General features: G+C 31.7%; 4 protein-coding genes and 2 long non-coding RNA genes across 28 annotated transcripts; 5 read left to right on the top strand and 1 right to left on the bottom strand.

Moving 5' to 3' along the window:
* Window positions 1–1,882: 1,882 nt before the first annotated feature.
* On the bottom strand, window positions 1,883–17,720 carry Adar (Adenosine deaminase acting on RNA). 7 transcript variants are annotated; one of them, XM_089265150.1, is made up of 12 exons: window positions 17,386–17,720; window positions 16,067–16,226; window positions 12,349–12,442; window positions 12,089–12,237; window positions 10,926–11,223; window positions 10,067–10,249; window positions 9,713–9,993; window positions 9,507–9,657; window positions 8,505–8,670; window positions 7,027–7,126; window positions 6,488–6,967; window positions 1,883–6,427 (listed from the first exon to the last, which is right to left on the bottom strand). In XM_089265150.1, the coding sequence occupies exons 2-12, from the start codon at window positions 16,100–16,102 to the stop codon at window positions 6,329–6,331; spliced, it is 2,037 nt and encodes a 678-aa protein (XP_089121276.1). In that variant the 5' UTR covers window positions 16,103–16,226; window positions 17,386–17,720; the 3' UTR covers window positions 1,883–6,328. The 7 variants fall into 7 exon arrangements, with proteins under 7 accessions (XP_089121276.1, XP_089121282.1, XP_089121277.1 ...); XM_089265156.1 differs by having other exon boundaries at window positions 11,055–11,223; XM_089265151.1 differs by having other exon boundaries at window positions 17,391–17,720.
* Window positions 17,721–29,870: 12,150 nt separating this feature from the next.
* On the top strand, window positions 29,871–50,697 carry LOC149090487 (uncharacterized). 15 transcript variants are annotated; one of them, XR_016197270.1, is made up of 13 exons: window positions 29,871–30,007; window positions 30,070–30,159; window positions 30,226–30,827; window positions 30,892–30,991; window positions 31,056–31,517; window positions 31,667–31,801; window positions 36,518–36,668; window positions 36,731–37,023; window positions 37,094–37,217; window positions 37,273–37,417; window positions 37,499–38,113; window positions 38,172–38,339; window positions 38,422–38,742. XR_016197270.1 is itself a non-coding variant. In XM_089263114.1 (5 exons), the coding sequence occupies exons 3-5, from the start codon at window positions 35,415–35,417 to the stop codon at window positions 35,951–35,953; spliced, it is 411 nt and encodes a 136-aa protein (XP_089119240.1). In that variant the 5' UTR covers window positions 34,689–34,776; window positions 34,860–34,928; window positions 34,995–35,414; the 3' UTR covers window positions 35,954–36,313. The 15 variants fall into 15 exon arrangements, 2 of the variants coding, with proteins under 2 accessions (XP_089119240.1, XP_089119239.1); XR_016197268.1 differs by lacking the exons at window positions 29,871–30,007; window positions 30,070–30,159; window positions 30,226–30,827; ... (1 more) ...; window positions 31,056–31,517; window positions 31,667–31,801 and adding exons at window positions 34,691–34,776; window positions 34,860–34,928; window positions 34,995–35,601; window positions 35,666–36,127; window positions 36,277–36,411 and having other exon boundaries at window positions 37,499–37,795; window positions 37,887–38,108; XR_016197266.1 differs by lacking the exons at window positions 29,871–30,007; window positions 30,070–30,159; window positions 30,226–30,827; ... (1 more) ...; window positions 31,056–31,517; window positions 31,667–31,801 and adding exons at window positions 34,692–34,776; window positions 34,860–34,928; window positions 34,995–35,601; window positions 35,666–36,127; window positions 36,277–36,411 and having other exon boundaries at window positions 37,499–37,769; window positions 37,887–38,113.
* Window positions 32,000–34,167, top strand: LOC149090491 (uncharacterized). 2 transcript variants are annotated; one of them, XM_089263112.1, is made up of 5 exons: window positions 32,000–32,414; window positions 32,489–32,608; window positions 32,664–32,809; window positions 32,891–33,161; window positions 33,247–34,167. In XM_089263112.1, the coding sequence occupies exons 1-5, from the start codon at window positions 32,385–32,387 to the stop codon at window positions 33,250–33,252; spliced, it is 573 nt and encodes a 190-aa protein (XP_089119238.1). In that variant the 5' UTR covers window positions 32,000–32,384; the 3' UTR covers window positions 33,253–34,167. The 2 variants fall into 2 exon arrangements, with proteins under 2 accessions (XP_089119238.1, XP_089119237.1); XM_089263111.1 differs by having other exon boundaries at window positions 32,891–33,187.
* On the top strand, window positions 40,901–42,429 carry LOC149090490 (uncharacterized). Of its 2 annotated transcripts, XR_016197275.1 has the most exons (5): window positions 40,901–41,204; window positions 41,267–41,356; window positions 41,423–42,025; window positions 42,090–42,189; window positions 42,254–42,429. It is a non-coding gene; the product is annotated as an uncharacterized LOC149090490 (long non-coding RNA). The 2 variants fall into 2 exon arrangements; XR_016197274.1 differs by having other exon boundaries at window positions 42,090–42,429.
* On the top strand, window positions 45,694–47,069 carry LOC149090489 (uncharacterized). Its single transcript, XR_016197273.1, has 4 exons — window positions 45,694–45,740; window positions 45,807–46,421; window positions 46,486–46,585; window positions 46,650–47,069. It is a non-coding gene; the product is annotated as an uncharacterized LOC149090489 (long non-coding RNA).
* Window positions 47,835–49,520, top strand: LOC149090488 (uncharacterized). The gene is made up of 5 exons (XM_089263116.1): window positions 47,835–48,262; window positions 48,346–48,414; window positions 48,481–48,925; window positions 48,990–49,089; window positions 49,154–49,520. The coding sequence occupies exons 3-5, from the start codon at window positions 48,903–48,905 to the stop codon at window positions 49,439–49,441; spliced, it is 411 nt and encodes a 136-aa protein (XP_089119242.1). The 5' UTR covers window positions 47,835–48,262; window positions 48,346–48,414; window positions 48,481–48,902; the 3' UTR covers window positions 49,442–49,520.
* Window positions 50,698–50,841: the final 144 nt, after the last annotated feature.

The raw sequence follows: 50,841 nt of genomic DNA, 5'->3' as shown, positions 1-50,841 counted from the left end.
TTTGAATATTGTTTCCTAACTGTAGCAAATAAAAATAATTATTCCATAACATTGTATTATGATCTAAATATATATATATATATATATATATATATATATATATATATATATATACGTGTGAGTTTGAGAACACAATATATATTTATATTTAAATTTTTTTTTTTAATGATATATAATTAATTTGTTTATTTTTTTTATAAATTATATTCGTCGATTCGTGTTTCGCGTTCCACAAGCTCCGGCCATTCGTATTTTAAGTATTATGATCCTTTCTCGGAATTCATTAAACAATAAAGAAATAAATCTGTTGACCTTTCACAATATTGGTTGCTTTTACTATAAACTAGAAAGGTTTCCTTCGACTCTACAGCAAATTACATTGCAAGAAAAGACTTTATCTTTCATAAGATACATTTTCTATTATGGCATATATTTATTTTTCCTTTAAAAGAGCTACCGGCTAAAATATGTTGTAAGAAGGCTTCGCTAGACAAATTCTTTTTTTTTTTAAGTTAAGGTTTAATTTTCTTATTGACAAATGACAATTGGGAATACTATAAGTCTATTCACAAAACAAGCAAAGGAAAGAGATATAGAGAAGAAAATCAAGTATTTAATATAATATGGAACTCTAAAAAAGTTTTCATTATTTTTTTATTTTCTTTTTTTTTATCCCTTATATTGGATAAATTGGTATTAGATGAAACTCTAAGAATTGCCCATTTTCGTATATTATCGGTTACATTATTCATAAATAAGCACCTATATAATAGGTATACAATGCATTTTAGTAATACATATGTAAATTGGCATGTGCCAAACCTTCGTAACAATGTGCAACAATTTATATATATATATATATATATATATATATATATATATATATATATATATATATATATATATAAATATATATATATATATATATATATATATATATATATATTTATTTATTTATTAGTTTTTCAAATTAAAAAGCGAGTCAAACTTTGAAATTTGCAATTAATTGAAATAGAACTTTAGAGCTATTAAGTGTAAACTGCCTTTTTATGCGTTTTTTATTCGCGTTTTATTTAATATATTTTTAATATATTGCTCCTCTCTTTAGATAAAGGGTTTGAATACATATATTTATGTGGGATATATCTTAGGTTCTGCTTACTATATGTTAGCTGAACGAGAAATCTTCTTATGTGCGAAATCTGACAAGTAGATAGACCTATTCAAACGTTTTTTAGGAAATCAATAGCAATTATCTCTTTAAAAACATACAAAAATCCACTCTTGCTCTAATGCATACATATGTTCCTTTGGGAAGTCTGCCAAAAATGTCAAGCCATACTTTTAAAAGCTCTTTTCAAACAAATATACTTTCTACTTTCAATGATACAGCAGGAACAAAAATAAATACAGACTGACATACACCAACGGAGGGTATTAATACTTACTTCGTCATGGATATTTTTTATTTTTTGTCTTACCAATTTAACAATCACTTCTTTGCACGTATTGGGTAAGTGAGGGCTTTAACAAGTGGGTTATGACACTCATAAAAATCTAGAATTGGAAATTAATTTCCTATCTTAGGTGAGTCCCTACCTTATTGGTTTCGTTTCTAGTTTACTCTAGTACAAAGAATATTTTTGCAATGCAAGTATAAAAAAATGGTTAACGGAAATCGTTTGATTTCTAAAGTCTATAGATATACCTGGAATACTATTAGTGCATAATCCTATATATATGATTAATAATATATATCTATATATAATATATGAATATGCACTAATAATATAAGTAACCCAAAAAACTAAAATTTAGCAAACAATCTGTAAACTTAAATTGTACACTAAGTTTAGCATTATTTAATAATAGAATACATACATTTGCCTTGACAAGAAAATATTATATTTGTAATTATAAAGATGAAGATGCAAGGGCTTGCTTGCACGCACATTTGATACCTTAAGACTATACTTCATTCCTGAACTTAAAAAATATGGTGTGAAAGTGTAAGACAAATCCAACAAATAGTTGCTATTTTAGGGGTATTTTGGACATTTATATAATATACATACATATTTTTGATTTTGTTTTTCTCTGAACATCTGTCTCACTAATTTGAAAATGATTCCATAAAACCCCAGTCGGTCGTTTCTAATTGTTCAAATAGATTGGTGTGCAAAATCTTAACTTAAAAGCTAATTTAACCAAGTTATTGTAAATTTTGTATAATTGGGTTTATTATTGGGTGTTCTAAAAAATTTTTAGTTGCTCCACATTTTATAACTTTTAACTTAGAATATTTTAGAATGGATAAAATGCAGCTATGCTGGAAGTACTAGTAAAATTTAGTATCACAGTATTTTATATAAGGTCAAATTTTGCATTATATGTATGTTTATTATTCTGCAACATTAATTGTCCCTATTCATAATTTAGTAGCATTGTTTTATTGTTGGATATGGATCTACATGAGAATCTAACGTCAACTTATATATGAAACAGCTGGGAAGAACTAAAGAAGCTTCTTTATTTGTACATTCCAAGACAGTGCACAATAAATCAAAGATAGTAATAAACAAAAATTGTGTTATGTGACAAGGGTCCCATCTTATGTGTTGATTAGAACTACGTTAGCGCCATTCTCTGTTACCAAATAAATCCAGTTAAATGAACTCATAGTTATGAGATCTTCAGAATAAAATGATTCTGAGAGCTTTTTTAAATCAAGCAAACAAACTAAATTTCTACTAGAGTTTACTGTAAATAATTTATAATTTCAAAAACGTCAAGAGTCTATTTATTACTTTTACGTTAAAATGTCATAGTAAATATTGGAAGCTGAGTCAATCCTCTTGGGTGGTGTTACAGCAGTAAAGCGTACAGTTTAGTACAATCAGCAAATTATGTCAACTTAAGATAATAAAGCAAAATAACTCAACTTAAAATTTTTATTAACAAACATTGAGCTATTTTATGGTATTGCATGCTATGTTATTGGTATTGCCGTTATTGTATGGCAAGCATAGATAGGGGGTCCACTTTTGCCCAGAATACAAAATATTAATTTTCAAATAATGTCGGGAAGAGGCGACACAACCCTACGTGCCATGTTCACATATCGGAGTCCGTACTTATTATTTGGTCAGAGTATTGATATGTATATATAAAAGAAGTTAAAATGCTGCTAAGGGCATGTTCTACTTCGACACTCTGAATTATTGTTGAATTATAGATTATTGTATCGCTTGCCCATTGAAAACTAGTCGTATATACCACACTAGATGTACGCTAAGGAAGCACTGACCTAAATATAATTGAAAGTCCATGATTTTTTATTCTCCTACTTTCCTTTAAATTAGAATATGCCTGTGCGAGTATAAAAATTAGTGCCAGGTAAATTAAGTTTTGCTGTGAAATTTTAAGGTATACTCAAAAGTAATTTAGAAAAAAATAATTATTATGTGTATCTAAGTATTTAGGTGTGCGGCAAATGCTCAGCATAGCCGGATATCAATTTAAGTATTCACTTGTAAAGCCCATCAATTGCCTGTGCTAATATTTAACTTGCGAATAAGTTTGAATTCGAGTGTCCTAATGGGTTTAAGATTGCATGATATATAAAATTACGTATATTCATTTAAATTTGTAAATTAATATATTTATTTGTATATTTTGAGGCACAATTCTACGCAAACAACGGCATTCTTTAATTGTGGAAGTAGTATCTTGGTATTCGAAGCTGTAGATTTGATTTAACTGCTTATTTATATTTATTATTCAAATTACTATATTTTGTTATTAAAACCCTTTTAAATGGAAGCGGAAAAGTTGTAATACAGACCGAATGTTGTTTTATACAAATCTAAATTTGACTTTTAGCCACATACCTTCAAAATAACCTTAGCATAATATGTAAAATTTTGTAATTATGTTTCTTAATTCATCTTAAGTCTTTAGGGTTTCAATTGACTAAGGCCTTTGTTTCATATGCGGCTAAAAGTTACTCTTGACTTTAATTATAAATTTAAAATGTGTGATGGTTCCTCGAAAATCAATTCAAACTTTTCTAAAAACTAAATGTTCTACATTTGCTCAAACGTATTTTTCTAACAAAAAATAGTTGTATTATTTCGGTTAGTAAAAGTACATTAGCTTCAATAACATTAATCGAGATTACATAAAACTAGCCTATCTGTGAAATTGTTATAACAGAATGGCACTAATTCGGAAGATTTTTTAATATATAAGTACGAACAGGGTCACATTACGGCAGTTTTTGCTTATTTAGACTAATAAGTGATGTTATTATATACAGCTGCATTCATAAAAACAGTACTGCGACTGAGCACTAAGTATTGCACAAAACTGATAAAATCAGTATTATGAAAAAAAAAAAAAGAAGAAAATGGAAATGAATATTAAATTTAACATATTAAGTTATTAATCACGATATTTTTGTTACAAACTTAGAATATGTGCACTTCAGATCTTGAGAATGAGAAATTCTCAAAATAGTTGATCATAAAAATAGTAGTGGTTCTAAGTATTTTAACTTAATCGCCCCATACGTTCTCAATAGGATAAAAATTCATAACGGAGCTGGCTATGAAATAGCCTCAATCTTCCATATTATTTTTTCATTTTCATTTCGCGGGAATGCGAAAATATGGAAAACAGTCATATCACATTGTTCAAACCGACGTGTTTACCTATTCTTCTAGTATACTGTATAGAATGTTCCTTGGCCGGAAGATTTCAAATAACACTACTTGACTCACATCTTTTAATACTAGTATTTAGTTTTGAAAGTACTGTTAGGCTATAGTGTATGGGCGATAAATATTGTAGGATTAATAGCATTATAAGCTTTCTCTGATTTTTAGCAATTTCAATCAACTTCATCACTAAAATATAGAAGAATTATTTAAAATTTCCTGTGGACAAGTTTTTAAATTTTCCTTTTTTTTTAACTTACATCCACCACTATTTCCATGAACAGCCGTTTTTCAATGCACTTCGTTAAAATTTTCAAAAGATAATTAACTCTGACCAAAAGTAACGTGATTTACATAATACTCTTCTTTTCATTCTATTGTAAAAAAACATGAACAGATGTACCGTACGTACTGTACGTATGGTACAACATGTTGTTAGTGTTCTATACAATGCAGAGCTATTATTTTTATGAGCGCAACTGTATGTGTGTTAATTTTCAGTAAAATGTGGTTTATAAACATTTGCTGTCGAAGACATTTCAAAGTATGGATAATCATTGTATATTTCGATGTTATATAGTAACAATGACCCCAGTACATGTTATATAGTTGTTAATTTATATTTTTACAACTTGTTATAAAAAAAAATATGATAAATAAATAATATATATATACTTAATTGTCTTCTCATGTATTCATCAGTAATTTACACCTATACTTAGCCTGTAGCTCGAAAGCAAATGTCCAATTTGTGTCCACGTTAAGTTCGAGCTATAGATGAACTATAGGCGCAAATTACGGATGCATATATCACACGACAATTAAGTAATAAGCTATATTTTTATATATTTTATATGACTTATAGAGGGGACACCAGGAATAAACCATATACTACCATACCAATACATGGTTACCTGAATACCAGCACTAGCTGGTTTGATAAAACATAATTGAAGTTGTATGCGAATTATTTGTATGTAGTTGACATTTTCCATAAGTTGTTACATTTTAACATTGGCCTAATGCTGTAATGGTATTTGCATTGTCATAAAAGCCTCATTACACCATACATATTATAATAATTTATTTTTGAGGCCTGAATAAGAATGATGTTAATTCGCTTGCGCAAAAAAAGTGTGTGTAAAACCAAATATTGGGACCTAAGAAAAGTAAGACGGATGAAAAGAAATTCGTTTTATAATTTCGAAAACTTGTCATGGTAGCTTACATATGGTACCTCCAATAGCTACAATTATTAATCAATATATGTAAAATCAATTGTTTTAAGTAAAACGCCATAATACTTCTTTACTTAGTTCCAGCATAAAAACTACATTCTATTCTAGAAATATTCTACTGAAAACTCTCATTGTTCCAATATTTGAAACTAGTTGTCTGTCGTTGTTAATCCGATGCTTCACCGGCAGGTTATCAATCAAATTTAATGGGGATTCATTTGATTGAACAAAACTAAAATTGCAGTCTGCCGCGCAAGTTTTTTTATAAACTATATTATCTAAATCTATTAATTGCTTGCCGTTGTTGCTGTCTTTTATTAAAAAATGTACTGTCATACGTATGTATCCAGATAATGGTAAAGCTGAGTGCAGTCATTCCACAAGTCCGAACTGGTCTTGTTCAATTGGTTTCTTCAGCCAACTGCCAAGATCTTCTCGTTTGAATGCAGAAAACAGCTCTTGCTTAGCCGTCTGCAATGCAAAATTACGTTGGTGTGGCTACTTATCGGAGCATGAACTCAACTTACTAACCTGGTAGTCCTTGACATCTGCCTTAGTCTCTCCGTAATCCTTAGTGACCTTGCGATTTGGCATACCCGGTAAGTTTTTCATCAAAAATCCATATTTATCAAAGAAGGCTTGTTTTGTAATCCTAGATACTTGGCCGCCAATAGTTCGCCCGGTTAACGAATTGACAACCTCAAGTTCAGTGTCACCAATGGTCCAATTAATGCCAAAGTTCGGCGCTTTAGCTTGATTTCGTGGCTCTGCAGAGGTAACTAAAGCAAGACGTGGCTTATTTAAATGATACGGGGGTGGTAGACCCTGTATAGACTTTTCAATTCGTCCGCACACGGCGCGGTACATGTGTTCCGGATGCAACAAACTTCCTAATACAATGGAATGCAGATAAACTGGCTCGATAATAGCAGACAATAGCGAGCCCTGAATACCCACAATGTTCCAGCGAGCAATTTTATCCGAACATGACATTGTTAATAGACGCTGACCCTGCAAATACAAAATGTTATTGTGGCAATTTTGTGAAGCCCTTATAGATAAGCACTTGCCTGTAGTACGCCATCCCACGTTTGAATGCCATCGCTGCTTTTTACTGGTATTGTTCCTTCTCCTGATTCGATCTTCGTACGCAACTGTCCACGTGCTTTTCTATACGTTAGTAGTAATTAATGTTATATTGCCAAAGTTTGGGTAATACCACGATAGCCAAGAAATGCAGAAGAGCAACATGTACGATTAGAATCCCAAAGCAGTTGCATGTTATTATTGGCAAGTCAAGAAATGATAAAAGGGTAGTAAAAATAGTAATTATAAAATCGTCCTACATTTTTGCAAATTACATACAATCTGATATGCTTCTCTCTTCAGACAAGACAACACGATCAGATTTACAACCTTTTTTCAATTTTTCATTTATATACCTAGTGCTTAGCGACATGCAGTCAGTCGTTAAAACACATATAAGTTTGTGTAGGTACACGAAAGCGTTAACCTGTCAACACCTATAAGCAAAAGGCATTAACCCTACAGTAGTACGATTTGATGAAGTCGGAGCATTTGACAATGAAGACAGTAAACATACCTATCCTAGACAATACTTATATTATACCACGTATATTAGGTTTTCCCGATGTGTATTTTGTATTTATCGCATAATAGCTTGTATCGGACTATTAGTATTAAACATGTCTACAGTTTGCTTAAGACATTTCGCAAAACTAATTAATCTTCACTACTTCTTTATCCGCTCAATGTATGTAATGTTTAAGACACATATATTTTGATTGGATTGTATTGGTTAACAAGTGTGTGTGCCTGGCAAAGAAATTTAAGCATACATGAACGCTGTGTGACACATGCTCGAAATATATATTATTATTACAATATACAATAAATTCGATACACAATATCTGTTTAGAGGATCTACAGTAGTAAATGTAGTAGTTACTGACGCGAAAATATATATTATCGTGTGAATGCGCTTTTAAGACCATTCACCACACCGAAACGAAACTATGTATACTTTTGTCACGCCTTGTTCAAAACTTAATTTGCTTGTTAAATATATGGTTTTGCACCGTGTGCATATCATAATGCCCATGGTGCCAATGGCTTTTACAGAGACTGGACGGGACACGAAAGTGAGCAGCACAGCAATAGTCGCGAAACGGTTAGGCAGTACCCCACATCTAATTGCAAGAGAATGAACAGAAACAGAATTAAACTTTTCCGAATTCCTAATTCTACTATATAGGTTTTGGTATGCTTCTAAGCGAAGGGCCTCACGAATCTTTTCTTCCATTTTATATGTCCTAACAATTTTGAATTCATGCAGACACTCTGATACGATGAAACAAGTTCAAGCGTATACACAATAGTCGATATGTAATAAGGATACAAGAAAGCGCCTAACACGTATGATGCACTATACTATGTTTAGCTTACTCCATATTTTAAGTCGCAATTAAGATCTTTGTAAAATGCTTTGTTATATATGTAGTAGTATTTAAAAATGTGCTGTACCAACCTATTTGGATGCTTATCAACACCAGTGTCGTTTTCGTGAGGACTAAATATCCGTGCATCCCCACATGGTGCTGTATTTATATACAAATGGAAATGTACCCCGGATTTTAGTTTATAAGGGTATTGCCCGTCTGTATTCCTCACGAAAATCGACTGATATGCTGTTGCTATATATTAGAAAAAAAAATGAAATTAGAATAATCAAATGTATATAAATCAAAGTTAGGCGTTGTGATTGTGTATGCTTACTTAGAATACACAAATATGTTATACAAAATAAATACATGTTGCATGTATACATATATATAAATATATATATATATATATATATATATATATATATATATATATATATATATATATATATATATATATATATATATATATATATATATATATATATATATAAGCAAAGTTGTTTTGCTGCCTAAACTGATATGTATTTATATGATAATGTAATACAAAATACATTTCTGTCAATAGGCTTCCACGTTTAACATATTTACACATATAAAAATAGTATTACTAACCGATATTTGAAGTAATTAATAATATATGTAACTAAGTCTATCATGAGAAATTGCTCTATATTTTTGTATAAAACATAAATTTAATTTGGTATATATGAGCCTGAATTCTGAATGCTCTTTATTTATTGATTTTAGTAATTCTTATTTATTGGCCGATATATATTTAAATGTGGTAAATGAACAAAACAAAATGAATACGGAAAAATACCTACTCCTTAAAATTTACTTTTTAATTCAAATGTATATATATGTAGCTTGAACACCGTGAATGTAAATCCATTTTCGTATGTATGTATGTAACCAATATTCAAAACTTTTTTTGTTCTATAAACGTTGTCGAAATACCAGATAATCTACTTATTTAAAACAAGTAAAACACATTTATTTAATTGCATGCGTCGTTATGTAAATATATTTAGTATGCTTTAGAATAACTTAGAACAAGAAAAACTTTAAAACAAGTTTAAACATACCCTGATTACACTGAAGATCAAGTTGAGCATACAAGTATTTTAGAAGACAACGCCTGGACACTATCTCAGCATGCGAGTCGTTAAGCACCGCCCCATTTACGCTCATGTGTTCGCCGCTAACACATTTTGTTCCAGTTGAAACTGAGATTACCTATTAATACACTCATTTAATCATAAATAATAATATAGTTATATTGTACTCGTACTTTAGCTTCGCAGAAATTCATATTTTCTGTCATGACTATGCCTGCCAGAACTTTTCGCCGAGAGTACGCCTCCTGGCCCTTAATTACTTCCATGAATTTTTCCAATACCAACCGTCCGATGGTATCCGCATGTATTTGTGGTAATTCCATCGACGATGACTTCTCGTCAATGGGTAATGGTGCATTTTTCTGTGGTGCCATCATCGGACTGTAAGATATATTGCACAGGGAGGCGAGTGCGGCCTTCGCGGCAGCATTCTTTGCCAATTTCTTGGAGGGCCCTACATAGAGTTAGTTTATATAATAATATATAATATAATAATAATAGCAAATAAAGCACTATACAATACTTACCTGTGCCATCGAACTTTTTATCATTTATAGTGACCGTCATTTTAAAACGACAGTTGTTTTGAGCGCCATCAATGTTCATGCATTCAAAATTAACATCGTTAAATAATTCGTACAACAACATAACGGGGCCTTTATCTGGTACTTTTTTCTGGCCATCTACGGCAATCGTACTCTTTGTGGCATCTAAAGATTGAAATAAAAGATCTCTTTGTATTATTGGAAGTAGTCATGGATCAGAAGACCTAAGTTATTAAATACCTAAACTTAAAATAACAGAGAAGGTAACTAATGGGGATTGGTATTTGCTTTTAATAAAATGTAATCAAATTATCGCGATTAGGTCCTAAAATTTGTCGGTATGATTAATATAGGTTTGGAGAAGTTTTTTTTATTATTATTATTTTTTTTTTATTTTTTTTTTTTTGATATTTTATAACATAAAGATAGTTGTAAGCCTTAAGAATGTACTTTAATCCTCACATTAATAATGCATAGTTTTCAATTTTAAATAAAATGGAATATGAACAGTAATCAAATTTCGCTTTTTAAATACTATACTGCGCTAACCTTTCGTAAAATATCATGCGTAAGGTCACAAAAAAATAAGCATAAATAGTATAGTTCCAAATTGAAATCTTTCTTAAAAGTTAACAAATCAAGATCTTCAATATAACTCTTCCAATATTAAAAATAACGAAAACACATACATATAAACGTGTAGTAAAGCCACTGAGCATAAAATCGCAAATGGAAATCGAGGACTACAAAATATGTTTAAATTACAAAATAAATATAAATAAACGTACGCAAAAAAAATTAGAAAAAAATAAAATAAAACAAATAAAATACTAGTACTTGCTGTGGCTCATGCAAAATATTTGTGGACGCAACGTGGATTGTTCAAGCGAGGTAAGGTTGGATTTCTTTTCAGGCAACATCAACGTGTAAATCAGTTCGACTAATTCTGCTTTGGACACGTTTTCAATACCATTTTCTAGATGTTCGTCACTTGTAAAATCCAAGTTGCCTGCTGGCTTCAAGGGAGACAAGACTGCGCCATCTTTAAACTGTATAAAACTGCGCAACGCTGTGGCTGCAGCCTCGATACGCGCTACCTTTTTACTACGCCCTTGTCCCATATACTTCTGTCCATCAACCTGAAATGAATCAAGGGATTAAACCAAGTTATAGCATTAAAATATGTTTCAAAGTTAAATATAACAAGTAAGAGTGGTGTAATCAGCATTGATCAACTAAGAAATGCCCCGAATCCATCAATCTTCCGATAATCATTTAATTTTAATTTAAATATTAATGACTAATTTACTAAAGTAAAAGCTTCGTCGGCTAAAAAATTGGTAAACTATTTTTAGCATGATTTTTACCATACATAAATATGCACATGCATGTCCATGTACATGTATTACTGCCTTCATGTCTTATATAGTTTATTATTGTATTCTTTGTCTATGGTCTTTCAAAACAATCACATAATGCATAGTGGCTTTGAGTTTCACAAATTTTTGAATATCATTATTTTCTATCTAGATTAATATTTTTCTATCACGGTATTTCGTTATTATTTGCTGTTTTCCTCTATTAATATAAAAGTAAACTTCCCTGCGTAAGCACTTGCTTACGTGCTTTTCTGTTTGTCTTTTTTAAGTTTGATGGTAGACAATTGGTAACATCGCCATTACATATGCAATATTCAGAAACCCTTTTGAATCAAATTTGTGGCAAGGAAGAACAAAATAATAGTTTTATTGAAATAGGTTTACACAAGTCTCTGTATTTACTAAATGATTAAGCATTTGGCATAATTAGTCCTGGATACAAAAGCTTAAATTTAATTAACTCAAAGAATTCAATGTGTTGGATGAAAGAATATTCCTCTTTGCATACATAACCTAGTCTTTTGTATGAATTGTTATCTCTCTGAAGTGACCTAATCTTTGCGATTACTTTGAACAAATATACAATTGTATATGAGCAACTTAACTGTTGACATTGTGCACTAACCTCAACGGAGATCGTAAATAGCGGCGCATGCACCGGACCAGTCTGTGACTCTAATTTGTATATCAGTCCATGCCGCAATTCGTTAAGCATCGCTACTGTATTTTTCGGTTGTGGTACACGTTCCTTGCCTGACTTCTTTTTTGGTGGCACTAGAAACAGATACACATATATTAAATTATGCTTTCATTCACTTACTCGAAAAATGTTGGCTATTTTTATAAATTCTTTATATAATTTGTTTTTTATATTTTGGAACTTACCCGCATATTTTGGCATATCATAACGCCGTTTTTGAGGAGACTTTCGATTATAGCCGTTCATGTTTCCCTCTGTTGATGTAGATATCACCTGTGCCTTTTTAGATGTAGGGTTGAAAAGGAACATATTTTAAGACTCTCATTTCGACAAATGCTAGTTTGCAATACTATGTATCATTATAAAAAACATCAAGCATTACAATACAACATTGACAATTACACAATCAAACTTGTATCCTTTCAGTTAATTTTCTACATACAGACAGACAACCATTACATAAGTGCTATTGTCGGGAATACTCGGCAGATATCGTGTAACCGTCGACGTTGAATACATAAACAGCATCTGCCAGAGTGGACTGGACAACTTGAAACTCCTTTTATATTCAATATATACATATTATATGTACATTTCTTCAGAAAAGACCAGGAGGTTCCTTGGTCTTTTGTAATTATCTGGAAAACGCATCAGTTATATAGATATTCCAAAGCTATAAGATTCAATATTTGTTAAGCGCTATAATTGATATGTTCTCAAGATAATTACAAAGGAAATGAAATACATACAAATATTTTTGTATATTTTGTTTTTTTTTTTCTCTTTTTTAAATTATATACTTATTTTGTATATTCATTAGCTCACTTTGCAATGGGAGAGTGGGGGCAGAACAAAAGTTCCCTTTAAGAAGAAACGCTGTTTTTTCGACAAGTGCCATGAGTCTGCATACAGCTGCTGCCGTTGATAGCAAATAGCAGATCGCTCGACATGCATTGCACGGTAATGCGATTTATAACACATTCGCCTAGGATTATAGCATACAGGATACATTGTCTTTCAGCAATGTAAAAAGCAAAAACAAGAATAAGAGGCAGGACAACGAAGCGAGGTAAAGAAACGCGTGCTATGCGGTTGAGCAAAAGAATTCAACTGGCTACAATTAAATTAAATTGCAGCAAAGAACCCACTGAAAGACAAGCCAATTTTTTGAGAAGTATTTATACATTTACTCATTTAAAGCGAACTATTCTCAACTGCACTTGCACTTTAGGTAAGCCCTATGGTAATTCTGCTGATTCTTTGTGGTTGATAAAACATTAAAAGTGCCAACAAAAATATATATTCATTAATTTCTAGTGTGCAGAAAGCCCCGTGTATAGCAAACCACCATTTGGAGGGATGGCCTACAAAAGTTTCTTCTTGAGTTTTCACCGAAACATTTTGTTCCTTTCATTTTGGATTCCATTTATAATTTCCCTCTGCACATCCATATTTATAATTATATATTTCAAAACATTATTTTATGCTCAAATGTATTAGTCTATATTACGAAGTAGCCTATATTTCATTACAAACTCTATTTATGGGAATCGAGATCTCGAGAAATATATATGTATGTATATGAAGAGATATACAACGTTACATGTACGTAGACAATCGAGCAGAGGAACAGCTGAATAGAGGCCCCAAACAGTAAAGGGCTAGCACGTAATGAAGGCAACGGACAGAAAATTCGCATTAAATTTTACGTTATGCTGCGATGCTTTTCAAATGCACATCGGTGCACCTGTACACCGAGTGTCAGCTGCCAGACAAGCGACAGCCGCCTGTCCTTCTAAATGTTTTAACAATAAGTTTTTACTAAATTAGACAACAAATGCACGGTAGCACCTGCCTTTTGCATCTTTTGCAAATGGATTTCACATATTGTCAAGAGAGCATGCGCCATACCAGTGGGCTGTGTTGAACATATTGACAAGCTTGAGGGCGCTGCACGCAAATCGAACGCAGGGTCGGTAAGTTATGTAAGAGCACAATGTAAAACCGTGTTTTAAAAACAGAAATAAAATTTAAAAATAATTGGCTCTCGAGCTGAAAGTGATTACCACATAGATAGAGCTCCTTAATAACACATATACTAAGCGAAAAATGATCCTTAAGATTGCAAACCATATATAAAAATATAAGCGATTCGAGATCGTAGAAATTACTATATATATGTCTAAATAGATACCAAATGAGAGTATATCATTCAATTATCAATAGTCAGACAAATATTTCTATACACTTTTCAGTCTGGTACTTTGCATAATTCTAATATCCAACACTTGATTAATTATAACTGATTAAAATAAACACAGTGTAGTTGTATCTAACGCATGTTGGATCATAACAGATTTTTTCTCCACTTTTTTTTAAATTAAAAAAAAAAAAAAAAAAAAAAAACAAGTAAGAAGGCTCTAATCGAGACTGCTCGACTAGGAGATACCCTGAACCCTCCAAGCTGATATTCTTATCATTCTGTACATCTTTTATGCACGCACACGTATATACATATGCATCTACCCTTACGCGCCCACGCTCTGCTAACTGGGCAATAGTATGAGAATTTATTTGTTTAATAATTTAATTTCTAGACGTACAATCTTAACGAAACTTTCAGAACGTAATCATAATGTTCAAATGTATGTACCAAAGCACAAGTCTCTAGTACTTGAAATTCGTTTTTTGAAAATAGGGGGCGAAGGGGGCGTGGTATCCAAAATCTGTTGATTACAAAATGTTTGTATTCATCATATGTATATACACAATAAATCTGAAGTCTCCACGTCAAATAATATTCTAATGAGGCTCAAAAAACTAAATACATTTTTCGATTACTCTCGATGAAAAAGTTATCGGATGAGTTATCAAAAAAATAAAGCAAACTCATACTGCGTATGGTATACACGAGTTTGCACACAAAATTTCAGCTCCCTTGCTCTTATATCTTCTGAGATCTCGGCGTTCATACGGACAGACGGACAGGGCTATATCGACTCAGTTCGTCGTGCTGATCAAGAATATATATACTTTATGGAGTCTGCGATGATTCCTTCTGCCTGTTACATACTTTCTCACAAAAAAAATATACCCTGATTTCCCATTTTCAATGGGTTCAGGATATAAATATAAACTTTATCATAATGAATGAATCGATTAATCCTTGTATTGTTATGTAATCTCAAATATCAATTCAATTATTTACCTGTCTACAAAAAAAAAATGTTTGCTTTGTTTTATTGGGGATACTGAGTGCTATTGGTTAGCTACGCGCCTTAACCTATAGACAACCATTTACAATTTGGCACGATGCCCCAATCAATAACGCGTTTCTAATGTTTCCCAACAAGTTAGACCCCAAAGTGACCGACCGCCCGTTAGATGTGAGTGAACCTTCTATGGTTTCCTTTTTAAGTGCTGCAATTCACCTTGTTGGACTTTATGAACATTAAATTGATATATGTATACAAGAGAAGACGGAGATATCATGAATATCTAATGTGTTTTTTAATATATGTGCAGGCTATTCAAACTATTTATACTAATTATATTTGCTTGATTCGAAAAAGGTCACAAAATCAAGAAATTAAAATCAAATATAAATCATTTCGTATGGTGGTACTCTCTTTCAAATTGCCCTGAGGTCAGCAAAAGAAAACGATGCAAACGATCTACAAGCAACATTCCATTCCAAGAATATTAAAATACATAGCCCAAACAGTTTTCTTCTTCCTTCTTTTTGAATTAAATCATATACAGTCGACTTGCATCAATGCTAAAATGTTGTAAAACAGGCAACAATAAAATTAAAAAAAAAAAAACAACAACAACAAGAACAATAATATAGCAAAAGCGTAGTAAAAAAGTATGAAATAAATAAGACGTATTGTGTCTACTTACATGCTGCACAAAATTGTTATTGGCGCTGTTTAGCATAATTATTTCCAATTCAAATATCTCGTACTTTTCTTTTATAACTTTATATGTGCTTTGTTTGTTATACCTTCAGTATTCGATGTGGGTTGTAAAGCTGATATTTTATAGGGGCAAACAGTCCACTCTGGAGTTGTGGATTAATATATGTATTTATATATAGGATGTGAATATATTCTGTCTTAAGATATGCACATGTGTACTTAGGGTACACACATCATGTCTAAGTTATGCGAAATACTACTCATGTAAATTTATGAAACAGGTGACACTAAAATGAAGCTACTAAGTATTAAGAAGTTGGAAAATAAATATATCTATGTGTGAACTTTTTTTTTTTTTTTAGTGGTGCATGACATTTTTGTGTATCATAGTTATGTGATTGGAATAATATATGTATATGTTTATGACCGTATGCAGACTACTTTAAATACACATAAATCTGTATATGTATTTGTACTTGTATGCCATTTGAAACCTATCACTAAGTAAAAGGGCTTTCGATTTGCGTATTTGGGTGCACCACATACATACATACCCGCATGTAAGTATGTAGTTACATATATGCATTCATACATAACTTCAATGCGTAAAGAGCACAGCGAAAATTTGAAGGGTAGCGCACGAAAAAGAGAACGGCAACATTGCCTCTCACAAGCTCACGTGGAGAGAGACACACTGGCACAGCTCCATTATGCGGAAGTCTTCACTATTAGAAGAGTACGTAGCCGCAAGCAGGTCGATAGACATATCCACTTATGTATACACTTACATACATTTGTATATATGTTTTGGTCCTATTTTTCTTCGGGAAATAGTCGACAGTCTCATAACAACTAACTACTTTTGATAACCTGTTTAATTTATCACCATATCCCGATAATAATTCATATTTTTCAATAAGCTAGCGATGATTTATAAATATACATATGCAAACATACTTTATTCAGAACGGCATCAACTTGCATTGATATATAATTACAACCATTTTAAATTAATACAGTATTGAAAAAACGAAGCTATATATATTTACATATATGTATATATTATTTCAAGCAATAAATGCATATGTGTACATATATACGAGATATAAGCCGTTACCTTATACGCGCATGTAAATGCTTTTGTTGATGCTTTTCCTCACGAGTGCAAATGTTCATACATACATACATAGGCACATGTTCGTGTATGTATGAAATGTACATGTTCATGCATGTATATGTATATTTATATTGATATATGGTTGTATGTGAAGAAGTTACATTTTTTCTGTTGCTATTGCCTACCTTACTTGGTATTTTGTCGAAGCTCTAATTATTGATTTTTACGTCACTTTTGCTCTTTATTTTTCCCATTTTAATAGAAATTGCACTCCACAAAAAGATGACAAAAAATTGCACACACCTTAACCACTATCTGCGTAACTCGTTTGTATTTGTCGCAGAGTGCACCGCACTATACTTATGGGAGTCTTTAATTATTTACTTTGTAAGGTAACCGCTTGCTAGCTTTCAAAGAACAAGACCGACTTCAATTCAATTAAGACATTTTGTTTTAGTTTTTATGATGATATAAAACGCACGCAGGGATGTCTAAGACATATCATGCTATCGATTTAATTTTGTATACGATGATTTGCTGGTTGTACTGTGCGATGTTTCCATTGCTGTTATCGATAGCTAAGTATCGAGCAGATGTCGTGAGCGTACATATGGTAACAGCAGAAGCGATAATTTTGGTTGGGATTAACATGTATCACTACTAAATTGTGAACAAAATTAGCTAAATGCGCAAGCTAATGAATAAAAAATATGTTTATATAATAGGCTTCGATGCCAGTGGCTGTTACCAGTTACCAGTACTTATTTGCTAAGGAAATGAGTTGACCACATTAAGAGGCAGACAGTGACTGAGAGGCGATTACAAATACATACATATGTACATATGTATGACCTGTATTTCGATACAATTCATATTAGCTTGAATCCATTTAATTTTGCGATTCCTCTCAGATAATGAAACATAAAATCAAGCAAATGGGTTACTAATGAATGTATTATTAAACAGAAATTGAAAAATAAAATAAAATTTACCCAAAACAAAAGTCAGAATTGTTTTAGGTCGAGCAAGTCGTTTCATATCATTGTAGGCCTGCTAATTTGAATATACATATACATAAGTATAGAGACTTGATTTTTGCAAAATATATCAAAATATATGTATGTATGTATTTTGTTATAATACAGTGGAATTTCTAAACTTATTTGAATTTGAATTCACCACGTTATAATTTATCACAGGTACGAGAGCTACGGATTAGTTCACAATTTTCACTCTCTTTGTAATGTGACGTCACAAATTAATTTTTTATGGATGTTTCTAGTATACTGATTTAGATTTCAATGTTTGTTATTATATTGTTGTTCAATAAATTGCAAGTGTCTGATAGCAGATGGAAAACACCACTAGCCAATAAATAGCACTAACCAGAGAACACATAGACTAGACATGGAGAACAAACTTTTTTAGAGCTGGAAACTGTTAAGTTGGTGGACCACTATAGGGGCCCATCATTTTGCGAACATTTTCGCCGAACACAGTTTGCCACCAGTGCTGCCAGGTTTTGAGACATCAAAATAGCAAAATCGCCTCTAAGAATAGCTAAAAATTTTTAAAAATATCTTATAAACTAGCTGAACTCTCTTTATGCATTTAAATATCATGTAATTAGGAAAAAACACTGCATTTGCCGTATATGTAATATGGCCGCGTGTTGTCCAACTCGTCATTTCTTATCCAATTTTTAAAGCCAGTGATTTTTGTCCGCGAATCATGAAATTTTTGCTTATAGTTTTTTCTCCATTTCGTAATACACTCTTTCACACAATTAATGCAGAGAAATGCGCGATTGGTGATGGTGTAAATGAACCACTTGTGATGATTTATGTAAGTATAAGTATACGATAAGTAGTGGTGGTGGTATCGCACATTAAGTACAGTTTGGGACTTGGTTGAAAAGTTTTTTCTTTAAATATTAAAATGAAATTAAACATATTCTTTAGTTAAATAGCTAGATTTATAGCTAAGAGTATTTTCAAAATTTATATAGCATTTAGTATTTTAAAATAGCTAGAAATACTATTTAATACCTAATCTGGCAACACTGTTGCCCACCAATTGGGCAAACATTGTTCGTCGAACATCATTTTATAATATTTTTCGAGAGAAAAACATGTCTGACGAGCAAAATAAAATCGTTGCTCTAATGGAACATGTTTGCATGCGGATGCACGAACATTTTGTTCGCCGACCGTGCTCGCGAAGAATAGAAATGTTTCTATTTTACACGTGTTCGTGCGAACATGTTCGACAATGGATTGGCATGTTCACACGAACATCATTTGAAAAAAAATTCTATAAATTCCTCTACAAATTCTTTGTTCATTTTGCACGTGTTAATATCACGATAATTTTTTTCAAATGATGTTCGTGCGAACATCCCAATCCATGGTCGAACATGTTCGTATGAACACCACCATCCACATGCAAACATTCGACGAACACAAAATGTTCGGCGAACATGTTCGCAAGTGAATGGGCTCCTTACAAATTGTAAGTTACAATACGTATGTGCTCGGCTTGGTCGCTGGAGGTTCGAGCAGTGAAAATACTGCACAACAAGAACTGTGCGTTGTGAGCAGTGCTGTCATAATTTTTCGAGCAAATAGAGCCAGATTTGCAAAAAAAAAAAAAGTTAAAAGAAGCTAAATTTAAGAAAAATTAAGCCAAAATGACAGCTAGGCTTAAAAACATAATTTTCTTAGTTAAATTCATTTGTTTTAAATTGATTTTCAATGACTTGACAATGATAATTCAAGACTCTTTTGAACATAATAGTATAATTAAAACATATTTTATATTCACGTTAATGTTAGATTAATAAATAAGTTAATAAAAGAAAAAAAAGAATATATATATAAAATAATAATAAAATAAATAGACCGACTGCAAAAAAAAGAAATAAATAAAAGAAAAAAAATAATAATGCAAAAAAAAAAAGAAAAACTTAATAAAAATAAACAAAAATTATAAATAAATAAATGAAAATAAACTAAATAAATAAAGAAAGAAAGGAAAAATTAATAAATAAGTAAATAAAAGAAAAAAAAGAATATATATATAAAATAATAATAAAATAAATAGACCGACTGCAAAAAAAAGAAATAAATAAAAGAAAAAAAATAATAATGCAAAAAAAAAAAGAAAAACTTAATAAAAATAAACAAAAATTATAAATAAATAAATGAAAATAAACTAAATAAATAAAGAAAGAAAGGAAAAATTAATAAATAAGTAAATAAAAGAAAAAAAAGAATATATATATAAAATAATAATAAAATAAATAGACCGACTGCAAAAAAAAGAAATAAATAAAAGAAAAAAAATAATAATGCAAAAAAAAAAGAAAAACTTAATAAAAATAAACAAAAATTATAAATAAATAAATGAAAATAAACTAAATAAATAAAGAAAGAAAGGAAAAATTAATAAATAAGTAAATAAAAGAAAAAAAAGAATATATATATAAAATAATAATAAAATAAATAGACCGACTGCAAAAAAAAGAAATAAATAAAAGAAAAAAAATAATAATGCAAAAAAAAAAGAAAAACTTAATAAAAATAAACAAAAATTATAAATAAATAAATGAAAATAAACTAAATAAATAAAGAAAGAAAGGAAAAATTAATAAATAAGTAAATAAAAGAAAAAAAAGAATATATATATAAAATAATAATAAAATAAATAGACCGACTGCAAAAAAAAGAAATAAATAAAAGAAAAAAAATAATAATGCAAAAAAAAAAGAAAAACTTAATAAAAATAAACAAAAATTATAAATAAATAAATGAAAATAAACTAAATAAATAAAGAAAGAAAGGAAAAATTAATAAATAAGTAAATAAAAGAAAAAAAAGAATATATATATAAAATAATAATAAAATAAATAGACCGACTGCAAAAAAAAGAAATAAATAAAAGAAAAAAAATAATAATGCAAAAAAAAAAGAAAAACTTAATAAAAATAAACAAAAATTATAAATAAATAAATGAAAATAAACTAAATAAATAAAGAAAGAAAGGAAAAATTAATAAATAAGTAAATAAAAGAAAAAAAAGAATATATATATAAAATAATAATAAAATAAATAGACCGACTGCAAAAAAAAGAAATAAATAAAAGAAAAAAAATAATAATGCAAAAAAAAAAAGAAAAACTTAATAAAAATAAACAAAAATTATAAATAAATAAATGAAAATAAACTAAATAAATAAAGAAAGAAAGGAAAAATTAATAAATAAGTAAATAAAAGAAAAAAAAGAATATATATATAAAATAATAATAAAATAAATAGACCGACTGCAAAAAAAAGAAATAAATAAAAGAAAAAAAATAATAATGCAAAAAAAAAAAGAAAAACTTAATAAAAATAAACAAAAATTATAAATAAATAAATGAAAATAAACTAAATAAATAAAGAAAGAAAGGAAAAATTAATAAATAAGTAAATAAAAGAAAAAAAAAGAATATATATATAAAATAATAATAAAATAAATAGACCGACTGCAAAAAAAAGAAATAAATAAAAGAAAAAAAATAATAATGCAAAAAAAAAAGAAAAACTTAATAAAAATAAACAAAAATTATAAATAAATAAATGAAAATAAACTAAATAAATAAAGAAAGAAAGGAAAAATTAATAAATAAGTAAATAAAAGAAAAAAAAGAATATATATATAAAATAATAATAAAATAAATAGACCGACTGCAAAAAAAAGAAATAAATAAAAGAAAAAAAATAATAATGCAAAAAAAAAAGAAAAACTTAATAAAAATAAACAAAAATTATAAATAAATAAATGAAAATAAACTAAATAAATAAAGAAAGAAAGGAAAAATTAATAAATAAGTAAATAAAAGAAAAAAAAGAATATATATATAAAATAATAATAAAATAAATAGACCGACTGCAAAAAAAAGAAATAAATAAAAGAAAAAAAATAATAATGCAAAAAAAAAAGAAAAACTTAATAAAAATAAACAAAAATTATAAATAAATAAATGAAAATAAACTAAATAAATAAAGAAAGAAAGGAAAAATTAATAAATAAGTAAATAAAAGAAAAAAAAGAATATATATATAAAATAATAATAAAATAAATAGACCGACTGCAAAAAAAAGAAATAAATAAAAGAAAAAAATAATAATGCAAAAAAAAAAGAAAAACTTAATAAAAATAAACAAAAATTATAAATAAATAAATGAAAATAAACTAAATAAATAAAGAAAGAAAGGAAAAATTAATAAATAAGTAAATAAAAGAAAAAAAAGAATATATATATAAAATAATAATAAAATAAATAGACCGACTGCAAAAAAAAGAAATAAATAAAAGAAAAAAAATAATAATGCAAAAAAAAAAGAAAAACTTAATAAAAATAAACAAAAATTATAAATAAATAAATGAAAATAAACTAAATAAATAAAGAAAGAAAGGAAAAATTAATAAATAAGTAAATAAAAGAAAAAAAAGAATATATATATAAAATAATAATAAAATAAATAGACCGACTGCAAAAAAAAGAAATAAATAAAAGAAAAAAAATAATAATGCAAAAAAAAAAGAAAAACTTAATAAAAATAAACAAAAATTATAAATAAATAAATGAAAATAAACTAAATAAATAAAGAAAGAAAGGAAAAATTAATAAATAAGTAAATAAAAGAAAAAAAAGAATATATATATAAAATAATAATAAAATAAATAGACCGACTGCAAAAAAAAGAAATAAATAAAAGAAAAAAAATAATAATGCAAAAAAAAAAGAAAAACTTAATAAAAATAAACAAAAATTATAAATAAATAAATGAAAATAAACTAAATAAATAAAGAAAGAAAGGAAAAATTAATAAATAAGTAAATAAAAGAAAAAAAAGAATATATATATAAAATAATAATAAAATAAATAGACCGACTGCAAAAAAAAGAAATAAATAAAAGAAAAAAAATAATAATGCAAAAAAAAAAGAAAAACTTAATAAAAATAAACAAAAATTATAAATAATAAATGAAAATAAACTAAATAAATAAAGAAAGAAAGGAAAAATTAATAAATAAGTAAATAAAAGAAAAAAAAGAATATATATATAAAATAATAATAAAATAAATAGACCGACTGCAAAAAAAAGAAATAAATAAAAGAAAAAAAATAATAATGCAAAAAAAAAAGAAAAACTTAATAAAAATAAACAAAAATTATAAATAAATAAATGAAAATAAACTAAATAAATAAAGAAAGAAAGGAAAAATTAATAAATAAGTAAATAAAAGAAAAAAAAGAATATATATATAAAATAATAATAAAATAAATAGACCGACTGCAAAAAAAAGAAATAAATAAAAGAAAAAAAATAATAATGCAAAAAAAAAAGAAAAACTTAATAAAAATAAACAAAAATTATAAATAAATAAATGAAAATAAACTAAATAAATAAAGAAAGAAAGGAAAAATTAATAAATAAGTAAATAAAAGAAAAAAAAGAATATATATATAAAATAATAATAAAATAAATAGACCGACTGCAAAAAAAAGAAATAAATAAAAGAAAAAAAATAATAATGCAAAAAAAAAAGAAAAACTTAATAAAAATAAACAAAAATTATAAATAAATAAATGAAAATAAACTAAATAAATAAAGAAAGAAAGGAAAAATTAATAAATAAGTAAATAAAAGAAAAAAAAGAATATATATATAAAATAATAATAAAATAAATAGACCGACTGCAAAAAAAAGAAATAAATAAAAGAAAAAAAATAATAATGCAAAAAAAAAAGAAAAACTTAATAAAAATAAACAAAAATTATAAATAAATAAATGAAAATAAACTAAATAAATAAAGAAAGAAAGGAAAAATTAATAAATAAGTAAATAAAAGAAAAAAAAGAATATATATATAAAATAATAATAAAATAAATAGACCGACTGCAAAAAAAAGAAATAAATAAAAGAAAAAAAATAATAATGCAAAAAAAAAAGAAAAACTTAATAAAAATAAACAAAAATTATAAATAAATAAATGAAAATAAACTAAATAAATAAAGAAAGAAAGGAAAAATTAATAAATAAGTAAATAAAAGAAAAAAAAGAATATATATATAAAATAATAATAAAATAAATAGACCGACTGCAAAAAAAAGAAATAAATAAAAGAAAAAAAATAATAATGCAAAAAAAAAAGAAAAACTTAATAAAAATAAACAAAAATTATAAATAAATAAATGAAAATAAACTAAATAAATAAAGAAAGAAAGGAAAAATTAATAAATAAGTAAATAAAAGAAAAAAAAGAATATATATATAAAATAATAATAAAATAAATAGACCGACTGCAAAAAAAAGAAATAAATAAAAGAAAAAAAATAATAATGCAAAAAAAAAAGAAAAACTTAATAAAAATAAACAAAAATTATAAATAAATAAATGAAAATAAACTAAATAAATAAAGAAAGAAAGGAAAAATTAATAAATAAGTAAATAAAAGAAAAAAAAGAATATATATATAAAATAATAATAAAATAAATAGACCGACTGCAAAAAAAAGAAATAAATAAAAGAAAAAAAATAATAATGCAAAAAAAAAAGAAAAACTTAATAAAAATAAACAAAAATTATAAATAAATAAATGAAAATAAACTAAATAAATAAAGAAAGAAAGGAAAAATTAATAAATAAGTAAATAAAAGAAAAAAAAGAATATATATATAAAATAATAATAAAATAAATAGACCGACTGCAAAAAAAAGAAATAAATAAAAGAAAAAAAATAATAATGCAAAAAAAAAAGAAAAACTTAATAAAAATAAACAAAAATTATAAATAAATAAATGAAAATAAACTAAATAAATAAAGAAAGAAAGGAAAAATTAATAAATAAGTAAATAAAAGAAAAAAAAGAATATATATATAAAATAATAATAAAATAAATAGACCGACTGCAAAAAAAAGAAATAAATAAAAGAAAAAAAATAATAATGCAAAAAAAAAAGAAAAACTTAATAAAAATAAACAAAAATTATAAATAAATAAATGAAAATAAACTAAATAAATAAAGAAAGAAAGGAAAAATTAATAAATAAGTAAATAAAAGAAAAAAAAGAATATATATATAAAATAATAATAAAATAAATAGACCGACTGCAAAAAAAAGAAATAAATAAAAGAAAAAAAATAATAATGCAAAAAAAAAAGAAAAACTTAATAAAAATAAACAAAAATTATAAATAAATAAATGAAAATAAACTAAATAAATAAAGAAAGAAAGGAAAAATTAATAAATAAGTAAATAAAAGAAAAAAAAGAATATATATATAAAATAATAATAAAATAAATAGACCGACTGCAAAAAAAAGAAATAAATAAAAGAAAAAAAATAATAATGCAAAAAAAAAAGAAAAACTTAATAAAAATAAACAAAAATTATAAATAAATAAATGAAAATAAACTAAATAAATAAAGAAAGAAAGGAAAAATTAATAAATAAGTAAATAAAAGAAAAAAAAGAATATATATATAAAATAATAATAAAATAAATAGACCGACTGCAAAAAAAAGAAATAAATAAAAGAAAAAAAATAATAATGCAAAAAAAAAAGAAAAACTTAATAAAAATAAACAAAAATTATAAATAAATAAATGAAAATAAACTAAATAAATAAAGAAAGAAAGGAAAAATTAATAAATAAGTAAATAAAAGAAAAAAAAGAATATATATATAAAATAATAATAAAATAAATAGACCGACTGCAAAAAAAAGAAATAAATAAAAGAAAAAAAATAATAATGCAAAAAAAAAAGAAAAACTTAATAAAAATAAACAAAAATTATAAATAAATAAATGAAAATAAACTAAATAAATAAAGAAAGAAAGGAAAAATTAATAAATAAGTAAATAAAAGAAAAAAAAGAATATATATATAAAATAATAATAAAATAAATAGACCGACTGCAAAAAAAAGAAATAAATAAAAGAAAAAAAATAATAATGCAAAAAAAAAAGAAAAACTTAATAAAAATAAACAAAAATTATAAATAAATAAATGAAAATAAACTAAATAAATAAAGAAAGAAAGGAAAAATTAATAAATAAGTAAATAAAAGAAAAAAAAGAATATATATATAAAATAATAATAAAATAAATAGACCGACTGCAAAAAAAAGAAATAAATAAAAGAAAAAAAATAATAATGCAAAAAAAAAAGAAAAACTTAATAAAAATAAACAAAAATTATAAATAAATAAATGAAAATAAACTAAATAAATAAAGAAAGAAAGGAAAAATTAATAAATAAGTAAATAAAAGAAAAAAAAGAATATATATATAAAATAATAATAAAATAAATAGACCGACTGCAAAAAAAAGAAATAAATAAAAGAAAAAAAAATAATAATGCAAAAAAAAAAGAAAAACTTAATAAAAATAAACAAAAATTATAAATAAATAAATGAAAATAAACTAAATAAATAAAGAAAGAAAGGAAAAATTAATAAATAAGTAAATAAAAGAAAAAAAAGAATATATATATAAAATAATAATAAAATAAATAGACCGACTGCAAAAAAAAGAAATAAATAAAAGAAAAAAAATAATAATGCAAAAAAAAAAGAAAAACTTAATAAAAATAAACAAAAATTATAAATAAATAAATGAAAATAAACTAAATAAATAAATGAAAGAAAGGAAAAATTAATAAATAAGTAAATAAAAGAAAAAAAAGAATATATATATAAAATAATAATAAAATAAATAGACCGACTGCAAAAAAAAGAAATAAATAAAAGAAAAAAAATAATAATGCAAAAAAAAAAGAAAAACTTAATAAAAATAAACAAAAATTATAAATAAATAAATGAAAATAAACTAAATAAATAAAGAAAGAAAGGAAAAATTAATAAATAAGTAAATAAAAGAAAAAAAAGAATATATATATAAAATAATAATAAAATAAATAGACCGACTGCAAAAAAAAGAAATAAATAAAAGAAAAAAAATAATAATGCAAAAAAAAAAGAAAAACTTAATAAAAATAAACAAAAATTATAAATAAATAAATGAAAATAAACTAAATAAATAAAGAAAGAAAGGAAAAATTAATAAATAAGTAAATAAAAGAAAAAAAAGAATATATATATAAAATAATAATAAAATAAATAGACCGACTGCAAAAAAAAGAAATAAATAAAAGAAAAAAAATAATAATGCAAAAAAAAAAGAAAAACTTAATAAAAATAAACAAAAATTATAAATAAATAAATGAAAATAAACTAAATAAATAAAGAAAGAAAGGAAAAATTAATAAATAAGTAAATAAAAGAAAAAAAAGAATATATATATAAAATAATAATAAAATAAATAGACCGACTGCAAAAAAAAGAAATAAATAAAAGAAAAAAAATAATAATGCAAAAAAAAAGAAAAACTTAATAAAAATAAACAAAAATTATAAATAAATAAATGAAAATAAACTAAATAAATAAAGAAAGAAAGGAAAAATTAATAAATAAGTAAATAAAAGAAAAAAAAGAATATATATATAAAATAATAATAAAATAAATAGACCGACTGCAAAAAAAAGAAATAAATAAAAGAAAAAAAATAATAATGCAAAAAAAAAAGAAAAACTTAATAAAAATAAACAAAAATTATAAATAAATAAATGAAAATAAACTAAATAAATAAAGAAAGAAAGGAAAAATTAATAAATAAGTAAATAAAAGAAAAAAAAGAATATATATATAAAATAATAATAAAATAAATAGACCGACTGCAAAAAAAAGAAATAAATAAAAGAAAAAAAATAATAATGCAAAAAAAAAAGAAAAACTTAATAAAAATAAACAAAAATTATAAATAAATAAATGAAAATAAACTAAATAAATAAAGAAAGAAAGGAAAAATTAATAAATAAGTAAATAAAAGAAAAAAAAGAATATATATATAAAATAATAATAAAATAAATAGACCGACTGCAAAAAAAAGAAATAAATAAAAGAAAAAAAATAATAATGCAAAAAAAAAAGAAAAACTTAATAAAAATAAACAAAAATTATAAATAAATAAATGAAAATAAACTAAATAAATAAAGAAAGAAAGGAAAAATTAATAAATAAGTAAATAAAAGAAAAAAAAAGAATATATATATAAAATAATAATAAAATAAATAGACCGACTGCAAAAAAAAGAAATAAATAAAAGAAAAAAAATAATAATGCAAAAAAAAAAGAAAAACTTAATAAAAATAAACAAAAATTATAAATATATAAATGAAAATAAACTAAATAAATAAAGAAAGAAAGGAAAAATTAATAAATAAGTAAATAAAAGAAAAAAAAGAATATATATATAAAATAATAATAAAATAAATAGACCGACTGCAAAAAAAAGAAATAAATAAAAGAAAAAAAATAATAATGCAAAAAAAAAAGAAAAACTTAATAAAAATAAACAAAAATTATAAATAAATAAATGAAAATAAACTAAATAAATAAAGAAAGAAAGGAAAAATTAATAAATAAGTAAATAAAAGAAAAAAAAGAATATATATATAAAATAATAATAAAATAAATAGACCGACTGCAAAAAAAAGAAATAAATATTTTTTTTTTCTGTTCGTATGCCTCGAGAGAACACACATTAATGATCTCTCATTCTTCCATTCTCACTCATATTCGCTGACCAGCAGCTATATGAAGAGGAGGAGAGAGAGGAGAGATATTCTTTATTCAAACAATACTCTACTATAGCATTTTTTCTTGAATTTACATGGCGCCTTAAATTACTTAGGTCTAAATTTATCGAAACTTGCTCAACATGAGCTATTTAAATAATGGCAAGTGCAACATTAAATTGCTGTGCAGCCTTGCGTTACATATTTTTATACAAAAGAGCAGATCAAAGCAAAAATGAGTAACTTTTGATGTACTTAAATTTCTAGTTTAGCACTAATGAGTAGGTTTAGTTATAATTTTGATGTAGATTTAAGCAATAACAATTAATATAATTAATTCACTCTATTTTTAATTCTATTTGCAGGAACACCAATAAGATGCGCGAAGAACTTAGCAGTATGGAGAGCCGCTAGTTGGATTTAGAGGGAAGAGTCAGGACGTCGTCCATTCATTTTCCCTATACTTGTCTAAGCTAATATAACTTTTAATAAAATTTTTAAACTTATATCTATAATTCATTTGATTTCACTAGCTTATTTCAATATAAATAATTAAATTATTTCGCAAGTGCAATTTGAAGAGATTGTGCAGCTATGCGTTTGTACATTTATCGGGATGCAAAAATCAAAACAAAAGGTAATTATCGAAAAATGTATAAATGGCCAGTCCCAGTCTAAATGTAGTGGGAATTTTCAATTAACTATAAAAGGTGAGTAATAGTGCTTAAAATTGTAATTTGTTTATACTATTTACAGCTAATTATTACTTATTAATGGTAAGTTTTCAGTTTCATTAATATTCATATAAATTCATTATGTAGCAATATTTGTGCAAAAATATCACAAGTGCTATCACATATGTGGCTTCAGTTGCAATCATACTAATATTATTTTTAATTTGATTTAATATAGTTTATAGTTGGTTAAGAGATATTAAATTTGAATTCTAATAAGTTTTTCTTTTCATTTTCGATTTCAGAACTATCGCAAACAACAATCGCGAGGAGAGGTTGCGCAGCCCTGGTATGCATATCGATATGCATACATCGATGCATATGTTTAGAAAACATGTGGAAAAGGCAGAGTGGCAATAATTGCAAAATTTGCAACTGAAAGAGGTAAGTATGGATTCTAATAAGAATACTGAAATAATTATTAATAATTTGATATTAATTCATAGGTTGTACATGCGTTTCAGCAGTTTCTCCAGTGTGCAGATTGTAGTGCGTTGAGCAGGCCGAAGCAGCGAGTGACGCAAAGTGGCTGCTAGGTAAGTTAAATATGCAAATATATATAAATGTGTTTATACTTATTGTTTTTCTGTTTTTAATTGCAGGGAATCGTCCAGTGGGCCGAGAGGAAGCAGCCAAGAAGACTCCGCATCCCAATTTACACGCAGCGCCGCCAGTTTAGTTAAGTTGTTTGTGTAGTTTAAGCCGGTGCGTTGCAGTGTTGTTTTGTTAATGATGTTTTGTTTTTATTTGCAGGGCATCATCCAGTAGAACGAGAGGCGGCAGCAGAGAAGACTCCAACATCCCGCCAGCTCAGTTTAATAGTTTGTGTAGCTAAGCCAGTTTCGTTTAATTGATTGTGTGTAGCTTAAGCCAGTGCATTGTTGAGTTGTTTTGTTGCGTGTATGTGTATACCTTGGCAGGTAGGATATATGAGGACGACCAGTTTCCAGGTAAGTAGCTTTTACAGGTTGGATATGCGTGGACGACCAGTTTCCAGGTGAGTTGCCTTTGCAGACAAGATATGCGTGGGCGACCAGTTTCCAGGTAAGTAGCTTTTATATACAGGTGGCCAATTTGAATTTAATTTTTGTTTTGTATTATTCAGCATATATGGAATATCCTTTGCAGAAAGGATATGTGTTGACGACCAGATTCCAGGTGAGTTGCTTTGCAGATAGGGCGTGTGTGGACGACCAGTTTCCAGGTAAGCTGCTTGTGTATACCAATGGCCAATTTGAAATTAATTTCTGTTTTATATTGTTATTCAGCGTATGTGGGATATCCTTTGCAGCTAGGATATGTGTGGACGACCAGTTTCCAGGTAAGTTGCCTTTGCAGGTAGGACGTGCGTGGACAACCAGTTTCCAGGTAAGTAGCTTTTATATACAGGTGGCCAATTTGAATATAATTTTGATTTTATATTGTTTTTTAGCATATATGCTGGCAATCAGCTGCTATGGAAGGACCAACTAGGATCATCCGAGGAGCCGTTTGGATTGGTGCTGAGGGTGCGCGAAGTGCTCGCAGTTGGTGGCATCGGCGCCAGCTGCCGAAATACTGGGAGGCGCGATTGCGAGGCGGTTGCGTCGCCTACGTTTTGCGTCGCCCCAGAGGATGGACTGCGAGAGCGTGCAACATTTGGTGGCGCGTTGCTGCGGCGGGCCTCATGTCCGCGGTGCGCTGGAGTTGTGCGAAGATTTTCGCTGGAGTTGCGGGTTGAGGCCGGATATGACCTCGTAAACCTCTCTGCCAGGATGTTGCGGCTGTGCTCTCGGAAAGTGATCGGGCCGTATACGGGCGGATGTCGACGAAGATAGTCAGCGCGCAGCTCCTCTTCGAACTCTGCTTGTCTTCGCTGCTGTCGTTGTGTGCGCAGTGAAATTTCGTTAGCCAGGTGAGTGTTGACCAGACTAGAGTATCTGGGCATAGTTAGCCGCTGCGGTACAAACGGATCGTGAGCAATGCTACTGGCCTCGCTGTTGCTGTGTACTCGCAGTCTGTCATAATATTTGGTGCAAATATTATTAAATAATTCATCCACAGATAAGACGCCCAGCTCAGATCTGATGCGAGCATTTGAGATGTAATATTGAGCGCCAGATATGGTTCTCAAAGCTTTGTTGTGCGCAACTCTGATGCGGTCAAATTGAGTTTCTGACAAGAGCGCACCCCAGACAGGTATAGTATATTGCCACAGTGGCGCAACTAGCTGTTTGTAGATTATAGTTTTCGTTTTTAATGACAATTTACTATTTCTATTAATAAGCCAATCTATGTTTTTCAGCCGAGCCCTAACCCTCGAGACGACAGTGGTGACATGAGTGCCGAATTGCAGCTTTGTGTCCATTGTGACACCCAAATAAGGATGCTGATGTGCCATTTTTGATCGCTTCATTGCCGATGCGGATATCTTGATACGGCGCTATTCTATTGTAGGTATGCATAATGTGCATTGTTTTGCCAGTGTTGATAGTAATGCACCATTTCTTTGCCCATAGAGCTAAACTGTCCATATACTCTTGCTGGTGGACTAAAGCATCTGCTTGGCTACAGTTAGCTGAGAGGACAACGACGTCGTCAGCATAAGTGGCTATAAGGAACTTGTTTTCAAAGGCATACGCTGGCCTTGGAATATCGCTGGTGTATATGTTGTACAGCACTGGCCCAAGCAGGCTGCCTTGAGGCACACCAGCGTGTATCCGTTTGGTAGCAGAGCGACATCCTCCATGGCATTCGACTATAAAGGTTCGATTTGCAAGGTATGAGGAAAGGATTTGATACAGAGCATCAGGTAAGAGCATCTTGAGCTTGTATCTCAGACCTGAGTGCCACACTCTGTCAAATGCTTCCTTTATATCCAGATAGACTGCAGAGCAATACTTATGTTCATCGTACGATTTTAGGATGAACTGCGTGACACGCCCAAGTTGTTGCTCAGCTGAGTGGGCCTTGCGAAAGCCAAATTGGTGGCTGGGTATAGCGTCGGTGAGTGCTTCTTGTTCAAGCATACGGCTCAAGATTATAAACTCCAATATTTTAGATAAGCCGGACAGGAGACTTATTGGCCTGTAAGATGATACATGTTGCGTGGGTTTACCAGGGCTTGTGTATCATCTTAACCAGCGCTAACTTCCAGTTGGAGGGGAAGTGGCCAAATCGAAGCGAGTTATTGAAAATGAGAACCAGGTACAGTATAGCACTCATTGGCAGCGATTTGATGGTGTGATTATCAATGCAATCTAAACCAGCAGCTTTCTTCTTTTCTAGCGAGCCAATATGGCTAACGACTTCTGCAGCAGTGACTGGCCGAAAAGCGAACGAGGAAGACGCAGACGGCTGGTTTATTTGCGCCTCAATTTCGGCCAGTTCACCAGGTGATGCAGAGATTAGAGGCTTGAAGCGTTGCTCAAGGCTGTCAGCAAAGACTTCAGCTTTCTCCGCCGTCGTTTTGCACCATACGTTATTGGAGTTAGAGCCATTGCTATCGCTAGACTTTAGTAGCGGCAAATTTGGAGCCGGCTGTCGCTTGATCTCATTTGTGAGACGCCAAAGCTTTTGCATGCTGTATCTATCCGTTGGGTCAATAGAGCTGAATAATACTTCTTCATACCTTTGTTTTGCAGATTTAATCTCTTTGCTGATGCGGTTTGACAGTCTATTACAGAGCTGCTTCGCCAGAGGATTACGGCTTTGAAGAAGAAGGCGTTTAATTTGCCTTTTGGCCTCGATCAGCTGGAGAGTCTGGCTTTTAACTCGGAACCCGGATCTGGTTATCCTGCGTGGACACTGCGCATTTGCAAAGTTAGCAGCTTCTTTGACATTCCTAACGAGAATATCGACACAATCATCAACATCTTCTGGACTGCTGATTTCTGTGTTGAGTAGGATTCTGTCATTCAGATAACTTTGAAACTTGCTAATATTAGCATTTAACTGCAGAAGATGGCCTCTAGCTTCGCCGATGATTGGCTTCTTTCTGTTCGTATGCCTCGAGAGAACACACATTAATAATCTCTCATTCTTCCATTCTCGCTCATATTCGCTGACCAGCAGCTATATGAAGAGGAGGAGAGAAAGGAGAGATATTCTTTATTCAAACAATACTCTACTATAGCATTTTTTTTTGAATTTACATGGCGCCTTAAATTACTTAGGTCTATAATTGCCGAAACTTGCTCAACATGAGCTATTTAAATAGTAGCAAGTGCAACATTAAATTGCTGTGCAGCCTTGCGTTACATATTAATATACAATACAGCAGATCAAAGCAAAAATTAATAACATTTGATGTGCTTAGATTACTAGTTTAACACTAATGAGTAGGTTTAGTTATAATTTTAAGGTAGATTTAAGCAATAACAATTAATATAATTAATTCACTCTATTTTTAATTCTATTTGCAGGAACACCAATAAGATGCGCGACGAACTTAGCAGTATGGAGAGCCGCTAGTTGGATTTAGAGGGAAGAGTCAGGACGTCGTCCATTCATTTTCCCTATACTTGTCTAAGCTAATATAACTTTTAATAAAATTTTTAAACTTATATCTATAATTCATTTGATTTCACTAACTTATTTCAATATAAATAATTAAATTATTTCGCAAGTGCAATTTGAAGAGATTGTGCAGCTATGCGTTTGTACATTTATCGGGATGCAAAAATCAAAACAAAAGGTAATTATCGAAAAATGCATAAATGGCCAGTCCAGTCTAAATGTATGGGAATTTTCAATTAACTATAAAGGTGAGTAATAGTGCTTAAAATTGTAATTTGTTTATACTATTTACAGCTAATAATTACTTATTAAATGGTAAGTTTTCATTTCATTAATATTCATTTAAATTCATTTCATAGCAATATTTGTGCAAAAATATCACAAGTGCTATCACATATGTGGCTTCAGTTGCAATCCTACTAATATTATTTTTAATTTGATTTAATATAGTTTATAGTTGATTAAGAAATAATAAATTTGAATTCTAATAGGTTTTTCTATTCATTTTCGATTTCAGAACTATCGCAACCAACAATCGCGAGGAGAGGTGGTGCAGCCCTGGTATGCATATCGATATGCATACATCGAAACATATGTTTAGAAAACATGTGGGAAAGGCAGAGTGCCAATAATTGCAAAATTTGCAACTGAAAGAGGTAAGTATGGATTCTAATAAGAATACTGAAATAATTATTAATAATTTGATATTAATTCATAAGTTGTACATGCGTTTCAGCAGTTTCTCCAGTGTGCATGTGGGTGTGCGTTCAGCAGACCGAGGCAGCGAGTGACGCAAAGTGGCTGCTAGGTAAGTTAAATATGCAATTATATATAAATGTGTTTATACTTATTGTTTTTCTGTTTTTAATTGCAGGGAATCATCCAGTGGGCCGAGAGGAAGCAGCCAAGAAGACTCCGCATCCCAATTTACACGCAGCGCCGCCAGTTTAGTTAAGTTGTTTGTGTAGTTTAAGCCGGTGCGTTGCAGTGTTGTTTTGTTAATGTTGTTTTGTTTTTATTTGCAGGGCATCATCCAGTAGAACGAGAGGCGGCAGCAGAGAAGGACTCCAACATCCCGCCAGCTCAGTTTAATTGTTTGTGTAGCTAAGCCAGTTTCGTTTAATTGATTGTGTGTAGCTTAAGCCAGTGCATTGTTGAGTTGTTTTGTTGCGTGTATGTGTATACCTTGGCAGGTAGGATATATGAGGACGACCAGTTTCCAGGTAAGTAGCTTTTACAGGTTGGATATGCGTGGACGACCAGTTTCCAGGTGAGTTGCCTTTGCAGACAAGATATGTGTGGACGACCAGTTTCCAGGTAAGTAGCTTTTATATACAGGTGGCCAATTTGAATTTAATTTCTGTTTTATATTGTTATTCAGCGTATGTGGGATATCCTTTGCAGCTAGGATATGTGTGGACGACCAGTTTCCAGGTAAGTTGCCTTTGCAGGTAGGACGTGCGTGGACAACCAGTTTCCAGGTAAGTAGCTTTTATATACAGGTGGCCAATTTGAATATAATTTTGATTTTATATTGTTTTTTAGCATATATGCTGGCAATCAGCTGCTGGGGAAGGACCGGCTAGGATCATCCGAAGAGCCGTTTGGATTGGTGCCGAGAGTGCGCGAAGTGCTCGCAGTTGGTGGCATCGGCGCCAGCTGCCGAAATACTGGGAGGCGCGATTGCGAGGCGGTTGCATTGCCTACGTTTTGCGTCGCCCCAGAGGATGGACTGCGAGAGCGTGCAACATTTGGTGGCGCGTTGCTGCGGCGAGCCTCATGTCCGCGGTGCGCTGCAGATGTGCGAAGATTTTCGCTGGAGTTGCGGGTTGAGGCCGGATATGACCTCGTAAACCTCTCTGCCAGGATGTTGCGGCTGTGCTCTCGGAAGGTGATCGGGCCGTATACGGGCGGATGTCGACGAAGATAGTCAGCGCGTAGCTCCTCTTCAAACTCCGCTTGTCTTCGCTGCTGTCGTTGTGATCGCAGTTCAATTTCGTTAGCCAGGTGAGTGTTGACCAGACTAGAGTATCTGGGCATCGTTAGTCGCTGCGGTACAAACGGATCATGGGCAATGCTACTTGCCTCGTTGTTGCTGTGTACTCGCAGTCTATCATAATATTTGATGCAAATATTATTAAATAACTCATCCACAGATAAGACGCCCAGCTCAGATCTGATGCGAGCATTTGAGATGTAATATTGAGCGCCAGATATGGTTCTCAAAGCTTTATTATGTGCAACTCTGATGCGGTCAAACTGAGTTTCAGACAAGAGTGCACCCCAGACAGGTATAGTATATTGCCACAGTGGCGCAACTAGTTGTTTGTATATAATAGTTTTCGTTTTTAGAGACAATTTACTATTTCTGTTAATAAGCCAATCTATGTTTTTCAGCCGAGCCCTAACCCTCGAGACGACAGTGGTGACATGAGTGCCAAATTGCAGCTTCGTGTCCATTGTGACACCCAAATACGGATGCGATGTGCCATTTTTAATCGCTTCATTGCCGATGCGGATATCCTGATACGGCGCTATCCTATTGTAGGTATGCATAATGTGCATTGTTTTGCCAGTGTTGATAGTAATGCACCATTTCTTTGCCCATAGAGCTAAACTGTCCATATACTCTTGCTGGTGGACTAAAGCATCTGTTTGGCTACAGTTTGCTGAGAGGACTACGACGTCGTCAGCATAAGTGGCTAAAAGGAACTTGTTTTCAAAGGCATACGCTGGTCTTGGAATATCGCTGGTGTATATGTTGTACAGCACTGGCCCAAGCAGGCTGCCTTGAGGCACACCAGCGTGTATCCGTTTGGTAGCAGAGCGACATCCTCCATGGCATTCGACTATAAAGGTTCGATTTGCTAAATAGGAGCAAAGGATTTGATACAGAGCATCAGGTAAGAGCATCTTGAGCTTGTATCTCAGACCTGAGTGCCACACTCTGTCAAATGCTTCCTTTATATCCAGATAGACTGCAGAGCAATACTTATGTTCATCGTACGATTTTAAGATGAACTGCGTGACACGCCCAAGTTGTTGCTCAGCTGAGTGGGCCTTGCGAAAGCCAAATTGGTGGCTGGGTATAGCGTCGGTAAGTGCTTCTTGTTCAAGCATACGGCTCAAGATTATAAACTCCAATATTTTAGATAATCCGGACAGGAGACTTATTGGCCTGTAAGATGATACATGTTGCGTGGGTTTGCCAGGCTTGTGTATCATCTTAACCAGCGCTAACTTCCAGTTGGAGGGGAAGTGGCCAAATCGAAGCGAGTTATTGAAGATGAGAACCAGGTACAGTATAGCACTCATTGGCAGCGATTTGATGGTGTGATTATCAATGCAATCTAAACCAGCAGCTTTCTTCTTTTCTAGCGAGGCAATATGGCTAACGACCTCTGCAGCAGTGACTGGCCGAAAAGAGACCGAGGAAGACGCAGACGGCTGGTTTATTTGCGCCTCAATTTCGGCCAGGTCGCCAGGTGATGCAGAGATTAGAGGCTTGAAGCGTTGCTCAAGGCTGTCAGCAAAGACTTCAGCTTTCTCCGCCGTCGTTTTGCACCATATGTTATTTGCGTTGGAGCCGTTGCTATCGCTGGACTTTAATAGCGGCAGATTTGGAGCCGGCTGTCGCTTGATCTCATTTGTGAGACGCCAAAGCTTTTGCATGCTGTATCTATCCGTTGGGTCAATAGAGCTAAATAGTGCTTCTTCGTATCTTTGCTTTGCAGTTTTTTATCTCTTTGCTAATGCGGTTTGACAGTCTATTGCAGAGCTGCTTCGCCAGAGGATTTCGGCTTTGAAGAAGAAAGCGCTTTAATTGCTTTTTGGCCTCAATCAGCTGGAGAGTCTGGCTTTTGACTCGGAAACCGGATCTGGCTATCCTACGTGGACACTGCGCATTTGCAAAGTTAGCAGCTTCTTGGACATTCCTAACTAGAATATCGACACAATCATCAACATCATCTGGACTGCTGATTTCTGTGTTGAGTAGGATTCTGTCATTCAGATAACTTTGAAACTTGCTAATATTAGCATTTAACTGCAGAAGATGGCCTCTTGCTTCGCCGATGATTGGCTTCTCAACCAGCTGAACTAGCAGCGGGAGGTGATCCGAGTTGAGCTCGAAGGAGTCAGATATGGACAGCAAATCTCGCCTGATGCCTTTGAAGAGCGCAAAATCTATGGCAGATGGAGTTTGGCGCGAGTTGTAAGGGTAATGTGTTGGCGACCCTGTTGCCAGAATATTGCAGTTCTCCTGGAAAATGCTGTTGACTAACGCTCTGCCTCTCATACAGGATCTGGCGTTGCCCCACCATTGGCTCTTTGCGTTCCAGTCGCCACCAACAAGATACGCGTCGCCAAGCGAATTAAGCATGCTGCTGAAGTCTTGCGCAGACCAGCTTACTTGCGGGGGGCAGTAAATGGCCACAATATTTACATGCCTGCCGTTTAGTAAGCTGACTGACACCTCAATACTTTGGCACGAGTCCAAGGACGAGCAGCGCATAGCGTAATGGCAAATGCTTTGCCTAATTATAAGAGCTGCGCCACCTCTGCGCCTATTTGTAGGGTGGTTTGCCAGATATATAATATAGCCGTCTATAGTAACACTGTCATTGTCCGTCAGATGATTTTCTGTTCGTATGCCTCGAGAGAACACACATTAATAATCTCTCATTCTTCCATTCTCGCTCATATTCGCTGACCAGCAGCTATATGAGGAGGAGGAGAGGAAAGAGAGATATTCTTTATTCATACAATACTTCTACTATAGCATTTTTTTTGAATTTACATGGCGCCTTAAATTATTAGGTCTATAATTGCCGAAACTTGCTCAACATGAGCTATTTAAATAGTAGCAAGTGCAACATTAAATTGCTGTGCAGCCTTGCGTTACATATTAATATACAATACAGCAGATCAAAGCAAAAATTAATAACATTTGATGTGCTTAGATTACTAGTTTAACACTAATGAGTAGGTTTAGTTAGTAATTTTAAGGTAGATTTAAGCAATAACAATTAATATAATTAATTCACTCTATTTTTAATTCTATTTGCAGGAACACCAATAAGATGCGCGACGAACTTAGCAGTATGGAGAGCCGCTAGTTGGATTTAGAGGGAAGAGTCAGGGACGTCGTCCATTCATTTTCCCTATACTTGTCTAAGCTAATATAACTTTTAATAAAATTTTTAAACTTATATCTATAATTCATTTGATTTCACTAACTTATTTCAATATAAATAATTAAATTATTTCGCAAGTGCAATTTGAAGAGATTGTGCAGCTATGCGTTTGTACATTTATCGGGATGCAAAAATCAAAACAAAAGGTAATTATCGAAAAATGCATAAATGGCCAGTCCCAGTCTAAATGTATGGGAATTTTCAATTAACTATAAAAGGTGAGTAATAGTGCTTAAAATTGTAATTTGTTTATACTATTTACAGCTAATAATTACTTCTTAAATGGTAAGTTTTCATTTCATTAATATTCATTTAAATTCATTTCATAGCAATATTTGTGCAAAAATATCACAAGTGCTATCACATATGTGGCTTCAGTTGCAATCCTACTAATATTATTTTTAATTTGATTTAATATAGTTTATAGTTGATTAAGAAATAATAAATTTGAATTCTAATAAGTTTTTCTTTTCATTTTCGATTTCAGAACTATCGCAACCAACAATCGCGAGGAGAGGTGGTGCAGCCCTGGTATGCATATCGATATGCATACATCGAAACATATGTTTAGAAAGCATGTGGGAAAGGCAAGTGCCAATTGCAAAATTTGCAACTGAAAAAGGTAAGTATGGATTCTAATAAGAATACTGAAATAATTATTAATAATTTGATATTAATTCATAAGTTGTACATGCGTTTCAGCAGTTTTTTCTGTTCGTATGCCTCGAGAGAACACACATTAATGATCTCTCATTCTTCCATTCTCACTCATATTCGCTGACCAGCAGCTATATGAAGAGGAGGAGAGAGAGGAGAGATATTCTTTATTCAAACAATACTCTACTATAGCATTTTTTCTTGAATTTACATGGCGCCTTAAATTACTTAGGTCTAAATTTATCGAAACTTGCTCAACATGAGCTATTTAAATAATGGCAAGTGCAACATTAAATTGCTGTGCAGCCTTGCGTTACATATTTTTATACAAAAGAGCAGATCAAAGCAAAAATGAGTAACTTTTGATGTACTTAAATTTCTAGTTTAACACTAATGAGTAGGTTTAGTTATAATTTTGATGTAGATTTAAGCAATAACAATTAATATAATTAATTCACTCTATTTTTAATTCTATTTGCAGGAACACCAATAAGATGCGCGACGAACTTAGCAGTATGGAGAGCCGCTAGTTGGATTTAGAGGGAAGAGTCAGGACGTCGTCCATTCATTTTCCCTATACTTGTCTAAGCTAATATAACTTTTAATAAAATTTTTAAACTTATATCTATAATTCATTTGATTTCACTAACTTATTTCAATATAAATAATTAAATTATTTCGCAAGTGCAATTTGAAGAGATTGTGCAGCTATGCGTTTGTACATTTATCGGGATGCAAAAATCAAAACAAAAGGTAATTATCGAAAAATGCATAAATGGCCAGTCCCAGTCTAAATGTATGGGAATTTTCAATTAACTATAAAGGTGAGTAATAGTGCTTAAAGTTGTAATTTGTTTATACTATTTACAGCTAATAATTACTTATTAAATGGTAAGTTTTCATTTCATTAATATTCATTTAAATTCATTTCGTAGCAATATTTGTGCAAAAATATCACAAGTGCTATCACATATGTGGCTTCAGTTGCAATCATACTAATATTATTTTTAATTTGATTTAATATAGTTTATAGTTGATTAAGAAATAATAAATTTGAATTCTAATAAGTTTTTCTTTTCATTTTCGATTTCAGAACTATCGCAAACAACAATCGCGAGGAGAGGTTGCGCAGCCCTGGTATGCATATCGATATGCATACATCGAAACATATGTTTAGAAAACATGTGGAAAAGGCAGAGTGGCAATAATTGCAAAATTTGCAACTGAAAGAGGTAAGTATGGATTCTAATAAGAATACTGAAATAATTATTAATAATTTGATATTAATTCATAGGTTGTACATGCGTTTCAGCAGTTTCTCCAGTGTGCAGATTGTAGTGCGTTCAGCAGGCCGAAGCAGCGAGTGACGCAAAGTGGCTGCTAGGTAAGTTAAATATGCAAATATATATAAATGTGTTTATACTTATTGTTTTTCTGTTTTTAATTGCAGGGAATCGTCCAGTGGGCCGAGAGGAAGCAGCCAAGAAGACTCCGCATCCCAATTTACACGCAGCGCCGCCAGTTTAGTTAAGTTGTTTGTGTAGTTTAAGCCGGTGCGTTGCAGTGTTGTTTTGTTAATGTTGTTTTGTTTTTATTTGCAGGGCATCATCCAGTAGAACGAGAGGCGGCAGCAGAGAAGACTCCAACATCCCGCCAGCTCAGTTTAATAGTTTGTGTAGCTAAGCCAGTTTCGTTTAATTGATTGTGTGTAGCTTAAGCCAGTGCATTGTTGAGTTGTTTTGTTGCGTGTATGTGTATACCTTGGCAGGTAGGATATATGAGGACGACCAGTTTCCAGGTAAGTAGCTTTTACAGGTTGGATATGCGTGGACGACCAGTTTCCAGGTGAGTTGCCTTTGCAGACAAGATATGCGTGGGACGACCAGTTTCCAGGTAAGTAGCTTTTATATACAGGTGGCCAATTTGAATTTAATTTTTGTTTTGTATTATTCAGCATATATGGAATATCCTTTGCAGAAAGGATATGTGTTGACGACCAGATTCCAGGTGAGTTGCTTTGCAGATAGGGCGTGTGTGGACGACCAGTTTCCAGGTAAGCTGCTTGTGTATACCAATGGCCAATTTGAAATTAATTTCTGTTTTATATTGTTATTCAGCGTATGTGGGATATCCTTTGCAGCTAGGATATGTGTGGACGACCAGTTTCCAGGTAAGTTGCCTTTGCAGGTAGGACGTGCGTGGACAACCAGTTTCCAGGTAAGTAGCTTTTATATACAGGTGGCCAATTTGAATATAATTTTGATTTTATATTGTTTTTTAGCATATATGCTGGCAATCAGCTGCTGTGGAAGGACCAACTAGGATCATCCGAGGAGCCGTTTGGATTGGTGCTGAGGGTGCGCGAAGTGCTCGCAGTTGGTGGCATCGGCGCCAGCTGCCGAAATACTGGGAGGCGCGATTGCGAGGCGGTTGCGTCGCCTACGTTTTGCGTCGCCCCAGAGGATTTTTTTCTGTTCGTATGCCTCGAGAGAACACACATTAATAATCTCTCATTCTTCCATTCTCGCTCATATTCGCTGACCAGCAGCTATATGAGGAGGAGGAGAGGAAAGAGAGATATTCTTTATTCATACAATACTGTTCTTTAGCATTTTTTTTTGAATTTACATGGCGCCTTAAATTATTTAGGTCTATAATTGCCGAAACTTGCTCAACATGAGCTATTTAAATAGTGGCAAGTGCAACATTAAATTGCTGTGCAGCCTTGCGTTACATATTAATATACAATACAGCAGATCAAAGCAAAAATTAATAACATTTGATGTGCTTAGATTACTAGTTTAACACTAATGAGTAGGTTTAGTTATAATTTTAAAGTAGATTTAAGCAATAACAATTAATATAATTAATTCACTCTATTTTTAATTCTATTTGCAGGAACACCAATAAGATGCGCGACGAACTTAGCAGTATGGAGAGCCGCTAGTTGGATTTAGAGGGAAGAGTCAGGACGTCGTCCATTCATTTTCCCTATACTTGTCTAAGCTAATATAACTTTTAATAAAATTTTTAAACTTATATCTATAATTCATTTGATTTCACTAACTTATTTCAATATAAATAATTAAATTATTTCGCAAGTGCAATTTGAAGAGATTGTGCAGCTATGCGTTTGTACATTTATCGGGATGCAAAAATCAAAACAAAAGGTAATTATCGAAAAATGTATAAATGGCCAGTCCCAGTCTAAATGTAGTGGGAATTTTCAATTAACTATAAAGGTGAGTAATAGTGCTTAAAATTGTAATTTGTTTATACTATTTACAGCTAATAATTACTTATTAAATGGTAAGTTTTCATTTCATTAATATTCATATAAATTCATTTCATAGCAATATTTGTGCAAAAATATCACAAGTGCTATCACATATGTGGCTTCAGTTGCAATCCTACTAATATTATTTTTAATTTGATTTAATATAGTTTATAGTTGATTAAGAAATAATAAATTTGAATTCTAATAAGTTTTTCTTTTCATATTCGATTACAGAACTATCGCAACCAACAATCGCGAGGAGAGGTGGTGCAGCCCTGGTATGCATATCGATATGCATACATCGAAACATATGTTTAGAAAACATGTGGGAAAGGCAGAGTGCCAATAATTGCAAAATTTGCAACTGAAAGAGGTAAGTATGGATTCTAATAAGAATACTGAAATAATTATTAATAATTTGATATTAATTCATAAATTGTGCATGCGTTTCAGCAGTTTCTCCAGTGTGCATGTGGGTGTGCGTTCAGCAGACCGAGGCAGCGAGTGACGCAAAGTGGCTGCTAGGTAAGTTAAATATGCAATTATATATAAATGTGTTTATACTTATTGTTTTTCTGTTTTTAATTGCAGGGAATCGTCCAGCGGGCCGAGAGGAAGCAGCCGAGAAGACTCCGCATCCCAATTAATACGCAGCGCCGCCAGTTTAGTTAAGTTGTTTGCGTAGTTTAAGCCGGAGCGTTGCAGTGTTGTTTTGTTAATGTTGTTTTGATTTTATTTGCAGGGCATCATCCAGTAGAACGAGAGGCGGCAGCAGAGAAGACTCCAACATCCCGCCAGCTCAGTTTAATTGTTTGTGCAGCTAAGCCAGTTTCGTTTAATTGATTGTGTAGCTTAAGCCAGTGCATTGTTGTGTTGTTTTGCTGCGTATGCGTATGTGTATACCTTAGCAGATAGGGTATATGAGGACGACCAGTTTCCAGGTGAGTAGTTTTTGCAGGTAGGATATGCGTGGACGACCGGTTTCCAGGTAAGTTGCCTTTGCAGACAGGATATGCGTGGACGACCAGTTTCCAGGTAAGTAGCTTTTATATACAGGTGGCCAATTTGAATATAATTTTGATTTTATATTGTTTTTTTAGCATATATGGGATATCCTTTGCAGATAGGATATGCGTTGACGACCAGATTTTTTTTTTCTGTTCGTATGCCTCGAGAGAACACACATTAATGATCTCTCATTCTTCCATTCTCACTCATATTCGCTGACCAGCAGCTATATGAAGAGGAGGAGAGAGAGGAGAGATATTCTTTATTCAAACAATACTCTACTATAGCATTTTTTCTTGAATTTACATGGCGCCTTAAATTACTTAGGTCTAAATTTATCGAAACTTGCTCAACATGAGCTATTTAAATAATGGCAAGTGCAACATTAAATTGCTGTGCAGCCTTGCGTTACATATTTTTATACAAAAGAGCAGATCAAAGCAAAAATGAGTAACTTTTGATGTACTTAAATTTCTAGTTTAGCACTAATGAGTAGGTTTAGTTATAATTTTGATGTAGATTTAAGCAATAACAATTAATATAATTAATTCACTCTATTTTTAATTCTATTTGCAGGAACACCAATAAGATGCGCGACGAACTTAGCAGTATGGAGAGCCGCTAGTTGGATTTAGAGGGAAGAGTCAGGACGTCGTCCATTCATTTTCCCTATACTTGTCTAAGCTAATATAACTTTTAATAAAATTTTTAAACTTATATCTATAATTCATTTGATTTCACTAACTTATTTCAATATAAATAATTAAATTATTTCGCAAGTGCAATTTGAAGAGATTGTGCAGCTATGCGTTTGTACATTTATCGGGATGCAAAAATCAAAACAAAAGGTAATTATCGAAAAATGCATAAATGGCCAGTCCCAGTCTAAATGTATGGGAATTTTCAATTAACTATAAAAGGTGAGTAATAGTGCTTAAAATTGTAATTTGTTTATACTATTTACAGCTAATAATTACTTATTAAATGGTAAGTTTTCATTTCATTAATATTCATATAAATTCATTTCATAGCAATATTTGTGCAAAAATATCACAAGTGCTATCACATATGTGGCTTCAGTTGCAATCCTACTAATATTATTTTTAATTTGATTTAATATAGTTTATAGTTGATTAAGAAATAATAAATTTGAATTCTAATAAGTTTTTCTTTTCATTTTCGATTACAGAACTATCGCAACCAACAATCGCGAGGAGAGGTTGGCGCAGCCCTGGTATGCATATCGATATGCATACATCGAAACATATGTTTAGAAAACATGTGGGAAAGGCAGAGTGCCAATAATTGCAAAATTTGCAACTGAAAGAGGTAAGTATGGATTCTAATAAGAATACTGAAATAATTATTAATAATTTGATATTAATTCATAAGTTGTACATGCGTTTCAGCAGTTTCTCCAGTGTGCATGATGGGTAGTGCGTTCAGCAGACCGAAGCAGCGAGTGACGCAAAGTGGCTGCTAGGTAAGTTAAATATGCAAATATATATAAATGTGTTTATACTTATTGTTTTTCTGTTTTTAATTGCAGGGAATCATCCAGTGGGCCGAGAGGAAGCAGCCAAGAAGACTCCGCATCCCAATTTACACGCAGCGCCGCCAGTTTAGTTAAGTTGTTTGTGTAGTTTAAGCCGGTGCGTTGCAGTGTTGTTTTGTTAATGTTGTTTTGTTTTTATTTGCAGGGCATCATCCAGTAGAACGAGAGGCGGCAGCAGAGAAGACTCCAACATCCCGCCAGCTCAGTTTAATAGTTTGTGTAGCTAAGCCAGTTTCGTTTAATTGATTGTGTGTAGCTTAAGCCAGTGCATTGTTGAGTTGTTTTGTTGAGTTGTTTTGTTGCGTGTATGTGTATACCTTGGCAGGTAGGATATATGAGGACGACCAGTTTCCAGGTAAGTAGCTTTTACAGGTTGGATATGCGTGGACGACCAGTTTCCAGGTGAGTTGCCTTTGCAGACAAGATATGCGTGGACGACCAGTTTCCAGGTAAGTAGCTTTTATATACAGGTGGCCAATTTGAATTTAATTTTTGTTTTGTATTATTCAGCATATATGGAATATCCTTTGCAGAAAGGATATGTGTTGACGACCAGATTCCAGGTGAGTTGCTTTGCAGATAGGGCGTGTGTGGACGACCAGTTTCCAGGTAAGCTGCTTGTGTATACCAATGGCCAATTTGAAATTAATTTCTGTTTTATATTGTTATTCAGCGTATGTGGGATATCCTTTGCAGCTAGGATATGTGTGGACGACCAGTTTCCAGGTAAGTTGCCTTTGCAGGTAGGACGTGCGTGGACAACCAGTTTCCAGGTAAGTAGCTTTTATATACAGGTGGCCAATTTGAATATAATTTTGATTTTATATTGTTTTTTAGCATATATGCTGGCAATCAGCTGCTGTGGAAGGACCAACTAGGATCATCCGAAGAGCCGTTTGGATTGGTGCCGAGAGTGCGCGAAGTGCTCGCAGTTGGTGGCATCGGCGCCAGCTGCCGAAATACTGGGAGGCGCGATTGCGAGGCGGTTGCGTCGCCTACGTTTTGCGTCGCCCCAGAGGATGGACTGCGAGAGCGTGCAACATTTGGTGGCGCGTTGCTGCGGCGGGCCTCATGTCCGCGGTGCGCTGGAGTTGTGCGAAGATTTTCGCTGGAGTTGCGGGTTGAGGCCGGATATGACCTCGTAAACCTCTCTGCCAGGATGTTGCGGCTGTGCTCTCGGAAAGTGATCGGGCCGTATACGGGCGGATGTCGACGAAGATAGTCAGCGCGCAGCTCCTCTTCGAACTCTGCTTGTCTTCGCTGAGCCTCTTTTTCTGTTCGTATGCCTCGAGAGAACACACATTAATAATCTCTCATTCTTCCATTCTCGCTCATATTCGCTGGCCAGCAGCTATATGAGGAGGAGGAGAGGAAAGAGAGATATTCTTTATTCATACAATACTGTTCTTAGCATTTTTTTTGAATTTACATGGCGCCTTAAATTATTTAGGTCTATAATTGCCGAAACTTGCTCAACATGAGCTATTTAAATAGTGGCAAGTGCAACATTAAATTGCTGTGCAGCCTTGCGTTACATATTAATATACAATACAGCAGATCAAAGCAAAAATTAATAACATTTGATGTGCTTAGATTACTAGTTTAACACTAATGAGTAGGTTTAGTTATAATTTTAAAGTAGATTTAAGCAATAACAATTAATATAATTAATTCACTCTATTTTTAATTCTATTTGCAGGAACACCAATAAGATGCGCGACGAACTTAGCAGTATGGAGAGCCGCTAGTTGGATTTAGAGGGAAGAGTCAGGACGTCGTCCATTCATTTTCCCTATACTTGTCTAAGCTAATATAACTTTTAATAAAATTTTTAAACTTATATCTATAATTCATTTGATTTCACTAACTTATTTCAATATAAATAATTAAATTATTTCGCAAGTGCAATTTGAAGAGATTGTGCAGCTATGCGTTTGTACATTTATCGGGATGCAAAAATCAAAACAAAAGGTAATTATCGAAAAATGCATAAATGGCCAGTCCCAGTCTAAATGTATGGGAATTTTCAATTAACTATAAAAGGTGAGTAATAGTGCTTAAGATTGTAATTTGTTTATACTATTACAGCTAATAATTACTTATTAAATGGTAAGTTTTCATTTCATTAATATTCATTTAAATTCATTTCATAGCAATATTTGTGCAAAAATATCACAAGTGCTATCACATATGTGGCTTCAGTTGCAATCCTACTAATATTATTTTTAATTTGATTTAATATAGTTTATAGTTGATTAAGAAATAATAAATTTGAATTCTAATAAGTTTTTCTTTTCATTTTCGATTTCAGAACTATCGCAACCAACAATCGCGAGGAGAGGTGGTGCAGCCCTGGTATGCATATCGATATGCATACATCGAAACATATGTTTAGAAAACATGTGGAAAAGGCAGAGTGGCAATAATTGCAAAATTTGCAACTGAAAGAGGTAAGTATGGATTCTAATAAGAATACTGAGATAATTATTAATAATTTGATATTAATTCGTAAATTGTGCATGCGTTTCAGCAGTTTCTCCAGTGTGCGAATTGTAGTGCATTCAGCAGACCGAAGCAGCGAGTGACGCAAAGTGGCTGCTAGGTAAGTTAAATTTGCAGATATATATAAATGTGTTTATACTTATTGTTTTTCTGTTTTTAATTGCAGGGAATCGTCCAGCGGGCCGAGAGGAAGCAGCCGAGAAGACTCCGCATCCCAATTAATACGCAGCGCCGCCAGTTTAGTTAAGTTGTTTGCGTAGTTTAAGCCGGAGCGTTGCAGTGTTGTTTTGTTAATGTTGTTTTGATTTTATTTGCAGGGCATCATCCAGTAGAACGAGAGGCGGCAGCAGAGAAGACTCCAACATCCCGCCAGCTCAGTTTAATTGTTTGTGCAGCTAAGCCAGTTTCGTTTAATTGATTGTGTAGCTTAAGCCAGTGCATTGTTGTGTTGTTTTGCTGCGTATGCGTATGTGTATACCTTAGCAGATAGGGTATATGAGGACGACCAGTTTCCAGGTGAGTAGTTTTTTGCAGGTAGGATAAGCGTGGACGACCTGTTTCCAGGTAAGTTGCCTTTGCAGACAGGATATGCGTGGACGACCAGTTTCCAGGTAAGTAGCTTTTATATACAGGTGGCCAATTTGAATATAATTTTGATTTTATATTGTTTTTTAGCATATATGGGATATCCTTTGCAGATAGGATATGCGTTGACGACCAGATTCCAGGTAAGTTTCCTTTGCAGATAGGACGTGTGTGGACGACCAGTTTCCAGGTAAGTTGCTTGTGTATACCAATGGCCAATTTGAATTTAATTTTTGTTTTATATTGTTATTTAGCATATATGCTGCCAATCAGCTGCTGGGGAAGGACCGGCTAGGATCATCCGAAGAGCCGTTTGGATTGGTGCCGAGAGTGCGCGAGGTGCTCGCAGTTGGTGGCATCGGCGCCAGCTGCCGAAAAACTGGGAGGCGCGATTGCGAGGCGGTTGCGTCGCCTACGTTTTGCGTCGCCCCAGAGGATGGACTGCGAGAGCGTGCAACATTTGGTGGCGCGTTGCTGCGGCGAGCCTCATGTCCGCGGTGCGCTGCAGATGTGCGAAGATTTTCGCTGGAGTTGCGGGTTGAGGCCGGATATGACCTCGTAAACCTCTCTGCCAGGATGTTGCGGCTGTGCTCTCGGAAAGTGATCGGGCCGTATACGGGCGGATGTACGACGAAGATAGTCAGCGCGCTAGCTCCTCTTCGAACTCCTGCTTGTCTTCGCTGCTGTCGTTGTGTGCGCAGTGAAATTTCGTTAGCCAGGTGAGTGTTGACCAGACTAGAGTATCTGGGCATAGTTAGCCGCTGCGGTACAAACGGATCGTGAGCAATGTTACTGGCCTCGCTGTTGCTGTGTACTCGCAGTCTGTCATAATATTTGGTGCAAATATTATTAAATAATTCATCCACAGATAAGACGCCCAGCTCAGATCTGATGCGAGCATTTGAGATGTAATATTGAGCGCCAGATATGGTTCTCAAAGCTTTGTTATGTGCAACTCTGATGCGGTCAAACTGAGTTTCTGACAAGAGCGCACCCCAGACAGGTATAGTATATTGCCACAGTGGCGCAACTAGCTGTTTGTAGATTATTGTTTTCGTTTTTAATGACAATTTACTATTTCTATTAATAAGCCAATCTATGTTTTTCAGCCGAGCCCTAACCCTCGAGACGACTGTGGTGACATGGGTGCCGAATTGCAGCTTTGTGTCCATTGTGACACCCAAATACGGATGCGATGTGCCATTTTTAATCGCTTCATTGCCGATGCGGATGTCCTGATACGGCGCTATCCTATTGTAGGTATGCATAATGTGCATTGTTTTGCCAGTGTTGATAGTAATGCACCATTTCTTTGCCCATAGAGCTAAACTGTCCATATACTCTTGCTGGTGGACTAGAGCATCTGCTTGGCTACAGTTGGCTGAGAGGACTACGACGTCGTCAGCATAAGTGGCTAAGAGGAACTTGTTTTCAAAGGCATACGCTGGCCTTGGAATGTCGCTGGTGTATATATTATACAGCAATGGCCCCAGCAGGCTGCCTTGAGGCACACCAGCGTGTATTTGCTTGGTGGCAGAGCGACATCCTCCATGGCATTCAACTACAAATGAGCGATTTGCAAGGTATGAGCAAAGGATTTGATACAGAGCATCAGGTAAGAGCATCTTGAGCTTGGATCTCAGACTGAGTGCCACACTCTGTCAAATGCTTCTTTAATATCAAGATATACAGCAGAGCAATACTTATGTTCTTCGTACGCTTTTAGGATGAACTGCGTGACACGCCCAAGTTGTTGCTCAGCTGAGTGGGCCTTGCGAAAGCCAAATTGGTGGCTGGGTTATAGCGTCGGTAAGTGCTTCTTGTTTCAGCATACGGATCAAGATTATAAACTCCAATATTTTAGATAATCCGGACAGGAGACTTATTGGCCTGTAAGATGATACATGTTGCGTGGGTTTGCCAGGCTTGTGTATCATCTTAA

The sequence above is a fragment of the Drosophila navojoa genome, chromosome X, assembly GCF_054131105.1.
Source record: "Drosophila navojoa isolate 15081-1374.11 chromosome X, UAZ_NAV_1.0, whole genome shotgun sequence".
NCBI lineage: Eukaryota > Metazoa > Arthropoda > Insecta > Diptera > Drosophilidae > Drosophila > Drosophila navojoa.
This window is presented reverse-complemented; position numbering and strand designations above follow the sequence as displayed.

Coding starts and splice junctions, on each gene's coding strand:
- Adar (XM_089265150.1), bottom strand. CDS start 16,102: ATGCTAAACAGCGCCAATAACAATTTTGTGCAGCAT. Junction 10,250..10,925: donor AATATTTTGCATGAGCCACA/GCAAGTACTAGT, acceptor TTCAATCTTTAG/ATGCCACAAAGAGTACGATT. Junction 9,994..10,066: donor TAAAAAGTTCGATGGCACAG/GTAAGTATTGTA, acceptor AACTCTATGTAG/GGCCCTCCAAGAAATTGGCA.
- LOC149090491 (XM_089263111.1), top strand. CDS start 32,385: ATGAGGAAAGGATTTGATACAGAGCATCAG. Junction 32,415..32,488: donor GATTTGATACAGAGCATCAG/GTAAGAGCATCT, acceptor ATATCCAGATAG/ACTGCAGAGCAATACTTATG. Junction 32,609..32,663: donor GGTGGCTGGGTATAGCGTCG/GTGAGTGCTTCT, acceptor CCAATATTTTAG/ATAAGCCGGACAGGAGACTT.
- LOC149090488 (XM_089263116.1), top strand. CDS start 48,903: ATGCGTGGACGACCAGTTTCCAG. Junction 48,926..48,989: donor CGTGGACGACCAGTTTCCAG/GTAAGTAGCTTT, acceptor ATTGTTTTTTAG/CATATATGGGATATCCTTTG. Junction 49,090..49,153: donor TGTGGACGACCAGTTTCCAG/GTAAGTTGCTTG, acceptor ATTGTTATTTAG/CATATATGCTGCCAATCAGC.
- LOC149090487 (XM_089263113.1), top strand. CDS start 50,042: ATGGGTGCCGAATTGCAGCTTTGTGTCCATTGTGACACCCAAATACGG. Junction 50,160..50,221: donor ACGGCGCTATCCTATTGTAG/GTATGCATAATG, acceptor CTTTGCCCATAG/AGCTAAACTGTCCATATACT. Junction 50,515..50,625: donor GATTTGATACAGAGCATCAG/GTAAGAGCATCT, acceptor GTACGCTTTTAG/GATGAACTGCGTGACACGCC.